General features: G+C 33.0%; 1 protein-coding gene across 1 annotated transcript; it reads left to right on the forward strand.

Moving 5' to 3' along the window:
- Nucleotides 1-23,025: 23,025 nt before the first annotated feature.
- On the forward strand, nucleotides 23,026-23,820 carry LOC145673996 (E3 SUMO-protein ligase KIAA1586-like). The gene has a single exon (XM_081743822.1). It carries the CDS (start codon nucleotides 23,026-23,028, stop codon nucleotides 23,818-23,820), a length of 795 nt encoding a protein of 264 aa, XP_081599948.1.
- Nucleotides 23,821-72,089: the final 48,269 nt, after the last annotated feature.

Consider the following 72,089-nt stretch of genomic DNA (forward strand, 5'->3'; position numbering starts at 1 on the left):
AGGACAACTGTTGAAGTTAACCTAGTCAACTCTTGGGCGAACAACGAGTTTTTATTAGAGCCAGATAAATTGTTAGAGTCTCAATATAACATATTTGTACCTAGAGCGATATTGTCGAAGGAAAATCGGTGTTTAGAAGTAATCAATCCATCAAATAAGACTATCATGTTGACGAGAAATTTAAAAATTGGAGATGCAGAAGCATGTATTAGTGAATCAGAATTAAGACAGGAAGGATTAACAGAGGATGAAATTGAAGAGGTGTTAGATGCGAGGAAAAACTACGATAAAACACGGTTAAAATTTGGCAATAAGACTAAACCAGAAATTAGAAAAAAATTAGAGAAGTTATGTTATGATTACGCAGATGTTTTTGCGTGGAGAGAATGAATTAGGAAAAGTTAAAGGAGTAGAACATAAGATAGAGTTGGGAACGGAAGTTCCGTTTAGACGTCAACAATATCCAATACCTATAGCTATGAGAGATAAAGTTAAAGAACAGATAAACATCCTGCTCGAGCAAAACATCATTGAAGAGAGTAATAGCTCTTATAACTCACCCATGCTATTCGTTAAGAAGCCCAATGGATCGATCAGAGCTTGTTTGGACTGTAGAGTTCTCAATCGGCACGTAAAATTCCATTCCGTGGCGTTGCCGCCTATACATCAGATTCTGACATGTATGGGTGGTCATAAATTCTTTAGCGTGTTGGACATTAAGAGTGCTTATCACACTGTATCGATTTCTAAGGAATCTAGAAAGTACACGGCATTTAATATTCCTGGCGTAGGTGCGTATCAATACTCTAAATTGCCCATGGGTTACATCCAATCGCCCGCTATATATACAAAAATCATGGCTATGACATTAGCTAACGTTCATCCGGAAGCGGTGTCATTTTACATGGATGATGTATTCCTATATGTAAACAATCAGGAGAAGATGGTATCGGTATTACATTCAGTTTTTCAAAGACTAAGAAAATATGGCTTAAAGTTATCGGTAGAGAAATGTCACTTCATGGAGGAAAAAGTAATGGCATTAGGTCACATTGTGAGCGAAGCTGGTTATGAAATAAGTCCTAAAGTGATTCAGGCAATAAAAGCTTGTAAGCCACCCACAAGCGCGAAAGAACTTAAGTCATTCCTTGGGTTGACTAACTATGTACGAAAATTTTGTAAAAACTATGCGGAGATGTCAGCTAGTTTTCAACAATTATTAAGAAAAAACCATAAATTCGTATGGACCGAGGAACACCAACTTAGTTTTGAAAAATTAAAAGATGCATTGATGAATGCACCTTTATTAGCACCTTTCCGAGAAAATCTGGAAACTAGAGTATATACCGATGCGTCTACAAAATCAATAGGGGCTGTACTCATGCAAAAGCAAGTGAATGGAGAGTGGACACCTATAGCATATTATAGCAGAGTGTTAAGACCAAACGAAACGAGAAGACATATAGTGGAGTTAGAAATTTTGGCCGTGGTGAGTGCCTTTAAAGCATTCAACTACTATTTGTATAATATAGAATTTGAGTTATACACAGATTGTAGATGTATCAAGTATCTACAAACTACACCAAAATTGTTAAGGTACAGTTTAGAGATGGCACAATATCAGTATACGCCAGTGCATTGTCCAGGTGAGAAAAACCCGAGCGATGTATTATCAAGAAACACGGATATTCAACCAACCGATGAAGACATTGACCTAGATGCGTTACCAGTAAAAACCGAAGACCTCGAAGTCAACATCACGTTCGACGAAGATGTGGACGTAGCAGAGTTGCAGAGGAAAGATTCTTTCTTCGGGCCAATAATGAAGGCTATAGAACATCCGGAAGAAGCAGACCAAAAATCAGAAAAGCAGGCTCGCTGGTATGAAATTAAGGATGGAAAACTTTTCAGAACTCAAAAGATGGCTAATGGAAAGAAATTTCTATTATGCATTCCTTTTTCTTTAAGGGAACAGGTTTTCAAGAACTTGCATTGTTCGATTTACGGAGGAGGACACTATTCCTACACGAAGTGCTATAATCGAGCATTAAAATCCATTTATTTCCCAAATATGAAAAGATTTTTCCAAGAGAAGGTCAGCCAGTGCATCAGTTGTCAAATTCAGAAACGTAAAGCTGGTAGGACACCACTGCATCCGCAAACATACCCTAGTTATATGCCATTCCAGCATGTAACTATGGATGAGATTGGGCCGTTTAAAAGATCTAAAAATCATAGGAATAAGTACGTAATTGTGTTCGTAGACAGTGCCACTCGTTACGTAATTGCTAGGGCAGTTCCCGCTATAACTTCCGAAATTATAGCAGAAGTAATTTTTGAAGAATTGATTACAAAGCATGGAATTCCTGAGATTTTAGCCATGGACCGGCATAGTACACATCGAAGCCGAGTAATGGAAGAGATGGCTGAGCGGTTTGGTATGAGGTTAAACTTTGCCAATACAGATGCCCACTATAATATTGGAACATCGGAAAGAGCTATAGGGTCAATCCAACAGATTATGAAGCACTATATAGACCGTGAATTCACAAACTGGGACGAGATATTACCTTGCCTAGTGTTTACCATGAATACACAGGTTCATGACGGAACCAAACACTCGCCATATTATTTGCTTACAGGGCGTGAACCCAGAACGTTCTTGGAACAGGATCTGGACATACCTTGTGAGTATGTAGAAAACGAAGAGCGAATAAGAACTGTAAAAGAGGCAAGGAAGGTAGCGTACCAGAATTTGCAGAAGCGGTTTAAATCTCAAAAGAAGCAGATTGAGAAGAAGTTCTCTCAACCGAACTTTGATGTAGGACAAAAAGTTTGGATTCGTGAAATGCCAAGAGCAGGCATTCCTGCTTGTTTTGGGAAGAGATTTAACACTCGAGGAGTAATAGTGCAAAAGATGAATAATAATTCATATAAGGTGAAATATGAGACAAAGAAAGGACAAGAGAAGACGGATACCATTGATATAAGACGTTTAAAATCATTTGTCAGCGCGAATGAGGAAGATTCGGATAGGCAAGAAGAGGATGAGTCGGATTTAGACAGTGATGTCTAAAGGAAAAAAAACAACGCGTGTAAAAACCAAGAGGTTTTTAAAACTCAAAGGACTACATCACGATAATATTTGCAACGATAGAACACGAATAAGTTTTAGTATACAAGTATGTATTTTTTTTAGGGATTGTAAACAAAATGTTTTTGTCAGTGAAACAGCGAGTTGGACCGCTGTTTATCAACAAAAGTCCGTGTCCCGAAATCAAAGTAAATGTTGATTTCCATCTGAAAAACCCTTAACTGGTAAAAATATATTGTTTACAGAGTGTAAAGTGATTAGGAAATTAGAGAATTTGTTTTTTAAAATTAGAGATATCGAGTAAATATGTTTAAATTGTAGAATAATCCAAGGTACACATACAAAGTAAATTAAATAAATAAAAACATAAGTATTAAATAAATAAGAGATATAGAAATAATTAAAATAAATAATTTAAATTCAGATAGTAATTCGCCATAATCTTCGAACTTGTTTGCTCATCTTGTACAGGAGAGAGTGAATAAAATAGTAAATAGCATATTAAATAATCAGTTAACATATCATATATTATCTAATGCTGATGTTAAAAGGTTAATTAGTCTTCATGACGTATTGAAAAATACTATTTATAGGTCAGACATTGGGATGTTTTACCAAATGTCTAGTGTATATTTAGTAAGATATCATTACGAAGAAAATAATGTTGATTTAATAATAAAAACTCCGATAATATATGATACTAGTATTTCAATAATGTATGACGTAACATCAATGGGCTACTTAATAAATAACACCAGAATATTTTATGAATTACCGGAAGCAGTTTATTTGGCGGAAGGTAAATTTCATTCATTAGATAAAAGTAAATGCGAATTTAAAAGTTTTCTATATTTTTGTGAAAGCATAACTATGGATCGTGAATCAATATGTTTGAATAACATCATTTTAGATAATTCTTTGGAATGATGCCAGCAGAATTCTGAGAAATTTTTGGGGAATGTGATATTCAGATATACACACGCTGGTGTGATGTATTCTTCTGTCAAAAAAAGAAGCGTACATGACAAAAGTGGGTGTACATCAAGAAGTTACTTCAACAAAACTTGATCAAACTAAATCTAAATCAAATTTTATAAACTATGATAAATTTGATAACATAATAATAGGAGAACTGGTCATTCCAACCAAACGGATAATTCAGATTCCGAATAAACATATTAAATTGATCGGTAATTGGACTGAGAGACAAATAAATTTCACCTTACATACGCAAGAGCTAAATAGTTTAACTGAAAAATTGTTAAAATTTAAAGTCGATACGTCAATCCCAGAACTACATCTAAAAACTGATTATATCATGTATGTAATTTTTGGAATAATAATATCATTAATTTTGACGACAATATTGTTATCAGTACTGTATTGTAAGCTTTATAGAGCAATACGGAAGTATAAAATTCAAAATCAATAATAATAATAATAATAATAATAATAATAATAATAATAATAATAATAATAATAATAATAATAATAATAATCATAATAATAATAATCATCAACAAGTAATAATAAAGTAAGCATAGTATGTAATTCAATATTGTATGTGCCTTGGGTTATGGAAAAAAAGTTTTTACATTTTTGGATATGAAGAAGAATGGAGTTTTTTGAAAAAAAGTCTAAGTTGCAATAAAAACCTGAAAAGGAATATCGGATTAACATTTAAAAACAATTGGTAATAGGTAGAGATACTTACCTACAGCATGAGGTAGTTGTGAGTTGAAAAGCCTTTGGTTATGTCATCCTAGATAAAACTAGGATTGGTGTATTTGATTTGGTGAAACGATGAAGTTGTTGAATAAAAAATGGTTACGCAGTACTAATACGGCAAAACTCTTAGTTTTGGTAGAAAAAGAAGCAATAGAAAATAAGCATAGATAATAGATCAACATAGATGAAAATAGATAAAAACATGTAAATAGATAATAGCTAGGTTAAATAACAACAAAATATTAGTGAAATCAGTAGCTCTAAGCTATAGAAAACAAAAGCGAAAAGAAGTGAAAATAGAAAGAATTGTCTATTAGTAAAGCTAGACAAATAGATAAATAATAGATAATGTAGATGCTAGTGATATAATCTAGTACAGTAAGCTTACAAATCAAGAATAGAAAGTCGTAAAAGGTACGAAAAAGTAAGAAAAAGTCGTTAAAAGAAGTAAATAGTTTGAATAGAAAAGTACGAAAATCATAGATAATAGACGAGAAATTGTCAAAAATAGAATACAATCATAATGCATCATGCTTATAATCATCATTAAGTTGTATGTAAACACATTATTTTGGTCGAAATTCATTTTCTAAATACAATTTTTTTTAAATGAGAGGAAAATTATTGATTTATTATTATTATAGAATGATCAATTGGCATATGGATTATTTTATAATAATAAGTTAAAGTATTCAGTTCATGAATATCTTCAATATTCATGTGGATACAAGATTCAGTTTTGTAGCGTTTCAGTCCGCTACGAGAATCTACTCGCTGGTCGGCTGAGCCCGTGCGCTCGCCACTCTTGCATGAGAGATGGATCGGTTGCTAGGGGGCGGAGCGTATAAGAACATGGCCGCCATATAGCAACAGGCCACTCCCACTGATGACGAGTTTCTCTCGTTCACAATGATTTTGATGCTTTATGAATGATTTCTAAGTACAGAGAATGTTGGAATGTTGAAGAAAGATAGATTAAACATCAATAAAGATAATAGTACCTACAAACAACGTTAAAACTAGCAATAAAGTGTATTTAAGAACATAAATATGCACGAAAATGTAGGGCTTTACGACTTTAAAAAAAAAGTGACAAAGACAGCGTCAAACGAGTGAAAATGTAACGAGGATAGCATTTTTGTATCCGAATAGGTTACATAATTATTAGAACACTAGTCATTATTTAGAATATGCATCGATTATGCATTTTATAGAGAATAATGAACGATTTTTGAACATTCAGACTAGGCCTATGCAAAATGTATGTAATATTTTACAGAAGAGAGTCATAGACCGAGATGTAGCAATATTAGTATTTAAGAAAAATAAATACGCGATTTCACACTTAGTTATTTATTTACAGGCATTATGGAGAAGAAGTTTATGGTACTTACTATTGCGTTAACATCTTTAACAGTATTAGTACTTGCGACGTCTATAATTATAATGTATATAGTTATTAAATTACGTAGATTTAGTAGAAAGGAAGGAAGTGTAGAGAATAAAAAGGTATATGACGATATTAGTAACATAGAAAACTGCGGATTATTTCCAATCTATGCAGAAGTAGATAAAAATCACACTAATAAGCACACAATTAGCACTGAAAATAATGCAGATCACAATCACAAGCATACAGAAGTATCACAAAATAACTCGGACACTGTTGGTATACACGGGAGGCTTCACTGCACCAAAAATAAGAGGGATGCACTAAAAATCACGAAATTATCCAATTTCGAAACGGAAAACACGGATAGACTTTCATCTACAAACTCGAAAAGCGAAAAACTGTACGTTAGACCGTGTGATGTGATAATCCTGTGAACAATTCCCAAAATTTTAACGAAAAGTGCGGAGCACGTATTCATAGTCAACTAAAACTATCGAAGCGACGCGGCAAATAGGATGAGACGTGGAGATTTTTCAATGTCAGTGTCAAAAACGTTGCTGATACAACATTTTTCGGAGTTACTAACTGTACGGATAAGAAACTTACCATTAATGAAGTGATTAATATTTTTCAAGTTTTATTTTTGTGTTCTAAAATTATGCAACGACAAGAGACGTTGTTTATTAGTATATTAGTATATTATAACAAGTTAAATAGTGTATAATAAAGTGCATTATATTCATTGGAAGCATCAGTGATATGGACACTGATACTAGTGAGACAAGTGCAGAGATAATAAACACTGGTTTGGACTTTGCGACTGAATGTAGCGGAAAGTTTCCGAGAACGAGAACAGGATAATATATGTATGTGTGTTCAAGAGCACAAGACGTGCTAGACAATTACAAGTAGTTATGTATATAACTCAACAGATGGCAGGAGCCCATACTTTTATGAGGACTCTTGACAAGTTTTTTTAATAACAATGAATGTAAATAAATGATGTTTTTAAAGATTTTTAAATATGAAAAATAGTTAAAGGAATATAACGATATATATACAGGGTGATGGATAAATATACTCAATTATTTTTATGGTCAATTTCAGGGAAGAAATTGAGTCGAGAACGGAGTTCCCTCATTTTGAAGGAGGGGCATGTTGATACATACGATTGATATTATTTAGGAATATATTATTTTGGGAAAGGAAGCATATTTAATTATTGAATGTTATGTCAGAATAAAAGAAATTCAATGTTGTCATATAATGTAAACACGTGTGTGTTTTTATGTTTACATCAATGTTTTGTATATGTGATGAATGTTATGTTTGCTACGGCTAGACGCTAAGTCGTCAGTTCGTATGCTATTGTAATTTGTAATTTGTAATGTTTTGATTCAGGAATGAATTGTCATCAATTTGTAATACTATAACATTGACACACTTTGACTGTGGCATAATCGTTGAGTTTGCAGAAATTTGTTCGTCTGAGAATTTGATCACGATGTAATTCGGGTGAAACCAATGTTTTACTAATAGCTGAGATATACAGAAAATCAACAACAATGAATTCCAGGAGGTCTGGAATCCGAGTATAAAAACTCATGGTCCTAAAAGATTGGGATCAGTCAGATGGAGCAGAGTTGGATCATCATACATTGAGTATTCACATTGAGAACCACTGATACTTTTAACACAGTTGTTACTTAGCTGTGATTCCAGTCTACGATTAGATCAGGAGATCTACTACTTTCCAGTAAACCATTAAAGTGGATTATGGTTTAACAATAGTCAGCTACTACAGACTATTGACAGCGAGATATTCATCTTCCAGAACATCGACATCAGTTCCAGGCATAATTACTCGAAGGTATGTGTATCTCAGCTATGTTCGAGTTATTCGTGGTTAACTTCTTAGATGCTTTAGATATGTGATCTGGCGTTTATACACAGTCTACGACTTACAACCGTATTACACGATATTTATGAAAATACAAAGATTTAATTCAAAGTTAATTTAATGTGGTTTACTTCTGTCCTCCTCAAACCTACTCATGACAGATGGTGAGTAGCAGCGATCTTCGACCGTCAATTATCGTTTTATCCCCATGCAATCTAGGCACGACGGGGGAAGGTTGTTAATATTGTGTCATATTTCAAATATAAAATAAATTCTAATCCTACTGTAATATGTACAATCAAATAGTCAACACCAACTAAATTAGCCTAAAATGTATGCAACACAGGTTACAATAAAGTACTAAAAGAGTGAAGGTATGATAACTCATAATTAAAGGTCCAGTCAATACAGTAAGCAAATATTAATCATTGCTAAATTACAGCAAAGTTCTCTGTCTTCAATCTTATTTCAAATATATTTAGCAGTTCTGATAAAATATTTCTAATATGGCATAATAAGTTACAGCAAATTAATTTCTAGTTGATCCTGGTATTGTCACATTAATATAATACACTAAACAGCTTTCGAGCTTGAATACTGTGTATATAATTCGACAAGGTTTTAATCATCCTCTATAAGTAAGCTACATAGCATCAAACAAAGTTCTATCTTACAATCAGAAATCTTAATTAACACAAATTTACATGATTTTTTTTTCCTACAAAGCAAATAATCATATATCTATTATCGCATCAATAAAGTGTCAATCATTTTCATCATCATACAGTAATATCGTGTATTTATTCTGTATCTCTTTACATATTAAATCTCCTAAAGGACCTACTTTAGCTAATGCGATCGGTAGTCAATCAAATCTTCAAATAATGGTTCTGCAGGATAAGTTTCTACAGTATAAATATAATACAAGTTATGTCATATTCTACTATTCTCTTGTGTTGTAAATTTAAATACATCGATACTAAATAACAGTGTGTTGTATATACACACCTCATGTCAATGAGTAAATCTCTGATTCCCAACTTCAATTAAATCATGTCAAATACTCTATCAAATTCACATATACTTCTTGAATAATATTTTTACGGTAAACAATCGAAACATGTAACATAAAATTTCGAGACAAAACAATTTTACCTACCAAGGTAATAACAAATAATTTTAAATGTCCATAAAACGAATCAATATAAAAAATAACTTATGTAATAAACTAATAATATGTAGCATAGGAAATGAGTAACCAACTACGAGGGTGGGATGATAAGTTCTCGGCCCGACACAGAAGGACTTAAGCTGCAGACATGAAAGCGTGAGGCTATTCAACATAGTCCCCTCGAAGGTCAACACACTTGGCACTTCGCTCGTGCACCTTTTCCAACCCCTCCCCCTCCAAAAAATTCTCAAGTTCTGCAAAAAACTGTTCTGCAGCTGTTATCACCTCTTCATCAGTGTCAAATATCTGCCCTTTCAGTGCTGTTTTGAGTTTTGGAAACAAATAGCAATCAGAAGGGGCACGATCTGGCGAAAAAATGAAAATGAAATCTTTGAGTTTTACGTCCCACGGTTATGCCGGTTAGGCTAAAGGAGACGGTGATGATGAGTAATGAATGAAATGGTGGAATGAAGAAAGTGGGAGGAAACGGGAGAACCCCGAGAATACCCACGCACACGGTGTATGTCCACCACAAGGTTCACTTGGCGGGGGCTGGGATCGAACCCGGGACCCCAAGCACCAGAGGTGAACGCTCTACCACTGAGCCACCGCGGCCCCCACGATCTGGCGAGTAAGGTGGGTGGTCAATGCACTGAAACCCTAGGTCCCTCAGAAAATCCATTGTTCTGCCAGCCTTGTGAATGGGAGCACTATCCTGCAAGAAGAAGACACCTCGTGTCAACTTTCCCCGGCGCTTTTCTTTAATAGCGTCCTTTATCTTAGCCAGCAGACTGCAGTAATACTCTGCAGTTATGGCTTGGCCCTTTGGAAGGTAGTCTGAGAGCAAAACACCATCCTTATCCCAGAATATCCAGGCAAGCACCTTCTCTGCGGACTTTCGTGCTTTGAATTTTTTTGGCCTTGGAGATCATGAGTGGCGCCACTCGCATGATTGCTGTTTGGTTTCCGGATCAAAGTAATGCAACAACGTTTTATCCTGAGTAACAAACCAGTTCAAAAAATCGTCCTTGGAGTTCGCAAAATGCCGTAAAATCACCTGCGATGATCTCTCACGTTCACGTTTCTGATCCGCGTTCAAACATTTCGGAATGCATTTCTCAGAAAGCTTGCGCATGTCCAACTGATCATGGATTATTGACCCAACGCGTTCTTTGGACATGTGCACTTTGTCAGCTATCTCCTGAAGCGAAATCCGTCTGTTGCTCAAAATCAGGTCATGAATCTGGTCCACTTTTTCCGGAGTTGACACTGTGACTGGCCTGGCACACCTGCCACCATCTTCTGTTGAAAATTCACCACGCTTGAAGTTCGCACACCATTTCTTCACAGTGGAGTATGAAGGGCACTGTCCACCCAATGTGTCTAGCATGCAACCATGGATTTCCTTGGGCGACTTCTGTTGCAGGAAGAAGAACTTCATTAGACCTCGCAACTCCTCTTTGGTGAATTTGACATCTAGCTCCCCCATGGTTCATTCAATTACATGTAAAATAAAAACCGTTCATGGCAGAATCTCGAAATTTGGTACTTAAGCTTATAAAAGATCAACATTTCACTTGACATCAATTACATGAGGGTAGTACAGACAAAAGGGGTCGGGCCGAGAACTTATCACCGACCCTCGTAGCACATTCAAGTGTGAAGCAAAAGGATTGTAATTCGACTCTACTTGGAGCACACTGCATAATTGGTAGCGCCAATACTCTAGATTCAATTCTGGACTATGTACGTTTTTAATGGACAAGCATCGTGCATAAGGAATTTCCTCAGAATTCTCACGTTTCCTCCCATATTCTCATTCTAGCATTTCAATCACTTCCCATCATCAGCGTGTCCTTTACCCTAGCAGGCATAATCCTAGGTCAATCAACTTAAAAGTATTAAGTGTGCGGCTCTAACCTCTAGCGCATTGGACTTTTAGTTCAATTAATAATGAAACTATCCGTAAAACTAATATTTCTGAAATCATATTTTTTAATCAGTCTACAAAAAACAACAATTACCCTGCAATAAGCGTTTATTCCGTTCAGATGCGGCAAAAAGTTTTCCAACTAATCATAAATATAAAGTTTCCCACTGTAAGTAAAAAAATCTAATTTCAAAGCATAATCTAAATAATTCCAATGGAAATCGATCCGGCACTATTAATTTCGTGCAAGCAAAACAGCATGAAACTAATGTAAGTTCTAGTAAAATAGTGGTGTGCTACTATATCTTTCACACATCCTATAAGGTAGTTCCCATAGTAAATAAAAAATCCAATTAGTAAAATTCACGCTTAACTTGACCTAATACGTAATGTATCCCTTATTTTAAATACAAGTTGTATTAAGTTTGTTATTAAATTATTAAATTCTGCTCTAATATCTTAAATGTATATTCATTAATGTGGTAAATTTAACAAAAAATGCAGCGCTCTTTGTATACTAAATAGAAAAAGTAAGTACCTAACAAAACAAAAAGAGTTTGTCTCTAAAAAATCCTCCCTCCAAGATACCTAAAATACAATTTCAGTTCCAAACATATTCGTTTTATGTGTGTAATATCTATTCTTATACATATGCAACAAAAAATGTAAACAGATCGGTATTAAGTTGGTAAACAAGTCTTCTACGCATTTTTCAAATTGTTTTTTCGTTGTTGCTAATTACATAACAGCCAGGATGCACAAACACACACACACACACACACACACACACACACACTAAAAATTAAAATCTAAATGACACAATCCTAAAGTAAACTAAAATCATATGCTCTCCGTAATTAGCAATATAAATTATTAACTGAATTCTACACATCAGTGAGTTGTAACGTATAATTTCGCATTTAAATAATAGGTCATACAATTAAAGAAATCACATCTAAATGTTAGATATTAGTATTTCTATATACCGGTTTCACATACTAAATCACATGATCATATATTTATAGAAATTTCCTACAGCATGCAAAAAGCTACCACTATCCCACCTATATATATCATGACGAATAGTGAATATTATAAGGAAATAACAATTCAGAGATTCATTTCCTATCCTATTTACGTAAAATAAATCTTATTATCATAATTCAAATAATAATAATAAGAAGAAGAAGAAGAAGAATTATAAGAATAATAATAAGAATAACATAACAATAATAAATCAAAATAAGCAGAAATTCCAATTCAAACTGTATTAATGCAAAATAATGTGCAAAAAAACAAAGTCCAAACATGCAAATACTATCAGGTATCTTACGATCAAATGCTATGTCAGCAACCAATATAAAACAAGTTGTGCTTGCGGTTGAAAGAGCGATATAGAAGTACCAGCCAGGGACGGATCCAGGCGGGGTTATCTCCCCCCAAAAAAGAAGAAACGTTCTTATCTTATATATATAAATAAAACCCATCCCAAAGTTTGGAGCCCTTAAAGTAGCAGTATGTCAACACACGCGTCCCCAGAAGTCGGTCCTAGATCCGCCCCTGGTACCAGCATGAAAAGGTCAACTTGTAAACATACCTAGTTCCGGATGGTATGTGTATGTTTAACATATATCACAAAAAATATTCACATTGCAATAATATCTTTTTCTTATTTTATAAGAATTCTTCTTCAATAAGTAAGTGTCCAATATTTATACTTTTCATAAAATACATTATCAAATTTATATATTCATCTGATTAATTATTATTTAATTCATTTAGTAATAATCTGATCAAAACACTCAACCCAGGTTATAAGTATATCCTAAAAAAACAGTTTTCAATTCCGCCATCGCAATATTTCTTCGATTTCGATTCGAGCAGCAAGTTCTACCACGTCATAAAGAAGATTAGCAACATCACTGAACCAGCGGGTAAGAACAAAGAATCAGGAGGATACGCGAATAAGCATACCATAGGACCGTCATAACGAGGTGGTAATCCCGACAAACGTCGGGGATCCGGACTTTCGCGAAAAGCGAGATTAATGATCTTTTCTTCCATTTTTTATAACTTCCCTAGATATTAAATTAAACAAAATGCATTTAATTATTTGAACTTAAGGATCATTTAAATGCACTTGGTAACAAAAATTAAATTTTGCTCATTGGTTGGTAAAGAATTTAGCGCTGTTGTACTGCTACTTGGCTGTTTTCAAGCTCACAGAGATTATCACAAATATTATTTAAATGCTCTGTTGGACAATCTCTTTTCTTCACAGCCTTTCTGAAACAAGATGTACTGTGCACAAATTGAAACAATAAAATCAAAAGCAGAAAAACTACCAAAAGTAGAGAAAGTTGTGCAAAATACTCAAAATCAATACAATTTGTACTGTGATGGGATATCAGAAGTATACGCACAGATTATGCTTCTCTCAATTTGAACCTTTCTTGAATGTTTGAATTGCAAATGTAAGAAGATGAATCCTGCAGTGGAAAGATAACTAATTTGATACTAAAATAAACAATTAAATCTCTTAAGGTTACCATGCATAAAGGTGTAAGAGGTTTAAGGTCTGAATCAATGGTGCCATTTCAGATTTTGCAACGTTAGGCGGGAGAGGGAGAAAGAGAGGGGTCCACAGACATGAGTTTTGCGTTTTTGAGTTTCGGTGGACGATTTGAAACACTTCCAGATAAAACTGTAGCTAAAAGCAATTTAAAATATTGTTTTTTTTATTTATTTTTTTTAAATTTATTTTAGTACACAGGATGGTTTTTCGTTTTTTCGGTGTGCAGAAATGAGAGATATTTATGCTACTTTCGAAACCGTACTGAGAACAAACATTTTGGATGGCAATGGTGGAATCGAGAAATTAATTACAACCTATTTTGATGATCTGAGTGATAATCTTATCAAAGAGAAACAAATTTAGAAGTGAGTATAGCAGCTACTTTCTTGGAGCAGACCAAGTCACAGAAAATAAACGGCTTACAGTTCTTCTTAACGGAATTTGTAAATTGAAGTTACAATAATTGTGTTTCCTTAACTTTGCATTGCTCTCAAAATCTTCATTACCTTCCACGTGACTGCTCTTTCACGGCGAATGAGAGAGTTTAGTTAATTATGGTTAGATCAGAAGCCATTGAGATCAAAGATCTCAAGATCTTTCTTTTTGTGTAATGTCATGGACAAATATGTTTAGAATAGTTCTAATAAATTTAGAATCCCTATATCACTATGGAAACTACAATTAGAAATGTTTCTAAGCGTGGGCACTTTCACCGTTAACAAAAGCAGTGCTTCAGAGAGCTCAAGTTTGAATTCGTGACCCTATGGACGGATATGTTTCAAGATATTTTCATCCAATTCAGTGTTCCCCAATTAATATAAAAAGCGCAATTACACATTTATGCAAGCAAGGGCAGTTTTTATGAGTGCCAATGTCATTATTTTTTTCGGGGGTCAAGGGAGAATAAATCATCGAGCACTCTCATACCAATAGAGCATACCAATTGAGAATACCAATAGAGCATTAACTATCTTCTAAACCAATGGTTGCCAAACTTGTGAATCTTCTGAGCTACCGTACCATTTTTATGTCGTACTGTGAGCTATCAATAAAAAGAACTACTAACTTTTTCAAAAAGCAAATCTTACACTTTTTTATTGCTTATAAACTTGCATTTCCAGTTCTAACCGACCTGAGCGTTAACGCGATCTACCGAAACTGTCCCTGCGAGCTTCTAGTAACTCGCGATCGACGATTTGGCGATCACTGTTCTAAAATGTACTTTCTCTTCATTTATTATTAGCTTCAACACTTGCAAGAATGGAAGATTCGGTGCTCCATCTACTGTTTCCCAAAAGTGTATAGCTTACAGTGTCATATTTGCTGAATGAAGATGCTATATTTAATTTTCATGTTTTCGGAAGAACGAAAATGCTGAATATTGCTTAGAAGAAATCAAAAGCAATGTATAAAAAACTTGACAACAAGATCCAATTTCTACAGTTGGTGCTAGTCTACTATGGAAGAAGGCTCAAAAGAATGAAACAACAAAGAATACTTCAGAAATAATAAATAAAATTATACCTCATGGAAGACCTAATGTGACTTGTATGGTGTATAATTCTTGGTATGTTCCTTTTCGAGTTACATCTCGTCATCACTGAATTATAGTTAATAATGTGATTGATATACCAAGGAAAAATAGGGAGGGGTCATATTGATGAAATCATTTATTGAGGCCCGTAGTTGTAATTAAGGCCCCGAGGGCTCCGGTAAGTGGTCAAGGACTTTTATCAACAATATGGTAGGGGTGATTTTGTGGTGCTGACATAAGTAACTTCTCTTGCATATAGTGTAACTAGGACTGCAAATACATAGGATTGAATTACTGCAACAGCAGATTCTAGTATTAGTAGGGTAATTTGGCCAATTATTAATAATGAAAGCATGGAGAGGAATAAAGAAGGGCCCGTATTACCTAGTAATGTTAGCAGGAGATGACCTGCAATTATGTTTGCTATCAGTCGTACAGCTAGGCTTCCAGGCCGGATGATGTTACTGATTATTTCAATACATACTATGAATGGTATAAGAGGGGCCGGAGTTCCAGAAGGAACGAGGTGAGCGAATATGTGTTGGGTGTGATTAATTCAACCATAAATCATAAAACTTATTCAAAGAGGAAGAGCTAAGGTTAATGTAAAAGTTAAAAGACTAGAGCTGGTAAATACATATGGAAATAGACATATAAGGCTGTAGAAAAAGATGAAGGAGAATAGGAAAATAAATAGGAAGGATCTCCCTTGGTGGCTAGTAGGGCCGAGAATAGTTTTGAATTCCTTATGAAGAGTTAGGGTAATTTTATTTCATAAGATGCTTGATTGTCCAGGTAGAAATTGGAATAATTAGAAGTCCAATTACTGTTATAAGCCAATTGAATGATATGTATATAATTGAAGTAGAGGGGTCAAAGGTTGAAAAGAGGTTTGTTATCATTTTTAATTTATGGTTGTTTGTTGATGTTAGTGCTGTCTAAGACAGGATAGGGTGTGTCTGAATTAAAATATATAATAGATGCAAATAGGAGGTAGGATAAGGATAATATAATAAATAATATGAGCCATTTTAAAGTGGATATTTTAGGAATAGAAAAATACTATTGAATAATAATTTAAGCTTGATATGCTTATGTTATAATTTAACTATTTTTTCCCATTGGAAGTATTTGTTATTTTACTATCTTTTGGTTTAAGAAACCATTGCTTACTTTCAGCAATCCAATGAAAGTTCTTGCATCATTTTTGTTATTCAGTTCATAAATACTGAATGAGGGCAGGCCTCAACGACAATTGGTATAAAGCTGTGATTGGTCCACTGATTTCTGAGCATTGACCAAAGAATAGTCTTGTACGTGTAATATTAGCTGCTACTTTATTCAAACGTCCTGGTGTAGCATCTGCCTTAATTCCAAGGCCCATGAGTGAATGACGCCTGCAGCGGCAATTAGGATACGAATGTCAATATTAATTGGTAATACAATACGATCATCTACGTCTAGTAGACGAAATGAATCGGGATTTATTTCATTGATAGGAATTATATAAGAATCCAACTCTGTTAAGGAGAAGTCAGAATATTCACAGCTTCAGTATAGTCCAGGTGCATTTTTAAGTCCGTGGGATTTGGAATGAAGGGATGTTACGGGTAGGTGGAATATCTTTATTAGGAGGTACCTAATCATGTGGTACCAGGTGGCAAGTCGAAAACCGCCACGTATATTTATGTTTTGTCTAAAATCTTGACTGAGTTGTTATATCCATTAAAGGACGAAGGGGTTCAATGGTACATGGATGAACTCATATGTAAAAGTCCAGATGTTGAATCACATAAGGAATTATTGGAAAAAGTGTTAAGATTACTTGAAGAAAAAGGTTTAACTTTGTCAACTAAGAAATGTACTTTCTTTTCCAATAAAATTTCTTACTTAGGTTATATTATAGAAAATGGGAAAATGTATATGGATCTTTCAAGGTTAGAGGTCATAAGAAAACTACCTGCACCAAAAACAAAAAAATGGTTTAATATCTTTGTGTTGTTTCTTACAATATTATGCTAAGTTTGTACCACAATTTCATGAAGTCATGGAACCAATTGAACGTTTACGTGGGGCTTCAGCAGAATTTGTCCGGGGAGCGGAACAGCAGAAAGCTCTCGACGATGTAAAAAGAGTTATTTGTCAACCATGTTATGTTGAAACTTTCAGATTTAAGTAAGAAATTTATAGTCATTACAGTCATTGCATTTTACAGTCGGAGTTTAAAGAAACACGACTTTAACAAACCTATTAATTTATTGGAAATGTTAGCTGCAATTGAAACAATGGAACCTTTCAGTACCTACTTACATAATCCTTTCGAACTTAGGATGGATCATTCTGGTTTAGTATATGCTATGAGAAATATGAGGAGGGTTAAGCGATATGGATCGCTATTGTATAGACTTTTTGCGTTTAATTTTGAAGTAAAATCTATAGCCTCCAATATGAATATTTCAGCAGATTTCATATCTAGATTATACGATCATAACAATTTTGAGGAAATGAAAACCGAACCATCCCATGCGGAACAGGTTAATAATTATTGCTTAATTAACATCTGTAACATGCCTTATGCTAATGATTCCACAAAAGAACATCAACTCAAAGATCCAGAGTTAGCTAATATTATAAAAGATATAAGAGCTAGGAAAGAGGTTGAAGGTTATAAAATAATCCAAGGAATTCTTTGTAAAAAGACCAAGGCAATTAGGAATCCCTATAAGGTTTGTTTACCGAAGGAGTTAGTTCCCAGCATTATTGAATTCTTTCATACAGAAATTTTACCAGGTTCTCATGCTAGCATTAATAAGACAATAGCTAAGATCTGTGCTAGATTTACTTGGAGAGGTATCCTAGAAGACATAAGAGAATACGTATCTACTTGCGTAGATTTTCAATTAAATAAAAGTGATAACAGAAAACAATCTGGTACATTAATCTCTCAGTATGAGAACATTGTAAATGGACTTTGGGCTGTAGACTTGCTAGGTCCTTTGGTAGAGAGTAAGTCGGGACGATACTGTCTAATAGTAGTAGACTCCGTTTCAAAAAGAGTATTCTTAGAACCGATAAAGGTCTTATCTACAGAAAGTGTAATCGATAAATTGTATAAATTGATGTGTAGAAATGGTTTTATATTCAGTATATGTCATGACAATCACTCAATCTTCACCTCAGCGAAGTTTAAAGATTTTGTATATGCTAACGGGATTAAAGATATTAGTATCTCACCATATCACGCGGCATCTAATCCCAGTGAAAGATACGTGGCTACAATTAAAAATTCGTTAAGAATATATTTTGGTAATAAACACAGTTCGTGGGACAAAGGACTATGGGAAATAGAATTTTCCGTTAATAATGCGGTCCACGAAGAAACTAAATGTAGTCCCATGGACTTAGTTTTCAATTATAACGTTTGCAATCCTCTAGATGTTAAGTGGAAAATAAGTACTATGAATTTAACTCAAAAGGATCCAAACTTATGGAATAGAGCATTAGAAAATCTAGATAAAGCCTGGAAACGTAAAAAGAAATTGTATGATCAAAGACGAGTTGAAACAGACTATAGGATTGGCGATAAAGTATTAATTAAGTCACAGGTTTTGTCTTCACTGAAAGAAAAGAGAACTAAATCAATATGTGCAAAATGGCTTGGGCCCTATCAGATTGAGAGTTTCTTAGGTAGAAATACTATTAGAGTTGTAAACGTTAATAATCCTAGGGACATACGAAAAAGCCACGTGAGTTTAACTAAAAAGTACAGAGAGCCTAGAAATTAAATTCATAATTAAAGGTCGAAATGAATATCTTAATATAGTTAAATTAATTAAATAAAAAGTTGCCTCAACTTTTTAATGCCGGGAGGGCGATATTTGTTGCGTGTGATAAGTTTTATCACACTTAATTCTGGATAAAAAAATGTAAGAAAGTGATAGAAATCATGTTATCCTAGAGGTTATGTTAAACTTCCGAACACTCGGCATATGCAGCGCCTCTAGAGGAAAACTTTAGAACTACTGAGTTTCGAATGAGCTGCGGGGTACCTAAGCGGCCATTCGGAACGAAATGTAGAACTGGGTGATTTAATATCAAGTTCAAGTAATTTAATATCAGAGTTGGCTAAAAGTGTTAAAGTTCTCATAAAGTTAATCAAGTGTTATATAATATTATAATTTATATAAATCTGTAATTGGTGTCTAAATGTGTGATAATTTGATGGAATTCAGAGGCTATATTGTGAAATACTCCTCCTGGCTGGTATTTAACAAGGCATTATAGTGACATTGTCTAATGGTGAGTGTTATACATTTTCAATTTAAATACTAGTAATTTATTCAATTTATCACATTGTGAAATATATTTAATTGTTCTAAAATCTATATGAATCAAAGGAGGAATTCAATAAGGAATTAATTATCAACGAGTTATTTATATTATTGAAGTAATCAAGTAGTGTCAGTTAATGTATCCTTGTGATCTACTTGAACACGTGTTAGCTTGTATGAACGGATATTGTACTTATAGATATTTCGTAACTGTTAAAATTTTCTTCGATTGTTTCAATATTTAATCTGTATTTTCGAAAAATTTTTATAGTTTATTATTTTTGTTTTTCCTAAATAAAATAAGAAAATATAATTTACTGATTTTCCGTTTAAAAGAACCTGATATTGAATTACCTATAAAACGGTATATTTCTAGTGCAGTCCGTAAGTGTATTATTAATATATTTGAATTTAATGTTAAATTTATTCAGATTCATAATCTTTAGCCAGAGATTTGATAATACAGCAGTTAATTTCTTATGATAGAGAAAATAGATCTAACAACTCTAACCCCTCAAATACTTTATATAGTTGTCCTGGATCTAATATCCAGCGGCCCAGAACGGCGTCCATCGAGGCACGTTACACGCTTAAGTAGCTAAAGTAATAAATAACATTTATCATTGCTGTCGTAAGAATTCGTGAGACTAGCGTGTGATATATGTTTATTTTTAAAATCTGAAATTAACTATATTTTTGTGTAAACAACAATTTAAATAGTAAATGCCCGTTACCTACTTGACTAGCGTTTAAGTAGCTAAAGTAATAATTCACATTTCACATTGCTGTCGTCAGAATGCGTGAGAGGATCCTGTGATATGTTTTAATTTTTATATCAGAAATTAATTATGATTTGTGTAAAAGCGATTAAAGGGACAACAACAATTTAAATACTCAATGTATGTTACCTATTTGATTGTTGCTTAAGACGCAAAATAAATAAATCACATTTCACATTGCTATCGCAAGAATGTGTGAGAGGAGCGTGTGATATGTGTTTATTTTTATATCTGAAATTAACTATATCTTTGTGTAAACAACAATTTAAATACTAAATGTCTGTTACCTATATCACTAGCGCTTAAGTAGCTAAGTTAATAAATCACATTTCTCATTGCTCTCGTAAGAATGCGTGAGAGGATCGTGTGATATGTGCTTATTTTTATATCTGAAGTTAAGTGTGTTTTGTGTAAAAACGAATAAAGGGACAACAACAATTTAAACAATCAGTGTATGTTACATATTTGAATAGCGCTTAAGTAGCTAAATAAAAAATCACATTTCTCATTGCTGACGTAAGAATGCGTGAGGGGAGCTTGTGATATGTGTTTATTTTTAATATCTGAAATGAACTATATTTTTTGTATCAAACGATTAAAATTAAAACAATTTAAATAATCAATGTCTATTACCTATTTGACTAGCGCTTAAGTAGCTAAAGTAATAAATCACATTCCATATTGCTATTATAAGAATGCGTGAGAGGAGCGTGTGATATGTGTTTATTTTTTATATCTGAAATTAACTATATTTTTGTGTAAACAACAATTTAGATACTAAATGTCTGTTACCTATTTGACTAGAGCTGAAGTACCTAAAGTAATAAATCACATTTCTAATTGCTGTCGTCAGAATGCGTGAGAGGAGCATGTGATATGTATTTATTTTTAATATCTGAAGTTAACAATTTTTTTAAACCAACGATTAAAGGAAAATAACAATTTAAATACTCCAAGTGCTACATATTAGAAATATTAGACTTTGAATCTTTACTGAGGAACCAGAGCCTTGTAGATGTCACCTTGGCTGCTGAGGGACGAGAGATCAAAGCCCATAAGGTGGTTTTATCTGCTTGCAGTCCTTATTTTGAGGAACTACTTTCTAACTATGGAAACGGATATCCTATAATAATTTTGAAAGATGTGCCGTATAGTGAACTAGAAGCACTTCTTAATTACATGTACCTGGGCGAAGTGACTGTATCCGGGAATGAATTTCCTTCATTAATGAAAACAGGTACGCAGTTGAAAGTGAGAGGTTTAACAGGGGATGCATACAAGATTGAAGAGGGTAAGGACGTATTCGAAGAGGATCATTCAGAAGTAGCGAGTTCAAAGAAGTTAAAAAGTACTCGGCATCGTTCCAAAGCTGATTCTTCTGTGAAAACGAAGGATAATGTTGAACAGGACCAAGCAAGTGTTTCTAACGTACAAAGCAGTGCACCTAATGACAGCTTAGATTTGGGAAGTGAAGAAGAATGTACGTCTGACAGTGAACAGATACGCGAGAAAGTCTTACAGTCCCTCATCTCGAAATCATCAGATACAACATCCTGGAAAAAGAAGTCGTGATAAGTCTGATTCAGAAGTCGACAGGACAAAGAAAAGTCGACAAGTGGAAGAAAGCTTTTCGGATGCGGACCATGAGGCACCAAAGCCCTCTGAGGAACCGGCTGGTCCAAGCAGCATGGGTACTCCAAGTGACTATCAAACAGAAGAATCATCAGTGCAGATAGAAAACACTGAAGTTGTTAATGTGAAAGAAGAACTGGACACTGATCGCTTTATGTCAGAAGTCGATGATGACCCACATGATTTTGGAGCTCTGATTAGTGAGAGTGAACTCGACAAGGAATCGTCACTTCCAGCTTCCTCCCAACCCCAGTCGAGTAAAGCGACTCCGCCGGAAGACGCAGCAGCAAGAGTACTACTGAATATAAAAGAAGGATCTGAAAAGAAAACAGTTCTACCAGAAGCCAATGGAAGTAGTGTCGTAGAGGATAATTTACCAATATCATAAAATGTGTCATCTCTTGTTCATGCAGTGCTTAAAGAATCAACTTCAGAAACAGCATAAGAATCATCCAATAAACGAAAAACACCGTGGTCTTCTGTATGGTCATTGGAACAGTGGAAACAATTTAAACTGAAAAACAATTGGTTAATTGCACAAGAAGGGAAATTAGGTTGCTATGTTTGTAGAGCCGTACGGTCGTTGGGAATACCAATGAAAGAGCAAGGAGTGAGATTAAGCTCTGAATGGTCTTCATGCTCTGTTACACATTATGGTTCCTGTCGGAATAAGCAGTTAGGTCGTTTACGTAAAGAGGTCCATGAACATCGAGATTCCAGAGCCCACAAAAATGCTGAAGCCATTGCATTAAAGAACCTGCAAACAGATGCCATATGCACCATGTAAAAAAGTGAAAATGCAGAACCAGTTACAACAGAAAATATCTTCAGAACAGTATATTGTGTTATCAAACAACGTCAGTCATTATCTTTGCATGAATCGCTTGTTAGTTTACAGAAGCTCAATGGCGTTTCGGTGGGACTTACCCTTCACTCTGCGTTTTCAGCTTAAGCCATCATGAACTACATTGGAGAGGAAATGAGGAAAAAGTTATGTTCAGAATTAATCAGGAAAAAGGTTAATTTTGCTGTTGTTTTGGATAAGATTGAAGAAATGTCTTCGCGTGTTGTTTTGTGTGTACATCTCCGCGCTTCTATAAGAGGTGAAGATCCTCAGCAATTCTTCCTGGATTTAATAGAAGCAGAGAAGCATACAGCGGTATCTGGTTTTAGTGCTTTAGTGGAATGCCTGGAAAGAAATGGTATGGAGAAGGAGTTTTTAAACCAGCATTGGATATGTATTGCTTTTAACGGTGCCGATACTAAATTTGGTAGGGATTCTCGAATAGCGGAATTGCTGTGCTACACATTTCCAAACCTCATTGCATGGTATTGTCTTTCGCATCGTTTAGAACAGATTGTTGGAGAATGTTTACAGAATATGACTGAAGGCATGCAGTATTTCCATTTCATTAAATCATTACACTCTATGTACAATGATTCTCCTAAAATGTGTAAAGAACTTGAAGAATGCGCTCCAAATGTGTGTAATGCATTAAAATTTGTTGGATCCTTGTTGGATATTCGATGGGTTACCAGCACCTTCAATATGGCACAAGCATTATGGCAAGAGTATGATGCAATAGGATATTATTGCCAGAAGGTATCTGTAAATACTTCAAGAGGAAAAAGAGAGCAAGAAATGGCTCAGAATTTGTTGTCTAGTTACATGCGCAGTCCACAATTTCTTTGTAACTTTGCAATTTTGTGCGATATTCTGGAACATATAAATATATATGCAACATCGACTTAGTGAACAATAAGTTGTTTCTCCCTTTGGAAGGTGCTTATGTTCCATTAAACTTTACTTTAAACACCCTCCCCCCTAATTTGAAAACAGAAACTCGTCCGAGTGATTTATTTTGCAGTGAAGCGGTCGGAAACTTTTCCAAGCTATTCTTGCTTGAGTCGGACACTGATGGACAGTCAACCAGTCGGAAAATGGTATCAGAGAGAGAGGGGCATCTCAGTGGTCCAGTTCATGGGTTTTGCAGTGTTGCCAGTGCAGTTGATCCTTCTATTGAAAGCAGTTCTAATACCCATATGGAGCAAATGGCTTGTCCGTTGAGAGTAAATCCAGATGTACTTGAGTCAAACCCAGACTTACAAGGGTTACGTTGATGAGATTTATAATAAATGTCCTAATGTTTTTGCATCGCAGGTTGGAAAAATAAAAGATTTTGATTATAAAATACAGCTTAACGACTACACTCCTATACGTAAGAAAGCTTATCCATTATCTCGAAGTTCGCAAAGAGAAATGGATAAAATTTTAGATGAAATGTTAGAAGCAGATTTAATTCAGCCCAGCAATAGCGACTATGCTTTTCCATGCTTCCTGGTGAACAATAATGACGGATCCAAGAGGTTAATTGTTAATTATTCAGATCTTAATCGTCATTTGTATTTGAATACCCAGTTCACTCCTAGGATTGAAGATATATTGGCAGAATTATCAGATGGAAAAGTATTTAGTCATCTGGATATTTTAAAGGCGTATTTAACAATTCCTTTAACAAAAGAAAGTAGACAACTTACTACCTTCCTTACGCATAAAGGATTGTATGAATATAATGTCTTACCTTTTGGTTTGGCTGCAGGTAGCCATATTTTGTCTAAAATCTTGACTGAGTTTTTATATCCATTAAAGGGCGAAGGGGTTCAATGGTACATGGATGAACTCATATGTAAAAGTCCAGATGTTGAATCACATAAGGAATTATTGGAAAAAGTGTTAAGATTACTTGAAGAAAAAGGTTTATCTTTGTCAACTAAGAAATGTACTTTCTTTTCCAATAAAATTTCTTACTTAGGTTATATTATAGAAAATGGGAAAATGTATATGGATCCTTCAAGGTTAGAGGTCATAAGAAAACTACCTGCACCAAAAACAAAAAAGGTTTAATATCTTTGTGATGTTTCTTACAATATTATGCTAAGTTTGTACCGCAATTTCATGAAGTCATCGAACCAATTGAACGTTTACGTGGGGCTTCAGCAGAATTTGTCTGGGGAGTGGAACAGCAGAAAGCTCTCGACGATGTAAAAGAGTTATTTGTCAACCATGTTATGTTGAAACTTCCAGATTTAAGTAAGAAATTTATAGTCAATACTGACAGCTTTCTCAAGAGTTTAGGCGGGGTCCTCCAACAGTACGATGAGAATAATAACTTAGTACCCGTTGCATTCTACAGTCGGAGTTTAAAGAAACACGACTTTAACAAACCTATTTATTTATTGGAAATGTTAGCTGCAATTGAAACAATGGAACCTTTCAGTACCTACTTACATAATCCTTTCGAACTTAGGATGGATCATTCTGGTTTAGTATATGCTATGAGAAATATGAGGAGGGTTAAGCGATATGGATTGCTATTGTATAGACTTTTTGCATTTAATTTTGAAGTAAAATCTATAGCCTCCAATATGAATATTTCAGCAGATTTCATATCTAGATTATACGATCATAACAATTTTGAGGAAATGGAAACCGAACCATCCCATTCGGAACAGGTTAATAATTATTGCTTAATTAACATCTGGAACATGCCTTATGCTAATATTTTCATAAAAGAACATCAACTCAAAGGTCCAGAGTTAGCTAATATTATAAAAGATATAAGAGCTAGGAAAGAGGTTGAAGGTTATAAAATAATCCAAGGAATTCTTTGTAAAAAGACCAAGGCAATTAGGAATCCTTATAAGGTTTGTTTACCGAAGGAGTTAGTTCCCAGCATTATTGAATTCTTTCATACAGAAATTTTACCAGGTTCTCATGCTAGCATTAATAAGACAATAGCTAAGATCTGTGCTAGATTTACTTGGAGAGGTATCCTAGAAGACATAAGAGAATACGTATCTACTTGCGTAGATTTTCAATTAAATAAAAGTGATAACAGAAAACAATCTGGTACATTAATCTCTCAGTATGAGAACATTGTAAATGGACTTTGGGCTGTAGACTTGCTAGGTCCTTTGGTAGAGAGTAAGTCGGGACGATACTGTCTAATAGTAGTAGACTCCGTTTCAAAAAGAGTATTCTTAGAACCGATAAAGGTCTTATCTACAGAAAGTGTAATCGATAAATTGTATAAATTGATGTGTAGAAATGGTTTTATATTCAGTATATGTCATGACAATCACTCAATCTTCACCTCAGCGAAGTTTAAAGATTTTGTATATGCTAACGGGATTAAAGATATTAGTATCTCACCATATCACGCGGCATCTAATCCCAGTGAAAGATACGTGGCTACAATTAAAAATTCGTTAAGAATATATTTTGGTAATAAACAGAGTTCGTGGGACAAAGGACTATGGGAAATAGAATTTTCCGTTAATAATGCGGTCCACGAAGAAACTAAATGTAGTCCCATGGACTTAGTTTTCAATTATAACGTTTGCAATCCTCTAGATGTTAAGTGGAAAATAAGTACTATGAATTTAACTCAAAAGGATCCAAACTTATGGAATAGAGCATTAGAAAATCTAGATAAAGCCTGGAAACGTAAAAAGAAATTGTATGATCAAAGACGAGTTGAAACAGACTATAGGATTGGCGATAAAGTATTAATTAAGTCACAGGTTTTGTCTTCACTGAAAGAAAAGAGAACTAAATCAATATGTGCAAAATGGCTTGGGCCCTATCAGATTGAGAGTTTCTTAGGTAGAAATACTATTAGAGTTGTAAACGTTAATAATCCTAGGGACATACGAAAAAGCCACGTGAGTTTAACTAAAAAGTACAGAGAGCCTAGAAATTAAATTCATAATTAAAGGTCGAAATGAATATCTTAATATAGTTAAATTAATTAAATAAAAAGTTGCCTCAACTTTTTAATGCCGGGAGGGCGATATTTGTTGCGTGTGATAAGTTTTATCACACTTAATTCTGGTTAAAAAATGTAAGAAAGTGATAGAAATCATGTTATCCTAGAGGTTATGTTAAACTTCCGAACACTCGGCATATGCAGCGCCTCTAGAGGAAAACTTTAGAACTACTGAGTTTCGAATGAGCTGCGGGGTACCTAAGCGGCCATTGGGAACGAAATGTAGAACTGGGAACATCGAAATTATACTGGTTCTATAACATATATTTAAATTTAATCGGAATACGGTAATTCATCAAAAGTTCAAGTGATTTAATATCAGAGTTGGCTAAAAGTGTTAAAGTTCTCATAAAGTTAATCAAGTGTTATATAATATTATAATTTATATACATCTGTAATTGGTGTCTAATTGTATGATAATTTGATGGAATTCAGAGGCTATATTGTGAAATACTCCTCCTGGCTGGTATTTAACATGGCATTATAGTGACATTGTCTAATGGTGAGTGTTATACTTTTTCAATTTAAATACTAGTAATTTATTCAATTTATCACATTGTGAAATATATTTAATTGTTCTAAAATCTATATGAATCAAAGGAGGAATTCAATAAGGAATTAATTATCAACGAGTTATTTATATTATTGAAGTAATCAAGTAGTGTCAGTTAATGTATCTTTGTTACCTACTTGAACACATGTTGGCTTGTATGAACGGAGATTGTACTTAGAGATATTTCGTAACTGTTAAAATTTTCTTCGATTGTTTCAATATTTAATCTGTATTTTCGATACATTTTTGATAGTTCATTATTTTTGTTTTTCCTAAATAAAATAAGAAAATATAATTTACTGATTTTCCGTTTAAAAGAACCTGATATTGAATTACCTATAAAACGGTATATTTCTAGTGCAGTCCATAAGTGTATTATTAATATATTTGAATTTAATGTTAAATTTATTCAGATTCATAATCTTTAGCCAGAGATTTGATAATACAGCAGTTAATTTCTTATGATAGAGAAAATAGGTCTAACAACTCTAACCCCTCAAATACGTTATTTAGTTGTCCTGGATCTAATATCCAGCGGCCCAGAACGGCGTCCATCGAGGCACGTTACACGCTTAAGTAGCTAAAGTAATAAATCACATTTATCATTGCTGTCGTAAGAATGCGTGAGACTAGCGTGTGATATATGTTTATTTTTAATATCTGAAACTACTATATTTTTGTGTAAACAACAATTTAAATAGTAAATGCCCGTTACCTATTTGACTAGCGCTTAAGTAGCTAAAGTAATAAATCACACTTCTTATTACTGTCGTCAGAATGCGTGAAAAGATCGTGTGATATGTTTTAATTTTTATATCTGAAATTAAGTATGTGTTTGTGTAAAAACGATTAAAGGGACAACAACAATTTAAATACTCAATGTATGTTACCTATTTGATTGTTGCTTAAGAAGCAAAATAAATAAATCACATTTCACATTGCTATCGCAAGAATGTGTGAGAGGAGCGTGTGATATGTGTTTATTTTTTTTATCTGAAATTAACTATATCTTTGTGTAAACAACAATTTAAATACTAAATGTCTGTTACCTATTTCACTAGCGCTTAAGTAGCTAAGTTAATAAATAACATTTCTCATTGCTCTCGTAAGAATGCGTGAGAGGATCGTGTGATATGTGCTTATTTTTATATCTGAAAGTAAGTATGTTTTGTGTAAACAACAATTAAAGGGACAACAACAATTTAAACAATCAGTGTATGTTACATATTTGACTAGCGCTTAAGTAGTTAAATAATAAATCACATTTCTCATTGCTGTCGTAAGAATGCGTGAGGGGAGCGTGAGATATGTATTTATTTTTAATATCTGAAATGAACTATATTTTTTGTAACAAATGATTAAAATTAAAACAATTTAAATAATCAATGTCTGTTACCTATTTGACTAGCGCTTAAATAGCTAAAGTAATAAATCACATTTCTCATTGCTGTCGTAAGAATGCGTAAGAGGAGCGTGTGATATGTGTTTATTTTTATATCTGAAGTTAAGTATGTTTTGTGTAAACAACCTTTAAAGGGACAACAACAATTTAAACAATCAGTGTATTTTACATATTTGACTAGCCCTTAAGTAGCGACAGCTTTTCACTGCTGTCGTCAGAATGCATGAGAGGAGCGTGTGATATGTGTTTATATTTTATATCTTAAATTAAGTATGTTTTTGTGTAAACACGATTAAAGGGTCAGCAACAATTTAAATACTCAATGAATGTTAACTATTTGATTGTTGGTTATACAGCAAAGTAATAAATCACATTTCATATTGCTATCATAAGAATGCGTGAGAGGAGCGTGTGATATGTGTTTATTTTTTATATCTGAAATTAACTATATTTTGGTGTAAACAACAATTTAGATACTAAATGTCTGTTACCTATTTGACTAGAGCAGAAGTAGCTAAAGTAATAAATCATATTTCTAATTGCTGTCGTCCGAATGCGTGAGAGGAGCATGTGATATGTATTTATTTTTATATCTGAAGTTAAGTATGTTTTGCGTAAACAACGATTAAAGGGACAACAATAATTTATACAATCTGTGTATGTTACATGTAAACATCGATAAAAGGGAAACCAAAAATTTAGATACTCAATGTCTGTTACAAATCTAACTAGCGCTTAAGTAGCTAGAGTAATAAATCACATTTCTCATTACTGCCGTCAGAATCGTGAGAGGAGCGTGTGATATGATTATTCTTTTATATCTGAAATTAAGTATGTTTTTATGTAAACAATGATTAAAGGGACAACAACAATTTAAATACTGAATGTATGCTACGTATTTGACTAGCGCTTCAGTAGCTAAAGTAATAAATCACCTTTCTCACTGCTGTCGTCAGAATGCGTGAGAGATGCGTGCGATGTGTGTTTATTTTTATATGTGAAATTAGCTATATTTTTGTGTAAACAACAATTTAAATACTAAGTGTCTGTTACCTATTTGACTAGGGCTTAAGTAGCTAAAGTAATAAATCACATTTCTCATTGCTGTCGTAAGAATGCGTGAGAGGATCGTGTGATATGTGCTTATTTTTATATCTGAAGTTAAGTATGTTTTGCGTAAACAACGATTAAAGGGACAACAATAATTTATACAATCTGTGTATGTTACATATTTGACTAGCGTTTAAGGAGCTAAAGTAATAAATCACATTTCTCATTGCTGTCGTAAGAATGCGTGAGGGGAGCGTGTGATAGGTTTTTTTGTAATATCTGAAATAAACTATAATTTTTTTTAACAAACGATTAAAATTAAAACAATTTAAATAATCAGTGTATGTTACATATGTGACTAGTGCTTAAGTAGCTAAAGTAAAAAATCACAATTCTCATTACTGTCATAAGAATGCGTGAGAGGTGCGTGGGACGTGTGTTTATTTTTTATATGTGAAATATACTATATTTTTGTGTAAACAACAATTTAAATAGTAAACGCCCGTTACCTATTTGACTAGCGCTTAAATAGCTAAAGTAGTAAATCACATTACTCATTGCTGTCGTCAGAATGCGTCAGAGGAGCGTGTGATACGTTTTAATTTTTAAATCTTAAATTAAGTATATTTTTGTGTAAACACGATTAAAGGGACAACAAAAATTTAAATACTCAATGTATGTTACCTATTTGATTGTTGCTTAAGCAGCAAAGTAATAAATTAAATTTCACATTGTTATCATAAGAATGCGCGAGAAGTTCGTGTGATATGTGTTTATTTTTTATATCTGATGTTAACTATATTTTTGTGTAAACAACAATTTAGATACTAAATGTCTGTTTCCTATTTGACTAGAACTGAAGTAGCTAAAATAATAAATAACATTTCTTATTCCTGTCGTCAGAATGCGTGAGAGGAGCGTGTGATATATGTTTCTTTTAATATCTGAAACTAAGTATATTTTTTGTAAACAACGATTACAGACATTACGGTGAGAACAGCGAGGATATTTGGGAAAATGTGACAGACCGGAACTGTAGTTCTGGATATCCTGGGCTTGCTTCTGACGGCAAAATCGAAGTGAATGCTTTTTCTTGTGGTAATGTAAATCGATATTTTCCGAGAAAGGAGCCTTAGAAAAGCATTTTTTGAGCCATGATGGAACAGAAACTTAGTAGTGATCGTGAATCGCGAAAGCGACTTCTAGCTATGGCTTGCACCAATGTTGTCGAATCACTTCGTAACAGAAGTTAAGTTAATGTTAAAGGCATAACTCGTAGCTCTGTGAATCATATGATCGATTCTCCTACTCGATATTCAAAATACGGAAACAAGCGTATTTTTTGAGACGCGTTTAAGCAATTGTAATACTCAACGTATATTAACTATTTGATTGGTCCTTAAGTAGCTAAAGTAATAAATAACATTTCACATTGCTGTCGTAAGAATGCGTTAGAGGAGCGTGTGATATGTGTTCTTTTTCTATCTGAAGTTAAGTATGTTTTGTGTAAACAACGATTAAAAAAACAACAACAATTTAAACAATCAGTGTAAGTTACATATTTGACTAGTGCTTAAGTAGCTAAAGTATTAATCACATTTCCCATTGCTGTCGTAAGAATGCGTGAGAGGAGCGTGTGATGCGTGTTTATTTTTTATGTGAAATTAACTATATTTTCGTGTAAACAACAACTTAAAAAGTAAATGTTTGTTACCTATTTGACTAGAGCTTAAGTGGCTAAAGTAATAAATCACATTTCTCATTGCTGTCGCAAGAATGCCTGAGAAGTGCGTGTGATGTGTGTTTATTGTTTTATGTGAAATTAGCTATATTTTTGTGTAAACAAGAACTTAAATAGTAATTGCCCGTTACCTATTTGACTAGCGCTTAAGTAGCTAAAGTAATAAATCACATTTCTCATTGCTATCATAAGAATGTGTGAGAGGAGCGTGTGATATGTGTTTATTTTTTATATCTGAAATTAACTATATTTTTGTGTAAACAAAAATTTAGATACTAAATGTCTGTTACCTATTTGACTAGCGCTTAAGTAGCCAACGTAATAAATCACATTTCTCATTGCTGTCCTAAGAATGCGTGAAAGGTGCGTGTTATATGTGTTTATTTTTTATATCTGAATTAACTATATTTTTGTGTAAACAACAATTTAAATACTAAATGTCTGTTACCTACTTTACTAACGCTTTGTAGCTAAAGTAATAAATCACATTTCTGATTGCTGTCGTAAGAATGCGTGAGAGGAGCGTGTGATATGTGTTTATTTTTATATCTGAAGTTAAGTATGTTTTGTGTAAACAACGATTAAAGGGACAACAGCAATTTAAAAAATCAATATATGTTACTTATTTGACTAGCGCTTCAGTAGCTAAAGTAATAAATCACATTTCTCATTGCTGTCGTAAGAATGCGTGAGAGGCGCGTGTGACGTGTGCTTACTTTTTATATGTGATGTTAACAATATTTTTGTGTAAACAGCAATTTAAATACTTAATGTCCGTTACCTATTTGACTAACGCTTTTGTAGCTGCAGTATTAAATCTCATTTCTCATTGCTGTCGTAAGAATGCGTGAGAGATGCGTGCGATGTGTGTTTATTTTTTATATGTGAAATTAGCTATATTTTTATGTAAACAACAATGTAAATACTGAATGTTCTTTACCTATTTGACTAGCGCTTAAGTAGATAAAGTAATAAATCACATTTCTCATTGCTGTCGTAAGAATGCGTGAGAGGAGCGTGTGATATGTGTATATTTTTATATCTGAAGTTAAGTATGTTTTGTGTAAACAACCATTAAAGGGACAACAACAATTTAAACAATCAGTGTATGTTACATATTTGACTAGCGCTTAAGTAGCTACAGTATTAAAATACATTTTTCATTGCTGTCGTCAGATTGAGTGAGAGGAGCGTGTGATATGTGTTTATTCTTTATATCTGAAATTAAGTATGTTTTTGTGTAAACACGATTAAAGGGACAGAAACAATTTAAATACTCAATGAATGTTAACTATTTGATTGTTGGTTAAGTTGCAAAGTAATAAATCACATTTCATATTGCTATCATAAGAATGCCTGAGAGGAGCATGTGATATGTGTTTATTTTTTATATCTATAATTAACTATATTTTTGTGTAAACAACAATTTAGATACTAAATGTCTGTTACCTATTTGACTAGAGCTGAAGTAGCTAAAGTGATAAATGACATTTCTAATTGCTGTCGTCAGAATGCGTGAGAGGAGCATGTGATATGTATTTATTTTTAATATCTGAAATTAACATTTTTTTAAACCAACGATTAAAGGAAAATAACAATTTAAATACTCAAAGTGCTACATATTAGACATATTAAACTTTGAATCTTTACTGAGAAACCAGAGCCTTGTCGATGTCACCTTGGCTGCTGAGGGACGAGAGATCAAACTCCATAAGGTGGTTTTATCTGTTTGCAGTCCTTATTTTGAGGAACTACTTTCTAACTATGGAAACGGATATCCTATAATAATTTTGAAAGATGTGCCGTATAGTGAACTAGAAGCACTTTTTAATTACATGTACCTGGGCGAAGTGACTGTATCCAAGAATGAATTTCCTTCATTAATGAAAACAGCTACGATGTTGAAAGTGAGAGGCTTAACAGGGGATGCATACAAGATTGAAGAGGGTAAGGACGTAGTCGAAGAGGATCATTCAGAAGTAGCGAGTTCAAAGAAGTTAAAAAGTACTCGGCGTCGTTCCAAAGCTGATTCTTCTGTGAAAACGAAGGATAATGTTGAACAGGGCCAAGCAAGTGTTTCTAACGTACAAAGCAGTGCACCTAATGACAGCTTAGATTTGGGAAGTGAAGAAGAATGTACGTCTGACCGTGAACAGATACGCGAGAAAGTCTTACAGTCCCTCATCTCGAAATCATTAAAGAAACCACATCCTGGAAAAAGAAGTCGTGAAAAGTCTGATTCAGAAGTCGACGGGACAAAGAAAAGTCGACAAGAGGAAGAAAGCTTTTCGGATGCGGACCATGAGGCACCAAAGCCCTCTGAGAAACAGGCTGGTCCAAGCAGCATGGGTACTCAAAGTGACTATCAAACAGAAGAATCGTCACTGCAGATAGAAAACACTTAAGTTGTTAATGTGAAAGAAGAACTGGACACTGATCGCTTTATGAAAGAAGTGGATGATGACTCACTTGATTTTGGAGCTCTGATTAGTGAGAATGAACTCGACAAGGAATCGTCACTTCCAGCTTCCTCCCAATCCCAGTCGAGCAAAGCGACTCCGTCGGAAGACGCAGCAGCAAGAGTACTACTAAAGAGCAAACAAAAATCTGAAAAGAAAACACTTCTGCCAGAAGCCAATGGAAGTAGTGTCGTAGAGGATAATTTACCAATATCAGAAAATGCGTCATCTCTTGTTCATGCAGTGCTTAAAGAATCAACTTCAGAAACAGCAGAAGAATCATCCAATAAACAAAAAACACCGTGGTCTTCTGTATGGTCATTGGAACAGTGGAAACAATTTAAACTGAAAAACAATTGGTTAATTGCACAAGAAAGGAAATTAGGTTGCTATGTTGGTAGAGCCGTACGGTCTGTGGGAATACCAATGAAAGAGCAAGGAGTGAGACTAAGCTCTGAATGGTCTTCATGCTCTGTTACACATTATGGTTCCTGTCGGAATAAGCAGTTAGGTAGTTTACGGAAAAAAGGTCCGTGAACATCGAGATTCCAGAGCCCACAAAAACGCTGAAGCCATTGCATTAAAGAACCTGCAAACAGATGCCATATGCACCATGTAAAAAAGTGAAAATGCACAACCAGTTACAACAGGAAATATATTCAGAACAGTATATTGTGTTATCAAACAACGTCAGTCATTATCTTTGCGTGAATCGCTTGTTAGTTTACAGAAGCTCAATTGCGTTTCGGTGGGACTTACCCTTCACTCTGCGTTTTCAGCTAAAGCCATCATAAACTACATTGGAAAGGAAATGAGGAAAAAGTTATGTTCAGAATTAATCAGGAAAAAGGTTAATTTTGCTGTTGTTTTGGATGCTTTCGTAAGATTGCGTGAGTAGGGTGTCTGATATATGTTTATTTTTATATCTGAAATTCTGTATATTTTTGGGTAAACAAGGATTAAAGTGACCAGAACAATTTAAATACTCAATAACTGTTACCTATTTACTAGCGCTTAAGTAGCTAAAGTAATAAATCACATTTCTCATTGCTGTCGTAAAAATGTGTGAGAAGAGCGAATTTTATGTGTTTATTATTTATATGTGCAATTAAGTATGTTTTGTGTAAACAACGATTAAAGGGACAACAACAATTTATACAATTAATATATGTTACCTATTTGAATAGCACTTAAGAAGCTAAAGTAATAAATCACATTTCTTACTGCTGTCGTAAGAATGTTAGAGAGGTCCTTCTGATATGTGTTTTTTTTATATCTGAAATTAAGTATTTTTTTGGAAATTTCGATTAAAGGGACACCAAAAATTTAGATTCTCAATGTCTGTTACAAATCTAACTAGCGCTTAAGTAGCTAAAGAAATAAATCACATCTCTCATTTCTGTCGTCAGAATGCGTGAGAGATGCGTGCGATGTGTGTTTATTTTTTATATGTGAAATTAGCTATATTTTTATGTAAACTACAATTTAAATACTAAATGTTCTTTACCTATTTGACTACGGCTTAAGTAGCTAAAGAAATAAATCACATTTCTCATTGCTGTCGTAAGAATGCGTGAGAGGTGCGTGTGACGTGTGCTTATTTTTTATATGTGAACTTAACAATATTTTTGTGTAAATAGCAATTTAAATACTAAATGTCCGTTACCTATTTGACTAACGCTTAAGTAGCTGCAGTATTAAATCACATTTCTCATTGCTGTCGTTAGAATACGTGAGGGGAGCGTGTGATATGTTTATTTTTAATATCTGAAATAACCTATATTTTTTGTAACAAACGATTAAAATTAAAACAATTTAAATAATCAGTGTATGTTACATATGTGACTAGCGCCTAAGTAGCTAAAGTACTAAATCAAATTTATAATTGCTGTCGTAAGAATGCGTGAGTCTAGCGTGTGGTATGTGTTAATTTTTAATATCTGAAATTAACTATATTTTTGTGGAATCAAAAATTTAAATACTAAATATATGTTACTTATTTGACTAGCGCTTAAGTAGCTAAAGTTGTAAATCACATTTCTCATTACTGTCATAAGAATGCGTGAGAGGTGCGTGTGACGTGTGTTTATTTTTTATGTGAAATTATTTATATTTTTGTGTAGACAAAAATTTAAATAGTAAATGCCCGTTACGTATTTGACTAGCGCTTAAGTAGCTAAAGTAGTAAATCACATTACTCATTGCTGTCCTCAGAATGCGTGAGAGGAGTGTGTGATATGTCTTCATTTTCATATCAGAAATTAAGTTTTTTTTGTAAACAAAGATCGAAGGGACAACACCAATTTAAATAATCAATGTATGTTACCTATTTGACTAGCGCTTAAGTATCTAAAGTAATAAATCACATTTCTCATTGGTGTCGTAAGAATGTGTGAGAGGAGCGTGTGATATGATTATTTTTTATATCTGAAATTAAGTATGTCTTTAAGTAAACAACGATTAATGGGACCACCACAATTTAAACAATCAGTGTATTTTGCATATTTGACTAGCGCTTCAGTAGCTAAAGTAATAAATCACATTTCTGATTGCTGTCGTAAGAATGTGTGAGAGGTGCGTGCGATGTGTGTTTATTTTTTATATGTGAAATTAACTATATTTTTGTGTAAACAACAATTTAAATACGAATTATCTGTTACCTATTTCACTAGCGCTTAAGTAGCTAGAATATTAAACCACATTTCTCATTGCTGTTGTAAGAATGCGTGAGAGGAGCGTGTGATATGTGTTTATTGTTTATATCGGTAATTAACTATATTTTTGTGTAAACAACAATTAAAGGGACAACAATTAATTTAAACAGTCAATGTATGTTACCTATTTGACTAGACATTAAGTAGCTAATGTAATAAATCACATTTCTCATTCCTGCTGTAAAAATGCGTGAGAGGAGCGTGTGATGTGGTTAAATTTTATATCTGAAACTAACTATATTTTTGTGTAAACAGGGATTAAAGTGATAACAAAAATTTAAGTAATCAATGTATGTTACATATTTGACTAGTGCTTAGGTAGCAAAAGTAATAATACGCATTTCTCATTGCTGTCGTAAGAACGCGTGAGAAGATCGTGTGAAATGTGTTTAGTTTTTATATTTGAATTTTACTATATTTTGTTTAAACAACGATTTAAGTGACAACAAAAGTTTAAATACTCATTGTATGTTACCTATTTGACTAGCGCTTAAGTAGCTAAATAAAGAAATCACATATCTCACTGCTGTCATAGGAATGCGTGAGAGGAGCGTGTGATATGTGTTTATTTTAATATCTGAAAATAAATATATTTTTGCGTATACAACGGTTAGAAATAAAGCAACAATTTAAATACTCAATGTCAGTTACCTATTTGACTAGAGCTTAAGCAGCTAAAGAAATATATCACATTTTCCATTGCTTTTGTAAGATTGCGTGAAAGGAGCGTGTTATATGTGTTTATTTTTTATATCTGAAATTACCTATATTTTCCTGTAAGCAACGATTAAAGGGACAACAACAATTTAAACAATCAATATATGTTACCTATTTGAATAGCACTTAAGAAGCTAAAGTAATAAATCACATTTCTTGCTGCTTTCGTAAGAATGTTAGAGAGGTCCTTTTGATATGTGTTTATTTTTTTATATCCGAAATTAAGTATTTTTGTGGAAATTTCGATTAAACGGACACCAAAAATTTAGATACTCAATGTCTGTTACAAATCTTACTAGCGCTTAAGTAGCTAAAGTAATAAATCACATTTCTCATTTCTGTCGTCAGAATGCGTGAGAGATGCGTGCGATGTGTTTTTATTTTTTATTTGTGAAATTAGCTATATTTTTATGTAATCAAAAATTTAATACTAAATGTTCTTTACCTATTTGACTAGGGCTTAAATAGCTAAAGTAATAAATTACATTTCTCATTCGTGTCGTGAGAATGCGTGAGAGGTGCGTGTGACGTGTGCTTATTTTTTATATGTGAACTTAAAAATATTTTTGTGTAAATAGCAATTTAAATACTTAATGTCCGTTACCTATTTGACTAACGCTTAAGTAGCTGCAGTATTAAAGCATATTTCTCATTGCTGTCGTAAGAATTCGTGAGGGGAGCGTGTGATATGTTTATTTTTAATATCTGAAATAAACTATATTTTTTGTAACAAACTATTAAAATTAAAACAATTTAAATAATCAGTGTATTTTACATATGTGACTAGCGCCTAAGTAGCTAAAGTACTAAATCAAATTTATAATTGCTGTCGTAAGAATGAGTGAGTCTAGCGTGTGGTATGTGTTAATTTTTAATATCTGAAATTGACTATATTTTTGTGTAAACAACGATTAACGGGAGAACAACAATTTAAATACGCAGTGCCTGTTACCTATTTGACTTGTGTTAAGTTGTTAAAGTAATAAATCACATTTCTCATTGCTGTCGTAAGAAGGCGTGAGAGGAGGTTATGTGTGTTTAGTTTTTACATCTGAAATTAACTATATTTTTGTGTAAACAACGATTAAAGGGACAAAAACAATTTAAATACGCAATGTATGTTACCTATTTGATTAGCGCTTAAGTACCTAAAGTAGAAAATCACATTTCTTATTGCTGTCGTAAAAATGCGTGAGAGGAGCGTGTGATATGGTTAAATTTTATATCTGAAACTAACTATATTTTTGTGTAAACAGGAATTAAAGTGATAACAAAAATTTAAGTAATCAATGTATGTTACATTTTTGACTAGTGCTTAAGTAGCAAAAGTAATAATACACATTTCTCATTGCTGTCGTAAGAACGAGTGAGAGGATCGTGTGAAATGTGTTTCGTTTTTATATTTGAATTTTACTATATCTTGTTTAAACAACGATTTAAGTGACAACAAAAGTTTAAATAATCATTGTATGTTACCTATTTGACTAGCGCTTAAATAGCTAAAGAAATAAATCACATATCTCATTGCTGTCATAGGAATGCGTGAGAGGAGCGTGTGATATGTGTTTATTTTAATATCTGAAAATAAATATATTTTTGCGTAAACAACGGTTAGAAATAAAGCAACAATTTAAATAGTCAATGTCAGTTACCTATTTGAGTAGAGCTTAAGCAGCTAAAGAAATATATCACATTTTTCATTGCTTTTGTAAGATTGCGTGAAAGGAGCGTGTTATATGTGTTTATTTTTTATATCTGAAATTACCTATATTTTCCTGTAAGCAACGATTAAAGAGACAACAACAATTTAAACAATCAATATATGTTACCTATTTGAATAGCACTTAAGAAGCTAAAGTAATAAATCACATTTCTTGCTGCTGTCGTAAGAATGTTAGAGAGGTCCTTCTGATATGTGTTTATTTTTTTATATCTGAAATTAAGTATTTTTGTGGAAATTTCGATTAAAGGGACACCAAAAATTTAGATACTCAATGTCTGTTACAAATCTTACTAGCGCTTAAGTAGCTAAAGTAATAAATCACATTTCTCATTTCTGTCGTCAGAATGCGTGAGAGATGCGTGCGATGTGTGTTTATTTTTTATTTGTGAAACTAGCTATATTTTTATGTAAACAACAATTTAAATACTAAATGTTCTTTACCTATTTGACTAGGGCTTAAGTAGCTAAAGTAATAAATCACATTTCTCATTGCTGTCGTACGAAAGCGAGAGAGTAGTGTGTGATAAGTGTTTATTTTTTTATATCTGAAATTAACTATATTTTTATGTAATCAACGATTAAAGGGACAACCTCATTTTAAATACTCAATGCCGGTTACCTGTTTGACTAGCGCTTAAGTAGCTAAAGTAATAAATCACATTTCTTATTGCTGTCGTAAGAATGCAGGAGAGGAGCGTGTGATATGTATTTATGTTTTATATTTGAAATTAACTATATTTTGTGTAAATAACGATTAAAGTGACAACAACAATTTAAATAATAAATGTATGTTACTTATTTGACTAGCCCTTAAGCACCTAAAGTAATATATCACATTTCCCATTGCTGTCGTAAGAATGCGTGAGAAGAGCGTGTGATACGTGTTTTTTTATATCTGTAATTAACTATAGTTTGTGTAAACAAATATTAAAGGGACAACAATGAATTTAAATACTCAATAAATGTTACCTATTTGACTAGAGCTTAAGTAGCTAAATAATAAATCACATTTCTCATTGCTGTCGTAAGAATGCGTGAGAGGAGCCTGTGATGTGTGTTTTTTTAATATCTGAAAATAAATATATTTTTGTGTAAACAACAGTAAAAAAGTAAAACACTAATTTTAATACTCAATGTCTGTTACCTATTTGACTAGAGCTTAAGCAGCTAAAGAAATGTATCAAATTTTTCATTGCTTTTTTAAGATTGCGTGAAAGGAGCGTGTGATATGTCTTTATTTTTTATATCTGAAATTAACTATATTTTTGTGTAAACAACGATTAAAGGGACAAGAACAATTTAAATAATCAATGTTTGTTACCTATTTGACTAGTGCTAAAGTACCTAAAGTAATTATACACATTTCTCATTGCTCTCGTAAGAATGCGTGAGAGGAACGTGTGGTATGTGTTTATTTCTAATATCTGAAATATCATATATTTATGTGTATACAACGATTAAAAGGACAACAAAATTTAAATACGCAATGTCTGTAAATTATTTTACTAGCACTTACCTAGCTAAAGTAATAAATCACATTTCTCATTGCTGTCGTAAGAATGCGTGAGAGGAGCCTGTGATATGTGTTAAGTTTCTGTATCTGAAATTAACTATATTTTTGTCCAAATAACGATTAAAGGGAAAACAACAATTAAAGAACTCAATGTCTGTTAGTTATTTGACTAGCGCTTAAGTAGTTGAAATATAAAAAAAATCACATTTCTCATTGCTGTCGTAAGAATACATGAAAGGATCGTGTGATATGAGTTTAATTTTTATATCTGAAATTAAGTATACTTTCCTGTAAGATACGATTAAAGGGACAACAACAATTTAAATACTCAATGTCTGTCACCTATTTCACCAGCGCTTAAGTAGCTAAAGTAAAAATACACATTTCTCATTACTGTCGTAAGAATGCTTGAGTGGAACGTGTGATATGTGTTTATTTTGACTTTAAGCTTGAGATGAATTTCGAGTCGCCTGATCGCACCTTCGTAAGAGAAACTTATATGGAAGAGGTGAGTAAAGTTGATGACACAGTAGATATTTGCTGTGGTGCTGCATGATCGAAAGTAGTTTAATTTTGTAAGTAAATCACATTTATCATTGCTGTCGTAAGAATGCGTGAGACTAGCGTGTGATATGTGTTTATTTTAATCTCTGAAACTAACTAAATTTTTGTGTAAACAACAATTTAAATAGTAAATGCCCGTTACCTATTTGACTAGCGCTTAAATAGCTAAAGTAATAAATCACAGTTCTCATTGCTGTCATTAGAATGCGTGAAAGGATCGTGTGATATCTTTTAATTGTTATATCTGAACTTAAGTATGTTTTTGTGTAAAAACGATTAAAGGGACAACAACAATTCAAATACTCAATGTATGTTATCTATTTGATTGTTGCTTAAGAACCAAAATCCATAAATCACATTTAACATTGCTATCGCAAGAATGTGAGAGAGTAGCGTGTGATATGTGTTTATTTTTTATACCTGAAATTAACTATATTTTTGTGTATACAACAATTCAAATACTAAATGTCCGTTACCTATTTGACTAGCGCTTAAGTAGCTACAGTATTAAATCACATTTCTCATTGCTGTCGTAAGAATGCGTGAGAGGGGCGTGTGATATGTGTTTATTTTTATATCTGAAGTTAAGTATGTTTTGTGTAAACAACGATTAAAGGGACAATATCAATTTAAACAATCAGTGTAAGTTACATATTTGACTAGCGCTTAAGTAGCTAAAGTAATAAATCACATTTCTCATTGCTGTCGTAAGAATGCGTGAGAGGATGTTATGTGTGTTTAGTTTTTATATCTGATTAAGATATATTTTTGTGTAATGTTTAGTTAATGTCAAAACTTGCATTCTTATCTCTCTGAATCATATGATCGATTTCCCTACACCTTCGTTAAAATTCAGAAAAAGCGTATTTTTGCGACGCCTTTGAGATATGCTTGAACTTGATACCAATGTCTTAAATCTTTTAAATTATTATAAGAGTGCGAGAGTGTAGCGTGTGATGTGTGTTTTTTTTATATCTGAAATTAACTATATTTTTGTGTAAACAAGGATTAAAGTGACAACAAGAATTTAAATACACAATGTTTGTTACTTTTTGGACTAGTGCTTATGTAGCTAAAGAAATAATACACATTTCTCATTGATGTCGTAGGAATGCGTGAGAAGAGCGTGTGATATGTGTTTATATTTTATATCTGAAATTAACTATATTTTTGTGTAAACAACGATTAAAAGGACAACAAATAAAATACTTAATATCTGTTACCTATTTGACTAGACGTTAAGTAGCTAAAGTAATAAATCACATTTCTGATTGCTGTCGTAAAAATTTGTGAGAGTAGCGTGTGATATGTGCTTATTTTTTTCTCCGAAATAAATTATATTATTGTTAAACAACGACAAAAGGGACAAAAAACATCTAAAAACTGAACGTATGTTACCTATTTGACTAGCGCTTAAGTAGCTAAAGTAATAAATCACATTTCTCATTGCTGTCGTAAGAATGCGTGAGAAGAGCGTGTGATATCTGTTTTTTTTATCTGCAATTAATTATATTTTTGTGTAAACAACAATTAAAGGGACAACAATAAACTTAAATACTCAATGCATGTTACCTATTTGACGAGAGATTAAGTAGATAAAGTAAAAAATCACATTTCTCATTGCTGTCGTAAGAATGCGTGAGAAAAGCGTGTGATATGTGTTTATATATTATATCTGAAATTAACTATATTTTTGTGTAAACAACGATTAAAGTGACAACAATTAAAATACTTAATATCTGCTACCTATTTGACTAGCGCTTAAGTAACTAAAGAAATAAATCACATTTCTCATTGTTGTCGTAAGAATGCGTGAGAGGAGCGTGTGATATGTGTTTATTTTTATACCTGAAGTTAAGTATTTTTTGTGTAAACAACGATTAAAGGGACAACAACAATTTAAAGAATCAGTGTAAGAAACATATTTGACTAGTGCTTAAGTAGCTAAAGTAATAAATTACATTTCTTATTGCTGTCGTAAAAATGCGTGAGAAAAGCGTGTGATGCGTGTTTATTTTTTATGTGAAATAAACTATATTTTTGTGTAAACAACAATTTAAGAAGTAAATTTTTCTTACCTATTTGACTAGAGCTTAAGTGTCTAAAGTAATAAATCACATTTCTCATTCCTGTCGTAAGAATGCCTGAGAGGTGCGTGTGATGTGTGTTTATTGTTTTATGTGAAATTAACTATATTTTTGTGTAAACAAGAACTTAAATAGTAAATGCCCGTTACCTATTTGACTAGCGCTTAAGTAGCTAAAGTAATAAATCACATTTCTCATTGCTATCATAAGAATGTGTGAGAGGAGCGTGTGATATGTGTTTATTTTTTATATCTGAAATTAACTATATTTTTGTGTAAACAAAAATTTAGATACTAAATGTCTGTTACCTATTTGACTAGCGCTTAAGTAGCCAACGTAATATCAAATTTCTCATTGCTGTCCTAAGAATGCGTGAAAGGTGCGTGTTATATGTGTTTACTTTTTATATCTGAATTAACTATATTTTTGTGTAAACAACAATTTAAATACTAAATGTCTGTTACCTATTTTACTAACGCTTAGTACCTAAAGTAATAAATCGCATTTCTCATTGCTTTCGTAAGATTGCGTGAGTAGAGTGTCTGATATGTGTTTATTTTTATATCTGAAATTCTGTATATTTTTGTGTAAACAAGGATTAAAGTTACCAGAAAAATTTAAATACTCAATAACTGATACCTATTTACTAGCGCTTAAGTATCTAAAGTATTAAATCACATTCCTCATTGCTGTCGTAAGAATGCGTGAGAGGAGCGAATTTTATGTGTTTATTATTTATATCTGCAATTAAGTATGTTTTGTGTAAACAACGATTAAAGGGACAACAGCAATTTAAACAATCAATATATGTTACTTGACTAGCGCTTCAGTAGCTAAAGTAATAAATCACATTTCTCATTGTTGTCGTAAGAATGCGTGAGGGGAGCGTGTGATATGTTTTTATTTTTAATATCTGAAATGAACTATATTTTTTTGTAACAAACGATTAAAATTAAAACAATTTAAATAATCTATGTCTGTTACTTTTTTCAATAGCCTTTCAGTAGCTAAAGTAATAAATCATATTTCTCATTGCTGTCGCAAGAATGCGTGAGAGGAGCGTGTGATATGTGTTTATTTTTATATCTGAAGTTAAGTATGTTTTGTGTAAACAACCATTAAAGGGACAACAAAAATCTAAACAATCAGTGTATGTTACACATTTGACTAGCGCTTAAGTAGCTACAGCATTAAAATACATTTTTCATTGCTGTCATCAGATTGAGTGAGAGGAGCGTGTTATATGTGTATATTTTTTATATCTGAAATTAAGTATGTTTTTGCCTAAACACGATTAAAGGGACAGCAGCAATTTAAATAATCAATGAATGTTAACTATTTGATTGTTGGTTAAGCAGCAAAGTAATAAATCACATTTCATATTTCTATCATAAGAATGCGTGAGAGGAGCGTATGATATGTGTTTATATTTCATATCTGAAATTAACTATATTTTTGTGTAAACAACAATTTAGGTACTAAAAGTCTGTTACCTATTTGACTAGAGCTGAAGTAGCTAAAGTAATAAATCACATTTCTAATTGCTGTCGTCAGAATGCGTGAGAGGAGCATGTGATATGTATTTATTTTTAATATCTGAAATTAACAATTTTTTTAACCAACGATTAAAGGAAAATAACAATTTAAATACTCAAAGTGCTACATATTAGACATATTAGACTTTGAATCTTTACTGAGGATCCAGAGCCTTGTCGATGTAACCTTGGCTGCTGAGGGACGAGAGATCAAAGCCCATAAGGTGGTTTTATCTGCTTGCAGTCCTTATTTTGAGGAACTACTTTCTACCTATGGAAACGGATATCCTATAATAATTTTGAAAGATGTGCCGTATAGTGAACTAGAAGCACTTCTTAATTACATGTACCTGGGCGAAGTGACTGTATCCGAGAATGAATTTCCTTCATTAATGAAAACAGCTACGCAGTTGAAAGTGAGAGGCTTAACAGGGGATGCATACAAGATTAAAGAGGGTAAGGACGTAGTCGAAGAGGTTCATTCAGAAGTAGCGAGTTCAAAGAAGTTAAAAAGTACTCGGCAACGTTTTAAAGCTGATTCTTCTGTGAAAACGAAGGATAATGTTGAACAGGGCCAAGCAAGTGTTTCTAACGTACAAAGCAGTGCACCTAATGACAGCTTAGATTTGGGAAGTGTAGAAGAATGTACGTTTGACAGTGAACAGATACGCGAGAAAGTCTTACAATCTCTCATCTCGAAATCATCAGAGAAACAACATGCTGGAAAAAGAAGTCGTGAAAAGTCTGATTCAGAAGTCGACAGGACAAAGAAAAGTCGACAAGAGGAAGAAAGCTTTTCGGATGCGGACCATGAGGCACCAAAGCCCTCTGAGGAACAGGCTGGTCCAAGCAGCATGGGTAATCCAAGTGACTATCAAACAGAAGAATCGTCACTGCAGATAGAAAACACTTAAGTTGTTAATGTGAAAGAAGAACTGGACACTGATCGCTTTATGTCAGAAGTGGATGATGACCCACTTGATTTTGGAGCTCTGATTAGTGAGAGTGAACTCGACAAGGAATCGTCACTTCCAGCTTACTCCCAACCCCAGTCGAGCAAAGCGACTCCGTCGGAAGACGCAGCAGCAAGAGTACTGAAGAGGAAAGAAGGATCTGAAAAGAAAACAATTCTACCAGAAGCCAATGGAAGTAGTGTCGTAGAGGATAATTTACCAATATCAGAAAATGCTTCATCTCTTGTTCATGCAGTGCTTAAAGAATCAACTTCAGAAACAGCAGAAGAATAATCCAATAAACAAAAAACACCGTGGTCTTCTGTATGGTCATTGGAACAGTGGAAACAATTTAAACTGAAAAACAATTGGATAATTGCACAAGAAAGGAAATTAGGTTGCTATGTTGGTAGAGCCGTACGGTCTGTGGGAATACCAATGAAAGAGCAAGGAGTGAGACTAAGCTCTGAGTGGTCTTCATGCTCTGTTACACATTATGGTTCCTGTCGGAATAAGCAGTTAGGTAGTTTACGGAAAAAGGTCCATGAACATCGAGATTCCAGAGCCCACAAAAACGCTTAAGCCATTGCATTAAAGAACCTGCAAACAGATGCCATATGCACCATGTAAAAAAGTGAAAATGCAGAACCAGTTACAACAGAAAATATCTTCAGAACAGTATATTGTGTTATCAAACAACGTCAGTCATTATCTTTGCATGAATCGCTTGTTAGTTTACAGAAGCTCAATGGCGTTTCGGTGGGACTTACCCTTCACTCTGCGTTTTCAGCTAAAGCCATCATAAACTACATTTTAAAGGAAATGAGGAAAAAGTTATGTTCAGAATTAATCAGGAAAAAGTTTAATTTTGCTGTTGTTTTGGATGCTTTCGTAAGATTGCGTGAGTAGAGTGTCTGATATATGTTTATTTTTATATCTGAAATTCTGTATATTTTTGGGTAAACAAGGATTAAAGTGACCAGAACAATTTAAATACTCAATAACTGTTACCTACTTACTAGCGCTTAAGTAGCTAAAGTAATAAATCACATTTCTCATTGCTGTCGTAAAAATGTGTGAGAAGAGCGAATTTTATGTGTTTATTATTTATATGTGCAATTAAGTATGTTTTGTGTAAACAACGATTAAAGGGACAACATCAATTTAAACAATCAATATATGTTACCTATTTGAATAGCAGTTAAGAAGCTAAAGTAATAAATCACATTTCTTACTGCTGTCGTAAGAATGTTTGAGAGGACCTTCTGATATATGTTTATTTTTTTATATCGGAAATTAAGTATTTTTGTGTAAATTTCGATTAAAGGGACTCCAAAAATTTAGATACTCAATGTCTGTTACAAATCTAACTAGCGCTTAAGTAGCTAAAATAATAAATCACATTTCTTATTACTGCCGTCAGAATGGTGAGAGGAGCGTGTGATATGATTATTCTTTTATATCTGAAAATAAGTATGTTTTTATGTAAACACCGATTAAAGGGACAACAACAATTTAAATACTGAATGTATGTTACGTATTTGACTAGCGCTTCAGTAGCTAAAGTAATAAATCACATTTCTCATTGCTGTCGTCAGAATGCGTGAGAGATGCGTGCGATGTGTGTTTGTTTTTTATATGTGAAATTAGCTATATTTTTGTGTAAACAACAATTTAAATACTAAATGTCTGTTACCTATTTGACTAGAGCTTAACTAGCTAAAGTAATAAATCACATTTCTCATTGCTGTCGTAAGAATGCGTGAGAGGTGCGTCTGACGTGTGTTTATTTTTTATATGTGAAACTAACAATATTTTTCTGTAAACAACAATTTAAATACTTAATGTCCGTTACCTATTTGACTAGCGCTTAAGTAGCTGCAGTATTAAATCACATTTCTCATTGCTGTCGTAAGAATGCGTGAGAGGATCGTGTGATATGTGCTTATTTTTATATCTGAAGTTAAGAATGTTTTGTGTAAACAACGATTAAAGGGACAACAATAAATTATACAATCTGTGTATGTTACATATTTGACTAGCGCTTAAGTAGCTAAAGTAATAAATCACATTTCTCATTGCTGTCGTAAGAATGCGTGAGGGGAGCGTGTGATATGTTTATTTGTAATATCTGAAAAAAACTATAATTTTTGTAACAAACGATTTAAATTGAAACAATTTAAATAATCAGTGTATGTTACATATGTGACTAGCGCTTAAGTAGCTAAAGTACTAAATCAAATTTAATATTGCTGTCGTAAGAACGCGTGAGTCTAGCGTGTGGTATGTGTTAATTTTTAATATCTAAAATTAACTATATTCTTGTGTAAGCAAAAATTTAAATAGTAAACGCCCGTTACCTATTTGACTAGCGCTTAAAAATTTAAACCAGTAAATCACATTTCTCATTGCTGTCGTCAGAATGCTTGAGAGGAGCGTGTGATACGTTTTAATTTCTATATCTTAAATTAAGTATGTTTTTGTGTAAACACGATTAAAGCGACAACAAAAATTTAAATACTCAATGTATGTTACCTATTTGATTGTTGCTTAAGCAGCAAAGTAATAAATCACATTTCACATTGTTATCATAAGAATGCGCGAGAAGATCATGTGATATTTGTTTATTTTTTTATATCTGAAGTTTACTATATTTTTGTGTAAACAACAATTTAGATACTAAGTGTCTGTTTCCTATTTGACTAGAACTTAAGTAGCTAAAATAATAAATAACATTTTTTATTCCTGTCGTCAGAATGCGTGAGAGGAGCGTGTGATATATGTTTCTTTTTATATCTGAAACTAAGTATATTTTTTTGTAAACAACGGTTACAGCCATTACGGTGAGAACAGCGAGGTTAAATGGGAAAATGTGACTGACTGGAACTGTAGTTCTGGACATCCTGGGCTTGTGTCTGACAGCAAAATCGAAGTGAATGCTTTTTCTTGTGGTAATGTAAATCGCAATTTTCCGAGAAAGGAGCCTTAGATAAGCTTTTTTTGAGTCATGGTGGAACAGAAACTTAGTAGTCATCGTGAATCGCGAAAGCGACTTGTAGCTATGGCTAGCACCAATGTTGTCGAATCACTTCGTAACAGAAGTTAAGTTAATGTTAAAGGCTTAACTCGTAGCTCTTTGAATCATATGATCGATTTTTCTACTCGATATTCAAAATACAGAAACAAGCGTATTTTTTGAGACGCGTTTAAGCAATTGTAATACTCAATTTATATTAATTATTTGATTGGTGATTAAGTAGCAAAAGTAATAAATAACATTTCACATTGCTGTCGTATGAATGCGTGAGAGGAGCGTGTGATGCGTGTTTATTTTTTATGTGAAATTAACTATATTAGTGTGTAAACAACAATTTAAAAAGTAAATGTTTGTTACCTATTTGACTAGAGCTTAAGTGACTAAAGTAATAAATCACATTTCTCATTCCTGTCGTAAGAATGCCTGAAAGGTGCGTGTGATGTGTGTTTATTGTTTTGTGTGAAATTAGCTATATTTTTATGTAAACAAGAACTTAAATAGTAAATGCCCGTTACCTACTTGACTAGCGCTTAAGTAGCTAAAGTAATAAATCACATTTCTCATTGCTATCATAAGAATGTGTGAGAGGAGCGTGTGATATGTGTTTATTTTTTATATCTGAATTAACTATATTTTTGTGTAAACAACAATTTAAATACTAAATCTCTGTTACCTATTTTACTAACGCTTAGTAGCTAAAGAAATAAATCACATTTCTCATTGCTTTCGTAAGATTGCGTGAGTAGAGTGTCTGATATGTGTTTATTTATATATCTGTAATTCTGTATATTTTTGTGTAAACAAGGATTAAAGTTACCACATAAATTTAAATACTCAATAACTGTTAAATATTTACTAGCGCTTAAGTATCTAAAGTAATAAATCACATTTATCCTTGCTGTCGTAAGAATGCGTGAGAGGAGCGAATTTTATCTGTTTATTATTTATATCTGCAATTAAGTATGTTTTGTGTAAACAACGATTAAAGGGACAACAGCAATTTAAACAATCAATATATGTTACTTATTTGACTAGCGCTTCAGTAGCTAAAGTAATAAATCACATTTCTCCTTGTTGTCGTAAGAATGCGTGAGGGGAGCGTGTTATATGTTTTTATTTTTAATATCTGAAATGAACTATATTTTTTTGTAACAAACAATTAAAATTAAAACAATTTAAATAATCTATGTCTGTTACTTTTTTGACTAGCGCTTAAGTAGCTAAAGTAATAAATCAAATTTCTCATTGCTGTCGTAAGAATGCGTAAGAGGATCGTGTGATATGTGTTTATTTTTATATCTTAAGTTAAGTACGTTTTGTGTAAACAACCATTAAAAAGACAACAACAATTTAAACAATCAGTGTATGTTACATATTTGACAAGCGCTTAAGTAGCTACAGTATTAAAATACATTTTTCATTGCTGTCGCCAGATTGGGTGAGAGGAGCGTGTGATATGTGTTTATTTTTTATATCTGAAATTAAGTATGTTTTTGTGTAAACACGATTAAAGGGACTTCAACAATTTAAATACTAAATGAATGTTAACTATTTGATTGTTGGTTAAGTTGCAAAGTAATAAATCACATTTCATATTGCTATCATAAGAATGCCTGAGAGGAGCGTGTGATATGTTTTTTTATATCTATAATTAACTATATTTTTGTGTAAACAACAATTTAGATACTAAGTGTCTGTTTCCTATTTGACTAGAACTGAAGTAGCTAAAATAATAAATAACATTTTTTATTCCTGTCGTCAGAATGCGTGAGAGGAGCGTGTGATATATGTTTCTTTTAATATCTGAAACTAAGTATATTTTTTGTAAACAACGGTTACAGCCATTACGGTGAGAACAGCGAGGTTAAATGGGAAAATGTGACTGACCGGAACTGTAGTCCTGGATATCCTGGGCTTGTGTCTGACAGCAAAATCGAAGTGAATGCTTTTTCTTGTGGTAATGTAAATCGCAATTTTCGAGAAAGGAGCCTTAGATAAGCATTTTTTGAGTCATGGTGGAACAGAAACTTAGTAGTCATCGTGAATCGCGAAAGCGACTTGTAGCTATGGCTAGCACCAATGTTGTCGAATCACTTCGTAACAGAAGTTAAGTTAATGTTAAAGGCTTAACTCGTAGCTCTATGAATCATATGATCGATTTTTCTACTCGATATTCAAAATACAGAAACAAGCGTATTTTTTGAGACGCGTTTGAGCAATTGTAATACTCAATGTATAATAACTATTTGATTGGTGCTTAACTAGCAAAAATAATAAATAACATTTCACATTGCTGTCGTAAGAATGCGTTAGAAGAGCGTGTGATTTGTGTTTACTTTTATACCTGAAGTCAAGTATGTTTAGTGTAAACAACGATTAAAGGGACGACGACAATTTAAACAATCAGTGTAAGTTACATATTTGACTAGTGCTTAAGTAGCTAAAGTAATAAATCACATTTCTCATTGCTGTCGTAAGAATGCGTGAGAGGAGCGTGTGATGCGTGTTTATTTTTTATGTGAAATTCACTATATTTTTGTGTAAACAACAATTTAAAAAGTAAATGTTTGTTACCTATTTGACTAGAGCTTAAGTGGCTAAAGTAATAAATCACATTTCTCATTCCCGTCGTAGGAATGCCTGAAAGGTGCGTGTGATGTGTGTTTATTGTTTTATGTGAAATTAGCTATATTTTTGTGTAAACAAGAACTTAAACAGTAAATGCCCGTTACCTATTTGACTAGCGCTTAAGTAACTAAAGTAATAAATCACATTTCTAATTGCTATCATAAGAATGTGTGAGAGGAGCGTGTGATATGAGTTTATTTTTTATATCTGAATTAACTATATTTTTGTGTAAACAACAATTTAAATACTAAATCTCTGTTACCTATTTTACTAACGCTTAGTAGCTAAAGTAATAAATCACATTTCTCATTGCTTTCGTAAGATTGCGTGAGTAGAGTGTCTGATATGTGTTTATTTTTATATCTGAAATTCTGTATACTTTTGTGTAAACAAGGATTAAAGTTACCACATAAATTTAAATGCTGAATAACTGTTAAATATTTACTAGCGCTTAAGTATCTAAAGTAATAAATCACATTCCTCATTGCTGTCGTAAGAATGCGTGAGAGGAGCGAATTTTATGTGTTTATTATTTATATCTGCAATTAAGTATGTTTTGTGTAAACAACGATTAAAGGGACAACAGCAATTTAAACAATCAATATATGTTACTTATTTGACTAGCGCTTCAGTAACTAAAGTAATAAATCACATTTCTCCTTGTTGTCGTAAGAATGCGTGAGGGGAGCGTGTGATATGTTTTTATTTTTAATATCTGAAATGAACTATATTTTTTGTAACAAACAATTAAAATTAAAACAATTTAAATAATCTATGTCTGTTACTTTTTTGACTAGCGCTTAAGTAGCTAAAGTAATAAATCACATTTCTCATTGCTGTCGTAAGAATGCGTGAGAAGAGCGTGTGATATGTGTTTATTTTTATATCTGAAGTTAAGTACGTTTTGTGTAAACAACCATTAAAAAGACAACAACAATTTAAACAATCAGTGTATGCTACATATTTGACTAGCGCTTAAGTAGCTACAGTATTAAAATACATTTTTCATTGCTGTCGTCAGATTGAGTGAGAGAAGCGTGTGATATGTGTTTATTTTTTATATCTGAAATTAAGTATGTTTTTGTGTAAACACGATTAAAGGGACAGCAACAATTTAAATACTAAATGAATGATAATTATTTGATTGTTGGTTAAGTTGCAAAGTAATAAATCACATTTCATATTGCTATCATAAGAATGCCTGAGAGGAGCGTGTGATATGTTCTTTTATATCTATAATTAACTATATTTTTGTGTAAACAACAATTTAGATACTTAATGTCTGTTACATATTTGACCAGAGCTGAAGTAGCTAAAGTAATAAATGACATTTCTAATTGCTGTCGTCAGAATGCGTGAGAGGAGCATGTGATATGTATTTATTTTTAATATCTGAAATTAACAATTTTTTTAACCAACGATTAAAGAAAAATAACAATTTAAATACTCAAAGTGCTACATATTAGACATATTAGACTTTGAATCTTTACTGAGAAACCAGAGCCTTGTCGATGTCACCTTGGCTGCTGAGGCACGAGAGATCATAGTCCATAAGGTGGTTTTATCTGCTTGCAGTCCTTATTTTGAGGAACTACTTTCTAACAATGGAAACGGATATCCTTTAATAATTTTGAAAGATGTGCCGTATAGTGAACTAGAAGCACTTTTTAATTACATGTACCTGGGCGTAGTGACTGTATCCGAGAATGAATTTCCTTCATTAATGAAAACAGCTACGCAGTTGAAAGTGAGAGGCTTAACAGGGGATGCATACAAGATTGAAGAGGGTAATGACGTAGTCGAAGAGGATCATTTAGAAGTAGCGAGTTCAAAGAAGTTAAAAAGTACTTGGCGTCGTTCCAAAGCTGATTCTTCTGTGAAAACGAAGAATAATGTTGAACAGGGCCACGCAAGTGTTTCTAACGTACAAAGCAGTGCACCTAATGACAGCTTAGATTTGGGAAGTGAAGAATGTACGTCTGACAGTGAACAGATACGCGAGAAAGTCTTACAGTCCCTCATCTCGAAATCATCAGAGAAAAAACATCCTGGAAAAAGAAGTCGTGAAAAGTCTGATTCAGAAGTCGACGGGAAAAGGAAAGTCGACAAGAGGAAGAAAGCTTTTCGGATGCGGACCATGAGGCACCAAAGCCCTCTGAGAGACAGGCTGGTCCAAGCAGCATGGGTACTCCAAGTGACTATCAAACAGAAGAATCGTCACTGCAGATAGAAAACACTGAAGTTGTTAATGTGAAAGAAGAACTGGACACTGATCGCTTTATGTCAGAAGTGGATGATGACTCACTTGATTTTGGAGCTCTAATTAGTGAGAGTGAACTCGACAAGGAATCGTCACTTCCAGCTTCCTCCCAACCCCAGTCGAGCATAGCAACTCCGTCGGAAGACGCAGCAGCAAGAGTACTACTGAAGAGGAAAGAAGGATCTGAAAAGAAAACACTTCTGCCAAAAGCCAATGGAAGTAGTGTCGTAGAGGATTATTTACCAATATCAGAAAATGCGTCACCTCTTGTTCATGCAGTGCTTAAAGAATCAACTTCAGAAACAGCAGAAGAATCATCCAAAAAACCAAAAAAAAAAATGGCCTTCTGTATGGTGCGTTCGATGTGTGTTTATTTTTTATATGTGAAATTAGCTATATTTTTGTGTAAACAACAACTTAAATACTAAATGTTGTTTACCTATTAGATTAGGGCTTAAGTAGTTAAAGCAATAAATCACATTTCTCATTGCTGTCGTAAGAATGCGTGAGGGGAGCGTGTGATATGTTTATTTTTAAAATCTGAAATAAACTATATTTTTTGTAACGAACGATTAAAATTAAATCAATTTAAATAACCAGTGTATGTTACATAAGTGACTAGCGCTTAAGTAGCTAAAGAACTAAATCAAATTTATAATTGCTGTCGTAAGAATGCGTGAGTCTAGCGTGTGGTATGTGTTAATTTTTAATATCTGAAATTAACTATATTTTTGTGTAATCAAAAATTTAATTACTAAATATATGTTACTTATTTGACTAGCGCTTAAGTAGCTAAAGTTGTAAACCTCATTTCTCATTACTGTCATAAGAATGCGTGAGAGGTGCGTGTGACGTGTGTTTATTTTTTATATGTGAAATTAACTATATTTTTGTGTAGACAACAATTTAAATAGTAAATGCCCGTTACCTATTTGACTGGCGCTTAAGTAGCTAAAGTAGTAAATCACATTTCTCATTGCTGTCGTCAGAATGCGTGAGAGGAGCGTGTGATACGTTTTAATTTTTATATCTTAAATTCAGTATGTTTTTGTGTAAACACGATTAAAGGGACAGCAACAATTAAAATACTAAATGAATGTTATCTATTTGATTGTTGGTTAAGTTGCAAAGTAATAAATCACATTTCTTATTGCTATCATAAGAATGCCTGAGAGGAGCGTGTGATATGTGTTTTTTTTATATATATAATTAACTATATTTTTGTGTAAACAACAATTTAGATCCAAAATGTCTGTTACCTATTTGACTAGAGCTGAAGTAGCTAAAGTAATGAATGACATTTCTAATTGCTGTCGTCAGAATGCGTGAGAGGAGCATGTGATATGTATTTATTTTTAATATCTGAAATTAACAATTTTTTTTAACCAACGATTAAAGGAAAATAACAATTTAAATACTCAAAGTGCTACATATTAGACATATTAGACTTTGAATCTTTACTGAGAAACCAGAGCCTTGTCGATGTCACCTTGGCTGCTGAGGGACAAGAGATCAAAGTCCATAAGGTGGTTTTATCTGCTTGCAGTCCTTATTTTGAGGAACTACTTTCTAACTATGGAAACGGATATCCTATAATAATTTTGAAAGGTGTGCCGTAAAGTGAACTAGAAGCATTTCTTAATTACATGTACCTGGGTGAGTGACTGTATCCGAGAATGAATTTCCTTCATTAATGAAAACAGCTACGCAGTTGAAAGTGAGAGGCTTAACAGGGGATGCATACAAGATTAAAGAGGGTAAGGACATAGTCGAAGAGGATCATTCAGAAGTAGCTAGTTCAAAGAAGTTAAAAAGTACTCGGCGTCGTTCCAAAGCTGATTCTTCTGTGAAAACGAAGGATAATGTTGAACAGGGCCAAGCAAGTGTTTCTAACGTACAAAGCAGTGCACCTAATGACAGCTTAGATTTGGGAAATGAAGAAGAATGTACGTCTGACCGTGAACAGATACGCGAGAAAGTCTTACAGTCCCTCATCTCGAAATCATCAGAGAAACAACATCCTGGAAAAAGAAGTCGTGAAAAGTCTGATTCAGAAGTCGACGGGACAAAGAAAAGTCGACAAGAGGAAGAAAGCTTTTCGGATGCGGACCATGAGGCACCAAAGCCCTCTGAGAAACAGGCTGGTCCAAGCAGCATGGGTACTCCAAGTGACTATCAAACAGAAGAATCGTCACTGCAGATAGAAAACACTGAAGTTGTTGATGTGAAAGAAGAACTGGACACTTATCGCTTTATGTCAGAAGTGGATGATGACTCACTTGATTTTGGAGCTCTGATTAGTGAGAGTGAACTCGACAAGGAATCGTCACTTCCAGCTTCCTCCCAAACCCAGTCGAGCAAAGCGACTCCGTCGGAAGACGCAGCAGCAAGAGTACTACTGAAGAGGAAAGAAGGATCTGAAAAGAAAACAGTTCTACCAGAAGCCAATGAAAGTAGTGTCGTAGAGGATTATTTACCAATATCAGAAAATGCGTCATCTCTTGTTCATGCAGTGCTTAAAGAATCAACTTCAGAAACAGCAGAAGAATCATCCAATAAACCAAAAACACCGTGGCCTTCTGTATGGTGCGTGCGATGAGTGTTTATTTTTTATATGTGAAATTAGCTATATTTTTATGTAAACAACAATTTAAATACTAAATGTTGTTTACCTATTTGACTAGGGCTTAAGTAGCTGCAGTATTAAATCACATTTCTCATTGCTGTCGTAAGGATGCGTGAGGGGAGCATGTGATATGTTTATTTTTAATATCTGAAATAAACTATATTTTTTGTGACAAACGATTAAAATTAAAACAATTTAAATAATCAGTGTATGTTACATATGTGACTAGCGCTTAAGTAGCTAAAGTACTAAATCAAATTTATAATTACTGTCGTACGAATGCGTGAGTCTTGCGTGTGGTATGCGTTAATTTTTAATATCTGAAATTAACTATATTTTTGTGTAAACAACAATTTAGATACTAAGTGTCTGTTTCCTATTAGACTAGAACTGAAGTAGCTAAAATAATAAAAAAACATTTTTTATTCCTGTCGTCAGAATGCGTGAGAGGAGCGTGTGATATATGTTTCTTTTAATATCTGAAACTAAGTATATTTTTTGTAAACAAGGGTTACAGCCATTACGGTGAGAACAGCGAGGTTAAATGGGAAAATGTGACTGACCGGAACTGTAGTTCTGGATATCCTGGGCTTGTGTCTGACAGCAAAATCGAAGTGAATGCTTTTTCTTGTGGTAATGTAAATCGCAATTTTCCGAGAAAGGAGCCTTAGGTAAGCATTTTTTGAGTCATGGTGGAACAGAAACTTAGTAGTCATTGTGAATCGCGAAAGCGACTTGTAGCTATGTCTAGCACCAATGTTGTCGAATCGCTTCGTAACAGAAGTTAAGTTAATGTTAAAGGCTTAACTCGTAGCTCTGTGAATCATATGATCGATTTTTCTACTCGATATTCAAAATACAGAAACAAGCGTATTTTTTGAGACGCGTTTAAACAATTATAATACTCAATGTATATTAACTATTTGATTGGTGCTTAAGTAGCTAAAAAAATAAATAACATTTCACATTGCTGTCGTAAGAATGCGTTAGAGGAGCGTGTGATATGTGTTTATTTTTATACCTGAAGTCAAGTATGATTAGTGTAAACAACGATTAAAGGGACAACGACAATTTAAACAATCAGCGTAAGTTACATATTTGACTAGTGCCTAAGTAGCTAAAGTAATAAATCACATTTCTCATTGCTGTCGTAAGAATGCGTGAGAGGAGCGTGTGATGCGTGTTTATTTTTTATGCGAAATTAACTATATTTTTGTGTAAACAACAATTTAAAAAGTAAATGTTTGTTACCTATTTGACTAGAGCTTAAGTGGCTAAAGTAATAAATCACATTTCTCATTCCTGTCGTAAGAATGCCTGAAAGCTGCGTGTGATGTGTGTTTATTGTTTTATGTGAAATTAGCTATATTTTTATGTAAACAACAACTTAAATAGTAAATGCCCGTTACCTATTTGACTAGCGCTTAAGTAGCTAAAGTAATAAATCACATTTCTCATTGCTACCATAAGAATGTGTGAGTGGAGCGTGTGATATGTGTTTATTTTTTATATCTGAATTAACTATATTTTTGTGTAAACAACAATTTAAATACTAAATCTCTGTTACCTATTTTACTAACGCTTAGTAGATAAAGTAATAAATCACATTTCTCATTGCTTTCGTAAGATTGCGTGAGTAGAGTGTCTGATATGTGTTTATTTTTATATCTGAAATTCTGTATATTTTTGTGTAAACAAGGATTAAAGTTACCAGATAAATTTAAATACTCAATAACTGTTAAATATTTACTAGCGCTTAAGTATCTAAAGTAATAAATCACATTCCTCATTGCTGTCGTAAGAATGCGTGAGAGGAGCGAATTTTATGTGTTTATTATTTATATCTGCAATTAAGTATGTTTTGTGTAAACAACGATTAAAGGGACAACAGCAATTTAAACAATCAATATATGTTACTTATTTGACTAGCGCTTCAGTAGCTAAAGTAATAAATCACATTTCTCCTTGTTGTCGTAAGAATGCGTGAGGGGAGCGTGTGATATGTTTTTATTTTTAATATCTGAAATGAACTATATTTTTTGTAACAAACAATTAAAATTAAAACAATTTAAATAATCTATGTCTGTTACTTTTTTGACTAGCGCTTAACTAGCTAAAGTAATAAATCACATTTCTCATTGCTGTCGTAAGAATGCGTGAGAGGAGCGTGTGATATGTGTTTATTTTTATATCTGAAGTTAAAGACGTTTTGTGTAAACAACCATTAAAAAGACAACAACAATTTAAACAATCAGTGTATGTTACATATTTGACTAGCGCTTAAGTAGCTACAGTATTAAAATACATTCTTCATTGCTGTCGCCAGATTGAGTAAGAGGAGCGTGTGATATGTGTTTCTTTTTTATATCTGAAATTAAGTATGTTTTTGTGTAAACACGATTAAAGGGACAGCAACAATTTAAATACTAAATGAATGTTAACTATTTGATTGTTGGTTAAGTTGCAAAGTAATAAATCACATTTTATATTGCTATCATAAGAATGCCTGAGAGGAGCGTGTGATATGTGTTTTTTTATATCTATAAATAACTATATTTTTGTGTAAACAACAATTTAGATTCTAAATGTCTGTTACCTATTTGACTAGAGCTGAAGTAGCTAAAGTAATAAATGACATTTCTAATTCCTGTCGTCAGAATGCGTGAGAGGAGCATGTGATATGTATTTATTTTTAATATCTGAAATTAACATTTTTTTTTAACAAACGATTAAAAGAAAAATAACAATTTAAATACTCAAAGTGCTACATACTAGACATATTAAATTTTGAATCTTTACTGAGATAAAAGAGATTTCTCGATGTCACCTTGACTGCTGAGGGACGAGAGATCAAAGTCCATAAGGTGGTTTTATCTGCTTGCAGTCCTTATTTTGAGGAACTACTTTCTAACTATGGAAACGGATATCCTACAATAATTTTGAAAGATATGCCGTATAGTGAACTAGAAGCACTTCTTAATTACATGTACCTGGGCGAAGTGACTGTATCCCAGAATGAATTTCCTTCATTAATGAAAACAGCTACGCAGTTGAAAGTGAGAGGCTTAACAGTGGATGCATACAAGATTAAAGAGCGTAAGGACATAGTCGAAGAGGATCATTCAGAAGTAGCGAGTTCAAAGAAGTTAAAAAGTACTCGGCGTCGTTTTAAAGCTGATTCTTCTGTGAAAACGAAGTATAATGTTGAACAGGGCCAGGCAAGTGTTTCTAACGTACAAAGCAGTGCACCTAATGACAGCTTAGATTTGGGAAGTGTAGAAGAATGTACGTCTGACAGTGAACAGATACGCGAGAAAGTCTTACAGTCCCTCATCTCGAAATCATCAGAGAAACAACATCCTGGAAAAAGAAGTCGTGAAAAGTCTGATTCAGAAGTCGACGGAACAAAGAAAAGTCGACAAGAGGAAGAAAGCTTTTCGGACGCGGACCATGAGGCACCAAAGCCCTCTGAGAAACAGGCTGGTCCAAGCAGCATGGGTACTCCAAGTGACTATCAAACAGAAGAATCGTCACTGCAGATAGAAAAAACTGAAGTTGTTAATGTGAAAGAAGAACTGGACACTGATCGCTTTATGTCAGAAGTGGATGATGACTCACTTGATTTTGGAGCTCTGATTAGTGAGAGTGAACTCGACAAGGAATCGTCACTTCCAGCTTGCTCCCAACCCCAGTCGAGCAAAGCGACTCCGTCCGGAGACGCAGCAGCAAGAGTACTACTGAAGAGGAAAGAAGGATCTGAAAAGAAAACAGTTCTACCAGAAGCCAATGGAAGTAGTGTCGTAGAGGATTATTTACCAATATCAGAAAATGCGTCATCTCTTGTTCATGCAGTGCTTAAAGAATCAACTTCAGAAACAGCAGAAGAATCATCCAATAAACCAAAAACACCGCGGCCTTCTGTATGGTGCGTGCGATGTGTGTTTATTATTTATATGTGAAATTAGCTATATTTGTGTGTAAACAACAATTTAAATACTAAATGTTGTTTACCTATTTGACTAAGGCTTAAGTACCTAAAGTAATAAATCACATTTCTCATTGCTGTCGTAAGAATGCGTGAGAGGTGCGTGTGACGTGTGCTTCTTTTTTATATGTGAACTTAACAATATTATTGTGTAAATAACAATTTAAATACTTAATGTCCGTTACCTATTTGACTAGCGCTTAAGTAGCTGCAGTATTAAATCACATTTCTCATTGCTGTCGTAAGAATGCGTGAGGGGAGCGTGTGATATGTTTAATTTTAATATCTGAAATAAACTATATTTTTGTGACAAACGATTAAAATTAAAACAATATAAATAATCAGTGTATGTTACATATGTGACTAGCGCTTAAGTAGCTAAAGAACTAAATCAAATTTATAATTGCTGTCGTAAGAATGCGTGAGTCTAGCGTGTGGTATGTGTTAATTTTTAATATCTGAAATTAACTATATTTTTGTGCAATCAAAAATGTAATTACTAAATATATGTTACTTATTTGACTAGCGCTTAAGTAGCTAAAGTTGTAAATCACATTTCTCTTTACTGTCACAAGAATGCGTGAGAGGTGCGTGTGACGTGTGTTTATTTTTTAAATGTGAAATTAACTATATCTTTGTGTAGACAACAATTTAAATAGTAAATGCCAGTTACATATTTAACTAGCGCTTAAGTAGCTAAAGTAGAAAATCACATTTCTCATTGCTGTCGTCAGAATGCGTGAGAGGAGCGTGTGATACGTTTTAATTTTTATATCTTAAACTCAGTATGTTTTTGTGTAAACACGATTAAAGGGACAACAACAATTTAAATACTCAATGTATGTTACCTATTTGATTGTTGCTTAAGCAGCAAAGTAATAAATCACATTTCACATTGTTATCATAAGAATGCATGAGAAGATCGTGTGATATGTGTTTATTTTTTATATCTGAAGTTAACTATATTTTTGTGTAAACAACAATTTAGATACTAAATGTCTGTTTCCTATCTGACTAGAACTGAAGTAGCTAAAGTAATAAATCACATTTCTAATTGCTGTCGTCAGATTGCGTGAGAGGAGCGTGTGATATATTTTCATTTTTATATCTGAAATTAAGTTTTTTTTTGTGTAAACAAAGACCGAAGGGACAACACCGATTTAAATAATCAATGTCTGTTACCTATTTGACTAGCGCTTAAGTATCTAAAGTAATAAATCACATTTCTCATTGGTGTCGTAGTTATGTGTGAGAGGAGAGTGTGATATGATTATTTTTTATATCTGAAATTAAGTATGTTTTTATGTAAACAACGATTAATGGGACAACCACAATTTAAACAATCAGTGTAGGTTGCATATTTGACTAGCGCTTCAGTAGCTAAAGTAATAAATCACATTTCTGATTGTTGTCGTAAGAATGTGTGAGAGGTGCGTGCGATGTGTGTTAATTTTTATATGTGAAATTAACTATATTTTTGTGTAAACAACAACTTAAATACTAAATATCTGTTACCTATTTTACTAGCGTATAAGTAGCTAGGGTATTAAACCACATTTCTAATTGCTGTCGTAAGAATGCGTGAGAGGAGCGTGCGATATGTGTTTATTTCTAATATCTGAAATTAAATATATTTTTGTGTATACAGCGATTAAAAGTAAAAGGAAAATTTAAATACCCAATGTCTGTTACCTATTTGACTAGCGATTAAGTAGCTAAAGAAATAGATCACATTTCTTATTACTGTTGTAAGAAATCGTGAGAGGAGCCTGAGCTATGGGTTTATTTTTTTCTCTGAAATTAACTATGTTTTTGTGTAAACAACGATTAAAGGGACAAAAACAATTTAAATACGCAATGTATGTTACCTATTTGACTAGCGCGGAAGTAACTAAAGCAATAAATCACATTTCTTATTGCTGTCGTAAGAATGCGTGAGAGGAGCGTGTGATATGTGTTTATTTTTTTCTCTGAAATTAACTACATTTTTGTGTAAACAACCGTTAATGAGACAAAAACCATTTTAATACTCAATGTATATTACCTATTTGACTAGCGCTTATGTACCTAAAGTAATAAATCACATTTCTTATTGCTGTCGTAAGAATGGGTGAGAGGAGCGTGTGACATGTGTTTATTTTTTATATCGGTAATTAACTATATTTTTGTGTAAACAACAATTAAAGAGACAACAATTAATTTAAACAGTCAATGTATGTTACCTATTTGACTAGACGTTAAGTAGCTAATGTAATAAATCACATTTCTCATTCCTGTCGTAAATATGCGTCAGAGGAGCTTGTTATTTTGTTAAATTTTATATGCGAAACTAACTATATTTTTGTGTAAACAAAGATTAAAGTGATAACAAAAATTTAAGTAATCAATGTATGTTACATATTTGACTAGTGCTTAAGTAGCAAAAGTAATAATACACATTTCTCATTGCTGTCGTAAGAACGCGTAAGAGGATCGTGAGAAATGTGTTTAGTTTTTATATCTGAATTTACCTATATTTTGTTTAAACAACGATTTAAGTGACAACAAAAGTTTAAATAATCATTGTATGTTACCTATTTGACTAGCGGTTAAGTAGCGGACTCTATTTCAAATTCTTAAATAGAAGAAAGTAACGACACATCTATGAATGAAAATTTCTATGTGTTACGAGTCTCAGAAGGGGATACAAAGTAGGATTCAGTATCAGGCACTGTTAGCAACTTCATAGAAGAGAACAGCGACGATATTTGGGAAAATATGACTGACCGGAACTGTGGTACTTGATATCCTGGGCTTGTGTCTGACAGCGAATACGAAGTGAATGTTATTTCGAGTGGTAAATGTAAATCGCAATTTTTGGAGAAAGATGCTTTAAATAAGCATTTATTGAGCCTTGATGAAACAGAACGTAATAGTCACCATGAATCACGAAATCGAGTTGTAGAAATGGCAGGCTCCAATGTTGGAAAATCACTTCGTAAGAGAAGTTTAGTTAATGTCAAAACTTGCTTCTCAGCTCTCTGAATCATATGATCGATTTCCCTACTTTTTCGTTAAAATTCAGAAAAAGCGTATTTTTGCGACGCCTTTGAGCAATGCTTGAACTTGATACCAATGTCTTAATAATTTTGAATTATTATAAGAGTGCGAGAGAGTAGCGTGTGATATGTGTTTTTTTATATATCTGTAATTAACTATATTTTTGTGTAAACAACGATTAAAGGGACAACAACAATTTAAATACTCAATGTCTATTACCTTTTTGACTAGCGCTTAAGTAGCTAAAGTTATAAATCACATTCCTCATTACGGTCGTAAGAATGCGTGAGAGAATCGTGTGATATATGTTTAGTTTTTATAACTGAAATTAACTATATTTTTGTGTAAACAACGATTAGAATGACAACAACGATTTAAGTACTCAATGTCTGTTACTTATTTGACTAGCGCTTAAGAAGCAAACGTAATAAATCACATTACTCAATGCTGTCGTAAGAATGCATGAAGAGCGAGTGATATGTATTTATGTTTTATAACGGAAATTAACTATATTTTTGTGTAAACAACGATTAAAGTGACAACAATTTAATAATCAATGTATGTTACTTATTTGACTAGATCTTATGTAGCTAAAGTAATACATCACATTTCTAATTGCAGTCGTAAGAATGCGTGAGAGGAGCCTGTGATATGGGTTTATATTTTATATCTGAAACTAACTATATTTTTGTGTACAGAACAATTTAAGTGACAACAAAAAAATAAGTAATCAATGTATTTAACCTATTTGATTAGCGCGAAAGTAACTAAAGTAATAAATCACATTTCTCGTTGCTGTCGTAAAAACACGTGAGGAGCGTGTGATATGTGTTTCGTTTTTATATTTGAAATTAATTTTATTTTTGTGTAAATAACGATTAAAGGGACTAAAACAATGTAAATCCGCAATTACTGTTACCTATTTGACTAATGTTTAAGTAGTTAAAGTAATAAATCACATTTCTCATTGCTGTCGTAAGAAGGCGTGAGAGGATGTTATATCTGTTTAGTTTTTATAACTGAAATTAACTATATATTTGTGTAAACAACGATTAAAAGGACAACAACAATTTAAATATGCAATATATATTACATATTTGAATAGCGCGAAAGTAGCTAAAGTAATAAATCACATTTCCCATTGCTGCCGTAAAAATGCGTGAAAGGAGCCTGTGATATTTGTTTAGATTTTATATTTGAAATTAACAATATTTATGTGTAAACAACGATTAAAGGGACAACAACAATTTAAATACTCAATGTTTGTTACTTATTTGACTAGTGCTTAAGTAGTTAAGAAATAATACACATTTCTCATTGCTGTCGTAAGAATGCGTGAGAGGAGCATGTTATATGTGTTTATTTTTCCCCGAAATATACTATATTTTTGTGTAAACATCGATTAAAGGAAAACAACAATTTAAATACGCAATGCCTGTAACCTATTTGAATAGTGTTTAAGAAGTTAAAGTAATAAATCACATTTCTCATTGCTGTCGTAAGAATGCGTTAGACGAACGTGTGATATGTGTTTATATTTTATATGTAAAATTAACTATATTTTTGTGTAAATAACGATTAAAAGGAAAACAACAATTTAAATACGCAATGCCTGTAACCTATTTGAATAGTGTTTAAGAAGTTAAAGTAATAAATCACATTTCTCATTGCTGTCGTAAGAATTTGTGAGACGAGCGTGTGATATGTGCGTATTTTTTTCTCCGAAATAAATTATATTATTGTCTAAACAACGACTAAAGGGACAAAAACCATCTAAATACTGAATGTATGTTACCTATTTGACTAGCGCTTAAGTAGGTAAGTAATACATCACATTTCTCATTGTTGCCGTAAGAATGTGTAAGAGGAGCGTGTGATATGTGTATATATTTTATAACTGAAACTAATAATTTTTGGGTAAACAACGATTAAAGTGACAACAAAAATTTAAACAGTGAATGTATGTTACTTATTGACTACCCCTTAAGTAGCTAAAGTAGTGAATCACATTTCTCATTGCTGTCGTAAGAATGCGTGAGAGGAACATGTGATATGTGTTTATTTTTTATATCTGAAATTAACTATATTTTTGTGTAAACAACGATTAAAAGGACAACAACAATTAAAATACGCAATGTATATTACCTATTTGATTAGCGCGAAAGTAACTAAAGTAATAAATCACATTTCTCATTGCTGTCGTAAGAATGCATGAGAGGAGCGTGTGATATGTGTTTATTTTTTATATCTGAAATTAACTATATTTTTGTGTAAACAACGATTAAAGGGATAACAATTAATATACTTAATATCTGTTACCTATTTGACTAGCGCTTAAGTAGCTAAAGTAATAAATCACATTTCTCATTGCTGTCGTAAGAATGCGTGAGAAAAGCGTGTGATATGTGGCTATTTTTTTCTCCGAAATAAATTATATTATTGTGTAAACAACGACTAAAGGGACAAAAAAGACTTAAATACTGAATGTATGTTACATCTTTGACTAGCGCTTAAGTAGCTAAAGTAATAAATCACATTTCTCATTGCTGTCGTAAGAATGCATGAGAGGAGCGTGTGATATGTGTTTATTTTTTATATCTGAGATTAACTATATTTTTGTGTAAACAACGATTAAATGGACAACAATTAAAATACTTAATATCTGTTAATTATTTGACTAGCGCTTAAGTTGCTAAAGTAATAAATCACATTTCTCATTGCTGCCGTAAGAGTGTGTGAGAGGCGCGTGTGATGTGTGGTTATTTTTTTCTCTGAAATAAATTAAATTTTTATGTAAACAACAATTAAAGGGACAAAAATCAATTTAAATACTCAATGTATGTTACACATTTGACTAGAGATTAAGTAGCTTAAGTAATAAATCACATTTCACATTGATGTCGTAAGAATGCGTGAGAAGAGCGTGTGATATGTGTTTAAGTTTTATATATGAAGTAACTATATTTTTGTGTAAACAACGTTTAAAGTGATAACAAAAATTTAATTAATCAATGTATGTTACCTATTTGACGAGCGTTTAAGTAGTTAAAGTATTAAATCACATTTCTTGTTGCTGTCGTAAGAATGCGCGAGAGGAGCGTGTGATATGTGTTTATTTCTATTATCTGAAATTAAATATATTTTTGTGTATACAACAATTAAAAGTAAAAGGAAAATTTAAATACTTAATGTATGTTACCTATTTGAGTAGTGTTTAAGAAGTTAAAATAATAAATCACATTTCTCATTGCTGTCGTAGGAATGCTTGAGAGGAGGTTATGTGTGTTTAGTTTTTATATCTGAAATTAACTATGATTTTGCATAAACAACAATTAAAGGGACAACAACAATTTAAATACGCAATGTATGTAACTTATTTGACTAGCGCGGAAGTAACTAAAGCATTATATCACATTTCTCATTTCTGTCGTAAGAATGCATGAGAGGAGCGTGTGACATTTGTTTATTTTTGTATTTGAAATTTACTGTTTTTGTGTAAACAACGATTAAAGCGAAAACAACAATTTAATAACTCAATGTTTGTTACGTATTTGACTAGTGCTAAACTACCTAAAGTAATAATACACATTTGTCATTGCTGTCGTAAGACTGCGTGAGAGAAGCGTGTGGTAAGTGTTTAAATTTTATATCTGAAACTAACTATATTTTCCTGTAAGCAACGATTAAAGGGACAACAACAATTTAAATAATCATTGTATGTTACCTATTTGACTACCGCTTAAGTAGCTAAACTAATAAATCACATTTCTCATTGCTGTGGTAAGAATGCATGAGAGGAGCGTTTGATATGTGTTTATATTTAGTATCTGAAGTTAACTATATTTTTGTGTAAACAACGACTAAAGGGACAACAATTAAAATACTTTATATGTGTTACCTATTTGACTACCGCTTAAGTAGCTAAAGTAATAAATCACATTTCTCATTGCTGTCGTAAGAATGCGTGAGAGAAGCGTGTGATATAAGTTTACTTTTAATATCTGAAATTAAATATATTTTTGTGTAAACAACAATTTAAATCGTAAATGCCCGTTACCTACTTGACTAGCGCTTAAGTAGCTAAAGTAAAAATTCACATTTCACATTGCTGTCGTAAGAATGCGCGAGAAGAGCATGTGACATATATTTAATTTTAATATCTGAAATTAACAATTTTTTAACCAACGATTAAAGGAAAATAACAATTTAAATACTCAAACTGCTACATATTTGACTAGCGCTTATGTAGTTTAAAGTAATAAATCACATTTATCATTGCTGTCGTCAGAATACGTGAGAGGATTGTGAGATATCTTTTTAATTTTTATATCTGAAATTAAGTATGGTTTTGTGTAAAAACGATTAAAGGGACAACAACAATTTAAATACTCAATGTATGTTACCTATTTGATTGTTGCTTAAGAAGCAAAATAAATAAATCACATTTCACATTGTTATCGCAAGAATGCGTGAGAGGAGCGTGTGATATGTGTTTATTTTTTATATCTGAAATTAACTATATCTTTGTGTAAACAACAATTTAAATACTAAATGACTGTTACCTATTTCACTAGCGCTTAAGTAGCTAAGTTAATAAACTACATTTCTCATTGCTCTCGTAAAATGCGTGAGAGGATCGTGTGATATGTTCTTATTTTTATATCTGAAGTTAAGTATGTTTTGTGTAAACAACGAATAAAGGGACAACAGTTTAAACAATCAGTGTATGTTACATATTTGACTAGCGCTTAAGTAGCTAAATAATAAATCGGATTTCTCATTGCTGTCATAAGAATGCGTGAGGGGAGCGTGTGATATGTGTTTATTTTTAATATCTGAAATGAACTATATTTTTTGTAACAAACGATTAAAGTTAAAACAATTAAATAATCAATGTCTGTTTCCTATTTCAGTAGCGCTTATGTAGCTAAAGTAATAAATCACATTTCTCATTGCTGTCGTAAGAATGCGTGAAAGGAGCGTGTGATATGTGTTTATTTTTATATCTGAAGTTAAGTATGTTTTGTGTAAACAACCGTTAAAGGGATAACAACAATTTAAACAATCAGTGTATGTTACATATTTGACTAGAGCTTAAGTAGCGACAGCTTTTCATTGCTGTCGTCAGAATGCATGACATGAGCGTGTGATATGTGTTTACTTTTTATATCTGAAATTAAGTATGGTTTTGTGTAAACACGATTAAAGGGACAGCAACAATTTAAATACTCAATGAATGTTAACTATTTGATTGTTGGTTAAGCAGCAAAGTAATAAATCACATTTCATATTGCTATCATAAGAATGCTTGAGAGGAGCGTGTGATGCGTGTTTATTTTTTATGTGAAATTAACTATATTTTTGTGTAAACAACAATTTAAAAAGTAAATGTTTGTTACCTACTTGACTAGAGCTTAAGTGGCTAAAGTAATAAATCACATTTCTCGTTCCTGTCGTAAGAATGCCTGAGAGGTGCGTGTGATGTGTGTTTATTGTTTTATGAGAAATTAACTATATTTTTGTGTAAACAAGAACTTAAATAGTAAATGCCCATTACCTATTTGACAAGCGCTTAAGTAGCCAACTTAATAAATCACATTTCACATTGCTGTCCTGAGAATGCGTGAAAGGTGCGTGTGATGCGTGTTTATTTTTTATGTGAAATTAACTATATTTTTGTGTAAACAACAATTTTAAAAGTAAATGTTTGTTACCTATTTGACTAGAGCTTAAGTGGCTAAAGTAATAAATCACATTTCTCATTGCTATCATAAGAATGTGTGAAAGGAGCGTGTGATATGTGTTTATTTTTTATATCTGAAATTAACTATATTTTTGTGTAAACAAAAATTTAGATACTAAATGTCTGTTACCTATTTGACTAGCGCTTAAGTAGCCAACTTAATAAATCACATTTCTCATTGCTGTCCTGAGAATGCGTAAAAGGTGCGTGTTATATGTGTTTATTTTTTTTATATCTGAATTAACTATATTTTTGTGTAAACAACAATTTAAATACTAAATGTCTGTTACATATTTTACTAACGCTTAGTAGCTAAAGTAATAAATCACATTTCTCATTGCTCTCGTAAAATTGCGTGAGTAGAGTGTCTGATATGTGTTTATTTTTATATCTGAAATTCTGTATATTTTTGTGTAAACAAGGGTTAAAGTGACAAGAACAATTTAAATACTCAATAACTGTTACTTATTTACTAGCGCTTAAGTAGCTAAAGTAATAAATCACATTTCTCATTGCTGTCGTAAAAATGTGTGAGAACAGCGAATTTTATGTGTTTATTATTTATATGTGCAATTAAGTATGTTTTGTGTAAACAACGATTAAAGGGACAACAGCAATTTAAACAATCAATATATGTTACCTATTTGAATAGCACTTAAGAAGCTAAAGTAATAAATCACATTTCTGACTGCTGTCGTAAGAATGTTGAGAGGACCTTCTGATATGTGTTTATTTTATTTATATCTGAAATTAAATATTTTTGTGTAAATTTCGATTAAAGGGACACCAAAAATTTAGATACTCAATGTCTGTTACAAATCTAACTAGCGCTTAAGTAGCTGCAGTATTAAATCACATTTCTCATTGCTGTCGTAAGAATGCGTGAGGGGAGCGTGTGATATGTTTATTTGTAATGTCTGAAATAAACTATAATTTTTGTAACAAACGATTTAAATTAAAAAAAAATTAACTAATCAGTGTATGTTACATATGTGACTAGCGCTTAAGTAGCTAAAGTACTAAATCAAATTTATAATTGCTGTCGTAAGAATGCGTGAGTCCAGCGTGTGGTATGTGTTAATTTTTAATATCTGAAATTAACTATATTTTTGTGTAAGCAAAAATTTAAATAGTAAACGAACGTTACCTATTTGACTAGCGCTTAAATAGCTAAAGTAGTAAATCACATTTCTCATTGCTGTCGTCAGAATGCGTGAGAGGAGCGTGTGATACGTTTTAATTTTTATATCTTAAATTAAGTATGTTTTTGTGTAAACACGATTAAAGGGACAACAAAAATTTAAATACTCAATGTATGTTACCTATTTGATTGTTGCTTAAGCAGCAAAGTAATAAATCACATTTCACATTGTTATCATAAGAATGCGCGAGAAGATCGTGTGATATGTGTTTATTTTTTATATCTGAAGTTAACTATATTTTTGTGTAAACAACAATTTAGATACTAAATGTCTGTTTCCTATTTGACTAGAACTGAAGTAGCTAAAATAATAAATAACATTTTTTATTCCTGTCGTCAGAATGCGTGAGAGGAGCGTGTGATATATGTTTCTTTTAATATCTGAAACTAAGTATATTTTTTTGTAAACAACGATTACAGCCATTACGGTGAGAACAGCGAGGTTATTTGGGAAAATGTGACTGACCGGAACTGTAGTTCTGGATATCCTGGGCTTGTGTCTGACAGCAAAATCGAAGTGAATGCTTTTTCTTGTGGTAATGTAAATCGCAATTTTCCGAGAAAGGCGCCTTAGATAAGCATTTTTTGAGTCATGATGGAACAGAAACTTAGTTGTCATCTTGAATCGCGAAAGCGACTTGTAGCTATGGCTTGCACCAATGTTGTCGAATCACTTCAGTAGTAGAAAATGGATCGATCTGGCTCAGACCTGGCTCAGACCTGGCTCAGTGTTAGCCAACTCACAAGCCCCTGGGAAAATGACCACAGTGCACCGTGACCCCACGGTCTTTTACGACCTCCATTTTAGGGGTGAATTCGTTCCCTTTTATGAGCACTTTTAAGGGGGTGTATTCGTTCTCTTTTACGAGCACATTTTAGGGGGTGAACTCATTCCCTTTTATGAGCATATTTTCCAACCCCTACGAACACAGCGAAGAGCATAACACTACGTAACACACAGCAGAACAGATAACAGATAAGAATATGAAACATAGAAGGGGTGTATTCGTTTCCAACCCCTATGTTAATTACGAACAGATAGAAGAGCACATAAATCTACAACCTCCATTTTAATGGGTGTATTCATTCTCCAACCCTTACGAACACATAGCAGATCATAAGACTACGTAACATAACGAACATACAGAAGAGCAAATTGAACTCGGTCCCTTTTTCAACCCCTATTTTAACATAGCAGATAGCACAGCTAATAAAAGAGCATGGCGTATTTTCCAACCCCTATTTTAACATAGCAGAAATTACACTGAGATTACGAACACATAGCAGAGCAGATAATAAACACAACATCCTCCATTTTAGGGGTGTATTCATTTCCAACCCCTATTTCAACATGACAGAGACTACGAAACATGGCGGACATAGCACAGGGGGTGTATTCATTTTCTCCACCCCTAATTGAACATAGCAGAACTAGTAAAAGAGTATGACTTATTTTTCAACCTTAATTGAAGACAGCAGAGAATAGGGGTGTATTCGTTTTGGATTCCACCCTTATTTGAACATAGCAGAGAATAGAAGTGTACTCGTTTCCAACCCAACATTATTTTCTTTTACGGGGGTAGCAACACCCCCAACCCTCCTCCTTTCTCATCCAGGGCTTGGGACCGGCAATGGCGGAGTTTAAAAAAATAACATCATCATA

Source organism: Thermobia domestica, chromosome 17 (assembly GCF_964235325.1).
Source record: "Thermobia domestica chromosome 17, izTheDome1.hap1.1, whole genome shotgun sequence".
NCBI lineage: Eukaryota > Metazoa > Arthropoda > Insecta > Zygentoma > Lepismatidae > Thermobia > Thermobia domestica.

Excerpts from the sequence above, each read along its gene's own strand:
- LOC145673996 (XM_081743822.1), top strand. The coding sequence starts at position 23,026 with ATGAACTACATTGGAGAGGAAATGAGGAAAAAGTTATGTTCAGAATTA.